Source organism: Canis lupus, chromosome 22 (assembly GCF_011100685.1).
Source record: "Canis lupus familiaris isolate Mischka breed German Shepherd chromosome 22, alternate assembly UU_Cfam_GSD_1.0, whole genome shotgun sequence".
NCBI lineage: Eukaryota > Metazoa > Chordata > Mammalia > Carnivora > Canidae > Canis > Canis lupus.
In genome coordinates, this window is record NC_049243.1 from 33,773,930 (window position 1) to 33,846,018 (window position 72,089).

Here is a 72,089-nt window from a genome sequence, read left to right on the forward strand (position 1 = left end):
CCTGATGAGAATTGATGCATCACCTATTTTCTTAAGTTAAAAAAATAATAATCCATTGACGCAAATTTCTAAGGGCATTTTGGTCACTTAGAAATGAACAGATTTTCTTAAGCAACAAATTCATCCCAGTTTTTAGCAGATATGAACACAAATACTGCCACATTTATAGAAATTTATAGAAATTACCCGTGTTAAGTGAACATGATGGAAACAGATTGGAATGGTGGTTACCAGGGGCTGAGGGGAAGAGGACCTGGAAGGTATTAGCCAAAGGGTACAGTTTCATTTATGCAAGATGCATAAGTCCTAAATATCTACTATAGAGTATAGTGCCTATAGTAAACAATGTCCTATAGTATACTCAAAATTTTGATAAGTGGTGAATTTTATATTAAGTGTTCCTATCACTAAAAAAATGTAATAAATAAAAGTGGCAGGAGGGAACTTTTGGAGGTGATGAATATATTTATGGCATAGATGATGGTGATGGTTTCATAGGTATGGGCTTATCTCTAAACCCATCAAATCGTATCCATTAAATATGTACAGCTTTCTGTATGCTAGTTATGCTTCAATAAGTTGGGGAAAAATTTAAATATAGGAATAATCCCAAACTAAAAGTTTGGAAAGAAGCCTGGTTTAGGGTAAGCAGAGACCCACCAGGTAATCCTGAGACTCTGCACGATGCAGGAATGCTTGCACAGAGAGCTCTAATGTGAGAGCCATTACTTTGAGGGCCCAGGCAGAGTGATGATACTCCTGAGGGAAAAATGCATCACCTGTGTGCAGCCCTGCAGTCCCCCAGCTGTGCTCAGTGCCTCCACCCCCTGCTTTGCTGTCTTGTGTCAGTCAAGCTTCTAGCCTCTGGGGCCTTGACAATCTTGGCTCTTCACAAGAGAAGACTTCACAAGGAGTATGGTAGAAAGGGTGATGGATAGGGAACAGGCTTAAGAAGACAAAATTTGAAAGTCACGTTTGGCAAGATCCAGGACATAAGTGTTTCATATTTTATTAGCTTCATTCATTTACATTTGTTTTTATCCTGGCACCTGTCATCTTCCCATAACAAACTTGAGATGACACTTTCTGACAGAGTGGATGGCCTCTGCAAACAGAGCCAAATCAGGAGTCTCAGAAGTCGCATTATTTATTAATGACTTCATCTTCAAAAGGAAATGCAACTCACTAAAGAGCATCTTTGGTGAGGGTTGCCTTAAATGGGATGCCTACATCAGATGCTGTGACAGGAGACATTTATTCATTCACAATGACTTACTTTGATTTTTTTTTTTATTAATTCCTTGAAATAAGAGGTAGAAAAAAAAAAAGTTGTGTACCTGTTTTAAATTTAAATTGTTCTTATTTGAGTTGGGAATTGTGTTGTAACATTGAATAACAAATTAACAAAATGCTTTAATAGTTTGCTAAACAAATTGATTTAACAATCTCTTAAATTAACAGAGTGATTTAATTGGCCATACTATTTCATATGTATATGTAAAGATTATGTAAAATACTATCTTTTTATGTATATGTGAGTGGGAGGGGTAGTCTTTATTTTTTTTAAAGATTATTTATTTATTCATGAGAGACACAGAGAGAGAGGCGGAGACATAGGCAGAGGAAGAAGCAGGCTCCCTATGGAGAGCCCAATTCAGGACTTGATTCTAGGACCCCAGGATCAGGATCTGAGCTGATGCTCAACCACTGAACCACCCAGGCATCACTTTTTTTTAAAGATTAAAGATGCAATTTTGCCAAAGTAGAACAGTCTGTTGTCTAAAGTAAACCAATAGTCTTAAAGCCAAATACTTGATGAGCAGATTCACTTGACTTGGGTAACAAAATATTGGAGCACATTGTCTATGTGATTAAGGATTATGACTTGAATTTAAACTGTAACTTTCAACTTTCCATTCATGATATGAAAATGAGATATGGTAGATTAGAGAAGCTAAATACTGTCTGTATTATAAACATGTAGATAAAATCTATGTTAAAAACCTACTATATTTTATAGGAATCTCTATTAAAAGTAAAATATGAATATTCTGTTAACACTTTGGTTCATATTTGTACTTTATTTTCTTACAACAGAGAGAGGTAAAGTTTTTGTTCACCTACTGTAGCTCAGATACTCTGTTAGGATGCATTGCACATATTACCTCAATAAATTCTCACAGGAACCCTGATAGAAAAGTAATTCTTCCTAACTATTCCAAGTGAGAGAAATGAAGCACAAGAAGAATATTTATTCATATCACTAAGAGGTCTAAGATTTGAAAATAGAAACTGGCTCTATATGACTCCAATGGTGGTCTTTTCTATTTGTCCAATATTATTTTCAAAATCTCTTCTCAAAATTAGTCCTTTGATTAAAAAACTTTGATGACACTCAACTCCTTATTACTCTAAAATTAAGATTTCTTAGCATGCATTTTTTTAAATTTTCTTAAGTTTTTATTTAAATTCTAGCTACCTAACATACAGTGTAATATTAGTTTCAGATATATAATTTGGTGATTCAACAATGTGGGTAGGACTACAGAATATTATGCCAACTGAAATAAGTCACAGATAGCATGACATTTAATAGCTACCCTCCTTTATCCATCTCCCTCCATGTTTTTCTAAGTCTCTCTACTTTTCTTTACTTGTCTTATTATCAATACAATATGGACTACTTGACATTTCCTTAACAGGCCCTCTTCTTTCTCTGTTTAATGGTTCATCCTATTCACTTCTAGTTGGATTGTTTTCTCTCTTATCTGTATCTGTTGAAATCCTATATGTCATCCAAGTCTCAGGATAAATGCCACCTTTTCCATGAAGCCTCCTCTCATCTTTCTTAGCCAGCCCTCATAAACTATTGCTTGCACCTCTGTTTAAGAAAGTAGGCAATCTGATCCAATGCTATAGTTATTTGTGCATCTATCTTAGTTCCTTTATCAGAACCTTAGAAGAAAGAAGCCTATCTTTATATTTTCCATAGTGCCCGGCAGTTCTTGATATGCAGTAGAGATTCCCTAATTATCTTTTGAAAGAGTGGGTTAGAGTGACAGGAAACTTAAGAGTAATTTAGATTTGATGCTTTATTAGTGAGATCCTTTTGTTGTTGATTCTCATAGTACTTTTCAGAATTGTTAAAATGAAACTTGCTCACAACACAATCTCCAAATGTTATCCCCAGGATAGGTTCTGGAATAGTAATATATAAAAACCCTCTTGTAAGCTCATGGAAATCATTTCAAAATGTCAAAGATCCTGGATTTAAAAACAATGATGATGACATTAATATGGAAAACACATGCAGTAATTAAGGACGTATATGTATGTGTGCATGCAATATGTTAGTTTTTTTATTGGATTGATATGCCTGTTTACCAGAGTAGAACCCGTTTGTGATGCAGGATGTTAAGATAATTTGTCAGTAACACATGCATTGCCACAAGTTATAACAGTAAAAAAAAATATTATAAATTAAGGCACCCGTGGGTCATTCAGCTCAGCTGGCAATACACCTGAATAAAAAAGGAGAGCTGAACTTAATCTCCAAGCCTGTCATTTATTTCTTTCACACAAAAAGTATGGGACACAGGTGGCCAGAAGTCAAAGATCATACTCTGCCTAAATGCTTCATAAGGCACAGTACAAATGTATGAGACCTGCTGGGTGAAATCAAGAAGTCACTAGAAAGGGGTACAATTTTAGTGACCCAGGTCAAAGGCCATACTGCTTTTGGTGTTTTACAAATGTTTGACAGATTAAATACCCACCTCCTACGGATAACGAATAGGCCATGGAACTCAAAGTATTCATAAGCAATAAAGCTTCATTCAGAATTCTCCTTATGAAGGATGTAGGTCACCTAAGATTAGTAATATAGTTACAATAATTTTTTCCCATTGTCAAAACATTATACTCTGGACAATATCCCTGAGTGTAATTGCAGGTCACCCAATACAAAGTAGGAAAAAAAAAATAAAAGAACAGAAAAAAAGTAACACTTCCACCCAGACCTGACCATCCCTGAAACATAGCATTACCTTTTATGCATTTTTTTTCATATTTGCCACATTTTTATCTTATAAGCAGGTCATTTTTCACTAATTGGTATAAATTATATTACTGATATTCAGCACTTTTTATAGTTCAATATCTTTATAAAATTCATGTGTTATAAGGATTTATTTTGACAAATAATCTGTGCATGTTACCAAGGCAATAATATGTGGTAATGTATGGAAAAGTGCTTTATATATATTGCAAAAAGCCCTGAAATTAAGGTAGCATTTTTATTTATTTTCTAAAATTGATACTTTCATCATTTATTTTAAACATATTGGTATCAAATTGACAAAAAAATGGAGAGTTTATGCTTCTGTACATATCATGGTTACTGTTTAGCAGCTGTTACTACTGTGTAAGAATAACCAGATAATGCTACAATCATATGCAGAATAACAAATAATTGATTTTTCCAACTGATACCAAAGTTGTAAGTGGTCCATTATTCACCACTTAATTTTTATTTTATTTGGCATTCTTTGTTTCATTGTTGCATTGCCTCTTCAAATTTAGCAAACATGGAAAATAAAAGTGGGACACTGATCAACATAAAGAATTTTCTTTAACTTTTAAAATCTTTTCTTTTATAGGAAATTTAGCTTATTTTTTAAAATAGCATACAACTAATTGTATGATTTATGTTTATTATTTCATGTTTCAGTGATACAGTTTGGAAAAGTTCATGTCCTTTTTTTAATGTTTCAAGTTTTTATTTAAATTCTAGTTAGTTAACATATACTGTAATATTAGTTTCAAAGTGGCATTTTTATTTAACACAGTAGCTCTTTATTCTTATTTGAACTTTTTGGGAAAATATGCTTACAAAATTAGTTTTTGTTGTAATATACCTTCTCTTTTTTAGTGTTCTTTTACAATTTTAAAATAATAATTTTACAATTTGAAAATAATTTAATTTCCTTTGTGCCTTTATGTAAACCAATGGATTAAATTATCGTTGAGTGAGGATCACCTTGAGGACTTTGTAAAATACCCACCCCAGGATGGATCCGGGTGGGCTCTAGGAACTGACATTTCTAATAAATTCCCAAAGGATGCCAATGCTGTTGGTCTGGAGATCATACTTTGCAAACCACAGATCTAAACAAAGTGCCATCATAATAGCATAAAAAGTGAAAGAATGCTCTTGGGGTACCTGGATGGTTCAGTTATTAAGCATCCAACTCTTGATTTCAGCTCAGGTCAGGATCTCAAGGCTGTGAGATAAAGGCCCACTTTGGGCTCCATACTAGTCATAGAGCCTGCTTAAGATTCTCTCTCTCCCTCTCCCTTGTCCTTCCTCTCATCCCTTAAAAAAAAGTGAAAGAATGCTGTTCATAATATGGATATGATCAAATATGCCAATATTTTCTATCTTGTAGATTTAATAGTAACACTTTAATTTCTTTTATCTTGATGTTTTATCAAATAATTTGTCTTTCTTCCTAGTTATGTATCACCAGCAACATTATTTTCTTTAATAGTGACTCTTAGATCTAAAAATCATTTTAAATTAATTTTTATTAATTAATTTTTCTGAATCTGAAGTTTGCTAACAATATCATTGTTATTGTTCTTTGATATCAGAGATGATACTGATTATATTTACACAAAGAAGAATGTGACTGAAAACTCAAGCCATTCATTTTCTAAATTAAACAATGTTTGCTTGTACTCTTACAGATTAATTACTGTTTTCAAGATTTTACCATGTGTAATTTCCTCTTCATCAGAAGTGGTAAGAGCCACTTCTGCCTCCAATGCTTTCATTTTATATTGGTTATTGTCTGCTTTTTTTCTCAGAAGACAATGCTTTTGTCACATGGACTTTACATATCTTTACAGTAATCCTAGGTTACTCTAATTTTAACACAGAATATGGACAAGACTCAGAGAAACTGCCTAAACTACTTACTTTTCACATTCACATTAGCAGAGGTGAGATGTATTGAATCTATTGTCAATATCAGATTTTGTGTACCAGAACCTATTAATGTTGTTCTATGCAAAGAGATTGACAGAAGGAAGAGGAGGACCTAGAGATTTAGGATGTGAGAATTACTCTGCATCATATAAAATGTGGTAGTGGGTCTTGCTACTGATTTGTTAGTGCAATTTGACCCTTCATTTCCCTCCCATTATGTAGTTTTCTTTGAAGCTATTTCTCTGTTGATTTTTTTAGATCAAGAGATAGAGGAAAGTAAGTAACAGTCTTGGTGCTCAAGGTTTCTAAGTTAGAGTAATTCTAATTCTCACCAACTTCATTGTAGATGAAAAGCTCTGGTTGTTAGCTATTATTTCTTTCTTATTTTTTTAAAGTTTTTATTTAAATTCCATTTGCTAACATGTAATATTAGTTAGCTAGTGTAATATTAGTTTCAGGTGTATAATATAGTGATTTAACTATTCTATACATCACCTGATCTTGTCATGTTAGCTATTATTTAGATGTGGCATCTATTTTTAGATTTTCAAACTGATTTTTTAAAAGATTTTATTTGTTTATTTGAGAGAGAGAAAACAAGCAGTGGGAAAGGGCAGAGGGAGAGAGAAAGGGACATTAGGCTTCCCATGCAGCAGAAAGCCCAATGGGGAGCTCGATGCCAGGACCCAGAGATCATGACTTGAGCTGAAGGAAGATACTTAACTGACTGAGCCCCGCAGGTGCCCCTTCAAACAGATTTTTATTTTTAATCTAATTTTATATATACACACCCACTCCTATGTATATATATATACACACACACACACACACATATATATACCTCTGTATGTACACACATATAATATATATGTATATTACATATATATGTATGTACATATATGCAATATATGTATATTTGAAATATACAAACATATATAAATATATATTATATGTGTGTGTGTGTGTGTCCCCAAGGGGTAAAAAGAATGGAGCCATTATAGAAAAAGCATATGTAAGGGTAAAGGTATGAGTATGAGAAGTAAAAAGTAAAACAAAACAAAAATGGCAGAATCATTGTTGAATTTGCTCTTATTTTCTTCTGAAAATGTTATCAAATACCTCTAATCTCTATGACTATATCTGAGTTCCCCAGTCTCACTTTTCTCCACTCACTCAGACTCTTATCTGTTCTGTCAAAAATTGTAGGTAAAACCCTGTTATAATATACAATAAATGTGAAAGAATCAACTGGCATTCCTTTGAGATTACAAATAGTTTTTCCATAAATTAAAAAATTTCTTCTTTACTACTATGACTATGAATTTATATGTTTCCTTTTTCAAATGATTTGTATTTTAAACTTATCTAGTTAAAAAGTTCTCTAAGATAAGTAATTCAAAACAGAAATGAGCAGAAAGAGGAAAATCATAGTTAAACACAAAGGTGTGTATATGTGTGTGTGTGTGTGTGTGTGTGTGTGCATGTGTTCATATGTGTTTAACTGTGTAGGGAGGTACATTACTGAGAGGAAGTCAGGAAGGGATTGCTTGTAAGAGAAGCTGAGTCTCATAGTAAGTTCCACCCTGACAGCATATGATTATTTTTCATCAATAATATAAGTAATGCTTATTTATTAACACTTAATTTTAATATGCTCCATTTTCAAACTGTGATTTATTTCCTTTGTGTTTCTTGAGTATTTTCCTCCATTAGACAATAAAGCTTGATTCTTTTTCTTCTGAAAAAATCATAGATCCAGTATTACACATATGGGATCTAGACAACAAATTTTTGACAAACAGATTTATTGTCCCATTTCAGTCTTACAGTTGTATTCTTTAAGGAGATAACAAATAGAATTCTAATACAGTTGTATTAGATGGTTAGATATTCTCAGTCAAAAAAATAGGTATAAGGAATAATGTTAGTAAATGGAATATTGGGCTATATTCACATCATGGAATTTCTCTCTTGCTTCACCCACATTCTTCCTGCATCCAGACATCCAAATGGATGGACACTTTTTTCCAAAACTTGAAAGTTAATGTTAAAACTGATTTAAAGAAACAGTAATGATTTTCAGATTCAATATTTCTTTAAAAAAATATATTTATTTGTTTTAGAGAGAGGGAGGGGCAAGGGGCAAAGGGAGAGGGAGAGAGGAAAACTCAGGCAGACTCCGCATCAGCCCATAGAACCACACAGGGCTGGATCTCACAACCTGGAGATCACAACCTGATCTGAAACCAAGAGTCAGATGCTTAATCAACCACCATACCCAAGTGTTCCCAGGTTAAATATTTCTAAGAAAAAATAGGGAATCATTTTTTATCTAACTCATGACTCAGTATACTATTTTCTAATAAAGAAGTTTCCTGTGAATCAATGAAAAATATTTGGAATGTGATATCATTTCATAAATTGGCTCTCCAAGCATGGGATTCCATTTTTCAAAATTAAGAAAATAAAATCTGCCTAAGTAGGAAGCATATTGACTACTGTTGTTCTTATATAGTATTCTGAAATATCACTCACTGAGGTTTGAATACCTAACTCTTAAGCTATCTTTTCTCTTTTTTCTGCTTCCTGGGTTGTTGTGAAAGACTGCACTTTGAACAACTGAGAAAAACTGAGAGAATTAAAATGATACCAAGCAAGGGCCAAGATGGGGTCAAAACTTTGAATTAGCTCCCCTGCGGTTGCCTGCCTCCAGGTGAATTGTTATCTCCTAAACGCATTTTAAAAAGCCAGTTCTCTCCTATTACTTGTCAGAAAGCAAGATTCAGGTTATTTCAGAATAATATGAGTTTGTTTGTATTTTTAAATCGATGACACAAAGCCAAAGAAGGTATCACTTGTAAAATATGAAAATAATCTGGAGTTAGATAGACATACCAAAAGAGTAAAGAAATTTGCATTTGAGTTGTAGTGTGACATTCAGGCACAGAAGCAGATACAAGATTACGGCAGAGACAGCCTGCCATTGGTAAAAACAGTTGGCCTCAGCAAATCTCTGCACTTGGTAGCAAGAAAAGTTCTCCAGTTAAGGTGAAGACATCCTAAAACCTGATTTATTACTTCTACTTTGTTTTTTCTATGTATCATGCTTCTATAGCTTTGAGCTGTTTCCCCCAATGAAAGCTGCCTAGCAGAGCAGTTAAGTTAAGTATGGGCTTTTGACCTCTGCTTGAATGGGTCCACTGGCTCTGCCATATTAGTGACCATGTGACTTTGACACTTCAAAAAACACATAGACAAGAAAGGAGCCTACTTTGTAGAATTCAATAGAGATGAAGAGAACTAAATATAAATCTAAAGTATCTTATGCATGGTAAGCACTTACTAAATGTTAACTTACAGCATTATGAGGGAAAAGATATTCTATTATCTATTTATCTCTCATCTATCTATCTTTGTATCTATCTATATCTATCTATCTATCATCATCATCATCATCATCTGTTCATTATCCATCTGCCTTCTACCTTGTTACAAAAGGTTTCAATGTGAACAAAGTCATTCTACCAAAAGAAAACCTATATGTGTTCTGAGAGCTATTAGGGTACTCAGGAATTTCAGGCAACCACTTGAATTTGATGCTACCTGTCTTGCACTCTGCTCTGAAAATGGTCTATGCACACTTTAATGTGAAGGCCATATAAAAATAGGAATGCATCTCCATGAACTGAATAAATTACAATTTCTTCTTCCTGTGCAAAGCCTGTGGTTCTCTCCTCAGTGGAGTGGAGCATGTTTATTGACTGCCACCATCTGGATTTGTAAGATATCAAGCAAATCATTTCATTAGGTCTGCATTTCTCAGTACAGTTTTGGGGAATGCTGATAACAACTGTGATACTAAGAGAGGAAAGACAAATCAGAAAATACAAAAGCAGCCACATTAAAGGGTAGCTTAAGAAGGAAGTACAAGCTCAACAAACGTTGAAATTAGTGAGAAGTGATCAGATGATTTATGGTGGGAATCATTATTATAACTGCAATTCCACATGACACCATGCAAGTGGATCTAGATGGATGACTTTAGATATTAAGTGAGGACATATAATACTGAAAGAAGCAGCAAAATTCCAAAAGAACTTTTGTGGTCATAATGTACTTTTTTATTTTTGATATTTTTTATTTCATGGTTTGCATGTTATGAACAACTCCAGATGGGTGGATTTGCCCCAGAGCCACACTATAAATCATCATCAGAGTTAGTTGTGATAGTTACTATTAATGCTTGTTCCACACTAAAATGTCTTTTTTGTGCTGACTTTCTCTTCTTCCTTTGCATTCTACTGATCATCAATCACAAAAGCAGCTTGGCCATTTCTCTCTGTCTTGCCTCAGTGAACTTCGACTTTCCTTGACCGTTAACCCCTCCCTGGAATGCACATGGCCTGTACGCCTCTCTTGGCTCCTATTCACCTCTCCCAATGAGCCTCTCTTCCTGGTACTGAGCTGTAAGGCAATATTTTCCATCTGTTGAATGAAGAGCATGACACAGGCAGTTTGATATGGTTTCAGAGACCACAGCAAACCAACGATGCACAACTCACTTTTATTCCACAAGCCTGTGGGAGCCCAGAGAGATAAGAGACCTTTCTGCTAGGCTGAACACAGAGCCTGGTATTCAGAAACAAATATTTCTTCCTGAAACACTCAATATGTTTTATATGCAAGCCAGAAACATTGTGGGTTGGAATAATCTAAGGATAAATCTAATCGGAAGTTATCTTGAAATGTGTGAGCAAGCTTCTCTTTCATACACCAGCTGTTTTCTTTCCAAAGAATGTTTACTGGATGGGGGATCAGCCTGTTTATTATGCAGTAGCAAGAAAGTTTTGTCTGTTCTGAAAGAACCTACCAGGCCTCTCCAGGAAGGAGAGAAGAAGAATGGTTCATCATGAGTTCAGAGAAATTTTGGGGGCTCTGATAATATCACATCCTTAAATATGGGAAGATTTTTTTCTTTATTAAGCACCTAAAATATGTCATGACCACTAGTTCTCAATATCAGAATGTTTGTGGCAGGATTCTGAAAATAGCATTGTTAAGGGTACAAATATACTTTTTACAAACATTTTGGAATGCTATAAAGGATTTGTGATAATTGTTAAATATATGATTTCTTAATTTACACATTTGGGGAGAAAAATGAGGACCATTAACTCTAAGATTAAAAGGAACATTAGATTTAAAAAACAAAATAAGGAAGGCATAAACCTTGGGAAAAGAAGAAATGTTATTTAATAATGTTTACTTGTTCAAAACAGGCCAGTTGCTTTTCAGTGCATCAAGAATCATGTTATTTTTCCTGGTGTGGTTGCCAAGATTTTATGAGCAGATTTAAATCCACTTTGGTCAAACAGTACCATTTACCCATATTAAAACTTCCAAATATTCTAGCATTTTTTTCCACTGTTCTCTCTGAAATTATCTTTTCCATCAATTTTACATATTAAAATTCTAATCACCTACTGAGTATACTTCTATTAGTTAATATATCTAAGTCTTCATTCTTTCATCAAGTTTTTTCAACCTTCTCCTCCAGAAGTAATCACAGTTTAATTGTTTTTGTGCTGTGAATGGCAGTTGTGTTTGTGTATTTCTCTCTCTCTTTTTTTTTTGACAGTTCAGTTTGCAACAATGCGAAAGCTACTTTTTATTATAACTACTTTTAGACTCTGTGCTAGATGTAATGCATGTATTGCCTCATTCTATCTGTACAACAATTTTTTAAGGTTAATATTATTATAACAATTTTCAAATTAGAAAACAGAGTTCAATAAAGGCTAGGAAGCTTACTTGAGGTTACTCAATATTAAGTGGTGAAACTGGAATTTGAACCTGAATATGCCTGATTTCAAAGTCAAATTTTCTTCATCTCTGCCCTAGTTCTGTGGGTGTTTTTATGGACATGCACCAACTGGGAGGCCTGGTCTTAATCTTTTTAGACTCCATCTAGTTCTGTACCGATGTTGCAATCAGTTTTACTGGACTAAATCAAATGTGTAAAATTTATTGAAAAATGGATTATAAAACTACCATTAGTTTTATTTAGATATTTGTCTCAGATTCCATAAGTGCTATATATTAAACAACAATTCCAATGTATACACACAAAATACCCAGGCAGATGAGGTTTATGTGTGCATATATAGGTGTGTGGTATAATCATCCACTGATTTGCAGGCAAAAGACAATTTATTCTTTTAATACCTGTCACAGTTTCTCTAATTCACTGAATTCTTCATGCTAATTTTGGTAGTTAAAGCACTGAACTACGTTTCTTGTAGACAAATAATACTAAGATCTTTGAGAACCTCAATGTAATCCTAAGAAGTACTGGGGCAAAGTAGGTTAGAGACTATGCCAACTATGGCTGTTGGACCAAAAAAATCTTACAAAATTTTCTCTACTGAAAGTCAATGTGGCATGTGGTGCCTCCCAGTTATTAAACAATTATAATTATGGTTACATGGATGCTTAATACATTTAATTGTCCTTTTTAAATTTTTTATATTTGTCCTTTTAAAGTTTAACAAAAATGTACTTTTGTCAAATTCAATGTAACACGATATGTGTGTATTGTGGGTGTTTAAGAAGGAAAGTTATTGAATTGTCGAAAGACCCACAATATTATAGTTCCTCTCCACTTTAAAATGTAATAAATAAAATTTATGTAGATCATCACAGTTTAGTATCTTTACAAGTATACTTACAAGTCACTTGGCAATAAAATCCTTACATATAAGATGTAATCTATTCCATTAAAACACCTGCAGTTGTGTTTTTTTTTTGTATATATGTATAATTATTCAAAGAAATAAAATATTTCCCCTGGCTCCAGTCTTTCTTTCTTGCTTCCAGTGTATCCTTTATTTTTTGTTAGAGTGATTTTTCTAAGATTCAGGTAACAATATAATATGTTCTTACTCAAAGTCATTTACACACTCCATGACTTTCATAATAAAGTTCAAATAGATTGTGTTAGCAATCCAGATAGTTCCTGCCTACATCTTTAGCATCAATATCATTTTATACCCTCAATATCAAGACAAACATCTTCCTGCTTCCTGAATTCATGTTTTGGGGAAGATCTAGAGATACTTAATGAAGAGGAAGAGCTATGCATGGGCAAGTAGCAGAAGAGGGGGGTGGAAGTGTGCTGGGGATGAGGTATTAGGATGGCATGAGCAGAGGGGGAAGTATGGGTTGCAGAAAAAAAAGGAGATTTACTATGAAAGTAAGTGGAACTAAGAACTAGAATCTGGAGGAAGGCGAGGTTCTGCTGTTTCCTAACAAACAGATCATTCTACATCTTTAGAGTGAGAAGGAGTCTCAGAAATTGAAGACAAGAGATGAAGGAAGAATAAAAAGGAGAAGGAGAAAAAAGTAAGCTTAACCTTCTAATAGAACTTATCTTTACAATTTCATTCTATATTAACTATATTTTAGCAAAAATATTCTTCTGTTAATATTACATCCACCTGACTTCATTACACTTTTGGTTTCTAGGTTATATCCTCAAAGGCATGCAAATCGGTTCACACTCAGTGTTGTAAAACAAATATTTCACGCTTAATCCTTGACAGTTAATAAATAAAATTCTGGGTATTTATACCCTTAATTCTTATGATTAAAACATGTCTCATAGTAACAGAAAATCACAAACCCATATTCATATTTTTAATTGCTGGACAGTGATTCAGGTCACGGTTTTCTTCTTCTGGGAATTATTTAGTACTGTCAATAGAAATAATGGAAATACATACTGTTTAAGAATGTAATAATATATTTCTTTCCCGACATCAAATTAGCATTACATAGCATCTAAAACTTCCCCAATACATTTACAAAAAGCCTTGAGATGGAACAGGCAAAGGAAACGCTGATTCTCATTACTCTTTTGAAGTTGAGACTAAAAACAAAAGATAAGAGTCGGAAATTACTTCTATCCGAGCCAGCTTCCTATCAGCATTAATGAAGTTATCTTTATCTCCATGAGTTGTTTATTGTTCTGATTTAATATAAAAAGTTGATGTTTCTTAAAGACACTGTTTTCTTTTGAGGTTAGTAAAAAGTAGATAATAAACTACCCATAAACCACAAAAATGAATATATGAATCCACTGTGCACTTTCTATCATGCTTCAGACTTTTTATATTCCTCATGCATTGATCATGAACATGTTTTCATTAAACTATTTTTCTAGGTTTTGAGATTAAATTGATATTTAAAGTAGAAAAGTAGAATTTTTCAAAGGAAATTTTCCTTGGAATCGTAGAAATTAAACACAAGAAACTTCTTTTTATATTTTGTAATAACATATTTATGTATTTATAATGCAGTTAGCAATCCAAATAGATAATATTATATTTTAAAAAGAGTAGTTAATATACAGTGTTTAAGTCACAGAGAATTCTGAGGGTGAATCCTTCAACCTATGCAAAAAGTTTGACTTTGTTTCAGAAATTCTACCCTCATAAATCTAGCCAAATGAGTTATTACTACATTTTGGTTTATCAACTAAATTATGATAGAAATAAAGCTAAGATAAAGGCAGATTTCTTTCCTTTTTAAGATTTATTTATTTACTAGAGAGAGAGGGAGCACAAGCGGGAGGGGCAGAGGGAAAGTGAGAGAAAATCTCAAGCAGATTCTGAGCTGAGCTATTGGGGCTCCATCTCACAACCCTGAGATCACAACCTGAGCCAAAACTAAGAGTCGACAACTCAACCAACTGTGCCACCCAGGCACCCCTCAAGACAGATTTCTTAAGAGAGCACTGACAGCCACCTGCTTAACACTATGCCAGTACGCTGAGAAACACAGAGTTGCATTTTCATAATGTGAAGTTTACATACAGAAAAATAAGCGGAGAATACTATCTGATAATGTATCATCAGGTACTAATTTTTGTGTAATGATTTATCATTTCTAAAAGAATTGAGCTGAAAGAAGAGGTTAAAAACTGATACTGAGGAAATCTGAACAGTTTCTAAAATTCCTCAGTAACCGAATATGAGACTTGGAGTCAAATTTTATCAAGTCCCTTTATTTTCAGTCCTGCTGCTATACCCAATTTTTTAAAGAATATAAATATAAAGGGTCATAAGCATCATGTGAAGTGTTTCTGGGTGACTTCATAGAGATTTCTTTCCCAAACATTATCTTAACATTACTTAGAGCCAAAACCTTTTCCCAATACATTTACAAAGAGCTTTAAGAGGGAACAGGAGAAGGAAAAGCTTGTAGGAAAATTTTAAAGTTTGAAATAATTTTTGAGGAAGAAGGAAAAAAAAACTCCTTAAGGAAAATCAGAGATTTTTAAGAAGCACTAAATCCCCAGGTGAGTTGACAATCACACACCTATGTTCAGGCAAATCTGTACATTTGGGAGAATTTCTTGAGAAATTCAGGAGCTGTGGTATGATAATATTAAAATTCTAAGTTCAGTAACTCATAGATGTACATTTATATCCCCAGCCTCTTTAACATTCCGGGTGCTCAATGATTTTAAAATCCAATTTGTTTTCTGATTTGCCTCTTCTCCAACCACTTAAAATCCATCCATCCACTTGGTGATTCTCAAGAAGCGTCATTTTAAACACAGTAGTGTCTCTTTCAGTGTTGTTCAGATGGCATCCATCATCACTGTGTACGGGACGCAAGACAAAGAGAACTCTTGGAGATCTCTCATATCTCCGCCTCTCTTCTTCTATCCTTGCCTCAGTCTTCTACTGAGAATGTGCTAAAGAGAGAACATCTGTCAATGTTTTGCAAGTGTAAAATAAGATAAGCAAAGGGCCCTTTGCTCAGTGAAACCTCTACCTGTTGGCATTGTGATAAATAAAATTTATCATTTGATGGGTATTTTTCATCCTTTTTTATAATTCAAATAGAGAAGGAAAGGACTAAAAGTAAATGTGAGCAGGTGTCTATACTGTTGTGGGCTCATCCATTTGCTTGTTTTCAGATCTTTCTCCAAGGGCGTATTTTACAAGGAAAAAAGGATAACATCCCAGAGTACAGCAACTATGTGTTGGGAGACACTGGGAATTGGAAGATGAGCACAGACATGGATGAGAACAGAGAAAGGCAACAGAGGCCTCTCGGTATTGCCAAAGCCAACCTCTGCCACTTCTACTACATCTGCTCCATTCTCCAGTTGCTGGCTGCTCGGATAAAGGAAAGAATTCGATCTGAGGGTTGAGGAAGATCAATTATAAGTTTTGTCTGAAGTCTGAATTTGTTTGAAGAAAAGGTGAAGCATGTGGGAGTAGACAAGATGGGGGCAGTATTGGTATAGAAGCGTATCAATAAGGTCAGAGCAGTTGTAGATGCTGGAAAACACATCAGCAGCTTAGGAAAAGTGCTAAAATTTGGAGACAAATCTGGAAAGCATTCACATCGAAATAACCTCGTTTGGGTGACGTATTCAGCGTTATTTCTGCATGGAATGAGAGGAATACTAATACTAACCGCTGTAATTTAACACAGCGATTGAAAACTCAGGTCTTGGTCTCTGAGAGTTTGCTGTTGATCACTCCTATCGATTTCTGTCACTTTGGGCAAACATGTCTTAGCCTCTGTCAGAGCTCTGATAACTAGTTGGAGATAACACTCATTTTAGAGAGTTTCAGTTGAGGATTAAATGGGATAATGCATGTAAAGTGCTGAGCAGATGCCTGGCTTTCACTATGCCCTCAACTGTTCCTTTATATTATTATTAATGTTATCATTATTACTGTATATATAAAAATTGGCAGGCTTGTCTTTCACCAATTGTTGGTTTCTCAAACAACTATAAATCATAGTTTTCTCCATTGTATACATAGGATACTTGATAAAAACATAAGGGAGATTTATAATTGCTTTTTTAAAAAAATGACTAGAGTCAGGAAAAAGCACCTGGTGAATGTTAGCATATTCACAGTCTACAGGAAATTCAATTCAATGAAAAAAGGAAATCCAACATCAGCCTGGAACAACTGTCAGTCTCTGAAATTGATTTTTGTGAGTGTGGAGTGATAATCTTTTACCCAAGTTTCTTAGGGCGAGGGCTTTACAAGGGGGTTGTCTGATAGTTAAGTCTGTTTTAAAAGATATATCTGTAAACATGCTAAAGTGCTTCCTGTCTCAGGCTAGCTCTTGCTGAATGACATGGCATTGTACAGTGTTTGTGCCTGGAGCTTAAAATGCAGGAAGCTATAGATCATTCTTAATGAATAAATCATCTGTGTTCCTGCTGTCAATTCTGCTAACGCTTTTGCAGAAGCTAAGGCTAGTGCTGTGGTAAACTATCAATAATTAGGACCTCCTAGGCCAGCTATTTAGTATCTTGATATAGCAGTAACAGCTGTTCCCATATATATTTCTTTCTTTTAAAGCACTAAAACACAACGTAGAAAAAAATTAGTTTCTAGTATGTATCTGGGTTTTTTTCCCACCAGTTTTGTTTTTTCATATGAGGCAATAAAGCATCCATAAAAGAAACTATTTTTGAATAATAAAGATAACCTTGTTCAAGTCATTGAATTCTCAAATTATTTATTAGATTTGGGTTGAATGCCTTATATTTGAAACTTCAGTACTTACTATAACACTCTTGTCTAAGCGTCTATGACATTAGTAGGAAAAGGAGAAATGAGCGGAGAACAACAAAAAGGAAAAGAAAAAAAAAGTGCTTTACAGTTCTCAAAGACATCTAATTGGCCAGTCCATTTTGGAGGGAAAATATATTATTAGGAATGTATAAATCAAATACATGATTATAGCTTACATTTGTTTTATGTAAGATTATATGAATTCTATGCACATCAATTTTATATAAGCAATTATTAATAATCTCTAAAGTCAGGGATACAAAAAGTAACTAAACATAGAATTGGTATCTTTTAGAATAATATTGAATGTCTACTCTTATTTTCTCCAAATCTTATGTTTATTCAGTGTTTGTTTAGTTCCTAATTACACCAGAACCTTCTTCATTTAGCGAGCATCTATGCACTTTTGAGAACTATGGCTTTAAAACAGATTTTTTTCTTTTTTCTTTTTTTTAATAAAACATTTTTTTTATTTTTATTTTATGATAGTCACAGAGAGAGAGAGAGAGAGAGGCGCAGACATAGGCAGAGGGAGAAGCAGGTTCCATGCACCGGGAGCCCGACTGGGATTCGATCCCGGGTCTCCAGGATCGCGCCCTGGGCCAAAGGCAGGCGCGCTAAACCGCTGCGCCACCCAGGGATTCCAGACTTTTTTTTTTTTTTTTTTCATACAGAAATGTCCATTTAACAAACATATCTGTGAAGCAAGTACTGTCGTTTATATGAGTCTGTTTGGCCCAATAATTATGTAATCTTTATCTTAAGGAAACTTATTAAACTAGACAACACAGTTAAGTGAATACATCTTTGCAATCTAGTGGGACAATAGCTATGATAAAAGCATTTGCAGGATGCTGGGTGAACACAGAAGAGAGGCTGTTGAATCATACAGACGGGTAAAGAAAGTGTAATCTGAATAAGAATTTAGGTAGGAGAGTAACAGGAAATTAAATTAGGGTGTTAGGGTTCTCATCACTAGTGGCCTTGTGGGTTAAATTAAAGCACTTGAATTTTGACTAGAAAGTTAAAGACAGGGTATCCCTGGGTGGCTCAGTGGTTTAGCACCTGCCTTCAGCCCAGGGCGTGATCCTGGAGTCCTGGGATCGAGTCCCATATGGGTGCTCCCTGCATGGAGCCTGCTTCTCCCTCTGCCTGTATCTCTGCCTCTCTCTCTCTCTCTCTCATAAATAAATAATAAAAATCTTAAAAAAAAAAAAAAAGAGAGAAAGTTAAAGTCATCAGTACAGGTTACCGAAAACCTCAGAGGAGAGAAGAGGGGCAGAAAAATCAGAGAGGTATCAACAACTGAAAGATTATAAAAGATCCAAACCAAATAGTACAATCCATTAACGTACCCTGAACCTGAGAGAGTTTGCAAAATAAAGTTTATAACATATCTCTTTACACTTTTTAATGTGTTTGAACTGTTTCATGATAAAATAGACCATATTAAAGAGAAACCACTAGTCTTTATCAACTGCCTACTGGCAGATTTTTTAAACTTTATTTTACTAATAACAGTTTACAGCTGAAAACTGGCAGTTAAACCTATCTTATTCAATCTATTATCTTACTGTTATATAAAATGGATCCCACTGTGGTTATCTAACTGTAAAATTACAGCCCTTGAGGACAAAGAACTAAACCTGTTTCTATTACATTTAAATCACACTTTGTGTGCATAACCTTTTGCCAGTGGCCCATCCTCTTCAGTTAGCAGTTCTAAATCTATCTTTAGCGCATAAACTTGTTTTTCCTGCCACATGAGACAAGGGACACTGTTTACATGCAGATGACTTACTGACAATTATTTTAATACCTTTTTTAATGATTCTCTGTGGATGTTCATATGTCTTTGTCTGAACCAACTTCCATCAACTTAACAACTCGAGTTCTGAGATGAAAGCACCCTGTTATATTGTGAGAGCACTTTCACCTAAATGCTACCCTCACCATAAAAATAACTCTTGGAAAGTTCTTGTTCCATAAGCCAAAAAATAATGAGTCCATATGGAATATGTATGTTTATTTGCTTGGCATTGGCTTATTAAGGTGAATCCGTTGAGGAATGTAATATTGATTTTTTTAACACCATGTGAGATTGCTATACTTATTTTGTTTGTCACATCCAGTGATCCTGTTATATTCTTTAAAAGTCTAGAAACCTGAGTTTTACTATTATGTGTATTTCCTTACTCTGGACTTCTCTTCTCTAAGCTGGAGGCAGTAATACTTACCTGATTTCAGAAAGCTTTATAGTATCCTAATATCTCTGATTCTGACTCTCAGGTAACAGTCTTCCTTTTTATTTTATTATTTTTTTTTAATTTTTTTTTTATTTATTTATGATAGTCACAGAGAGAGAGAGAGAGAGAGGCAGAGGGAGTAGCAGGCTCCATGCCAGGAGCCCGACGTGGGATTCGATCCCGGGTCTCCAGGATCGCGCCCTGGGCCAAAGGCAAGCGCCAAAACCGCTGCGCCACCCAGGGATCCCAACAGTCTTCCTTTTTAAAAGGAGATATAAAGCAGAAATGTGAAAGTATTAATTAGGCATTTATTGAAGAATTCAGGTCTCTTGACTTTTCAGTTAATAGTTACATAGTACATAGTAACCCTAAAACTGGTCTCTTATTTGGGCAAATTTTAACAAGTTTTAAAATTAGGCAAGATTCCCCTCTCCACTGGAGGGAAGAAGATTTTGGAATTTAATGGCAACAGGTCTAGTAGTAGAATAATCCATATATATATATGGACCCTTGAAAGCTGATATACTGTTTCATCCACAAAGACTCATTCCCAGAAAAAATAATTTCAATCTTCTGGGTCTATGTTTCAGGGAAGTGCCAATATCTCAATACAAAATCTCTTAACATAACATTCTGTCACTGTGGAGAAAAACGACTCTAATCCACAAATATCATAAACAACAGCAACAACAAAAAATCAAGTGGTTTCCTAGAAAGAGCTATTTGGGGTAGGGTTTTCAGGATGGCAAAACCTGAAAACTTGAGCCAGATGTTTTAATAACCTAGATTGATTTGGGGTCTTTGTAGTGAAACAAAACTCAGGTAAATTTTTCATGACTCAAGATTTCATTACAAACTTTGCTGCATCTAATTACTGACAGCTGTTATTCAATCACATATCATGCTATAAATTCATACCTTCTGTTCCACTATCAAAATCAGTACCACGGGAGAGAAAATGAAAGAGAATATATTTTACACCTAGGTCCTTTTCAACCAAGACCTTGTGGCCTTATAGGAATATTAATTTCCCATCAAATGAAAGTGATATCTAGTAAGTTAACACTCATGAGAGAGGTCATAATTTGGACATTATTTACTACTGTAAAGTCTTGGAAGTGGCAAATGATGCTTTTGCCAGTGCCACATAGAAAATAATTTTATTTTTCCTTTTAAATTGTAAATAACATGAAAAATAGTTACATATGGATGATATCCATACACACATATAGGTATATGTACATACTCTGAAAAGAAGGTAGTAATTTGCCCACCTGTGACAGACAATTCTGAGAGAGAGAAAAATAGCCAAATAAAGTAGTTAGAGAACCAGAGGTAGGTGGTAAACTTTTTCTACTTGTTACTTTTCCCTAGAGTTATGTCTTTTTTAGAGTGCTAAGGATTCTATGGTTCTTAAAATGCCATAATGGGGATTAGGCTTATATTGGAAGTACCCCTTGTAATACATTTGGCTTTTTTACTAGCATGTTTGTACTTTTGGAGAACTCGATGTGGAAGTTTAATTGCCTTTGTGGCATCAAAAATCCACTTAAGGCATCAAAAATCCACCTTAAGGCAGCTAATGCACAGAGGACACACAATGTCCTGTGCTTGGAGTAGAAGCAGTAATTGTGTTCAACAATGCACATTCAAATAAATCATTGTATTTCAAAGTGATTTACCTGGCAGTGTTACACTTTTCTAGGCTTATCCTAGTGTCAAAGCATAGACTAGAAGTCTTTTTGATATCTGAACAAACCCTCTGCTGTAATTCTAGGTAATATAACATGGAGTAAGGAATATCGAGAAGTCTAGGAAAGCCATTCCACAGATTCCAAGCAATGGGATAAGTATTACTCCAGGGAGTCTTCAACACACCAAGATAACTGTCTCCTGATGCAATATGTCCTTGCTGGAGCCAGATAGAACCTGTGTCTGCAACTCTCAGTTTTAAGGAAAGAGCTATTGTGGTAAAAGGGCCACACTGTTTTCAAATAACTGGAAACAGCTTTTCTTTGCTTCAGTCCAGGGCTGTTGTCAAAGAAATAGGCTTCTCTCAGGACCAGGATGACACTGACTAGTGAGAAGGAGCTCTACACTGCTGTTTGTGTTACAAGTGAAAGTCGACAGGTGAGTCTCATCTTTTATCTTGTCTGCCCACCCAGTTAAAACTGTGACAATGTGTCTGGCAAGGACTGGAGCCCTTTAGGTAAACTGTGAATCTGATCCCTGATGCTGCGACCAAAACACTGACCATGTCAGACTGATAACCCAGCCCTTCCAAAATGTTGAAGTTCTAAGCAGAAAGCTAACTACAGGCATGGATTGCTTCTTTACGTACTGTGTTGAGGTTTACCAGAACATCACTCTGAGTAAATCAAACTTTAAAACATTTTGTTCTTGCTGCTTCAATTTTTTTTTTTCAAATCATATCAGTGTTACAGATCACTTGAGTAACTTTGTCTAGCTTAGAACAAAATATTCTTGGGACGAAGTTAAGCCATTTCCATGTCTATTTCTGTGATAAGTAATTCTTCCCAATTCATCTGAGAAAACATTAGCTATGTGATCTATGGCCTTTCTTAAGGAAACACTTGCCAGTTAAATCCGTAGTCATTCAGGTAGAAATAGGATACCTCTTAGAAATCAGATTTCAGGTGTAATCCATAATTACCTGATTATAATTGTGTGAAATAACCAAATACTATCAAAGGGGAAATAGACACTATTTAGAATAATGAGCCATTTGAATATGGGCATGACAAGCAATCATATTGAGAGGGCTTATTGGTAAAAGGTAAATGACTTTTAGACCAGTTTTTGTTGTTGTTGTTGTTGTTGTTGTTTTTTGATACTTGGTTCCTACTATGTAGTAAAATTACACGAAAAAAAAAATTAAGGTTCAGCGAATATGGGCCCCAACCCAGACTTACAAAATCAGAAATATCTGAGTTTTAAAATAATACTCCAGTGATTTTTATGTATAGCCAAATTTGGAGACCCAATGACCAAAACCAAATGTGGAAGATAATCTTATTTCCATCAAAACTAGGTGAGTTAAAAACAAGTCTCATCACAATCATGGAGAGTATTTCTAGCTAAAAAAATTGCAGATATGCATGTGCCAAACACATTTTATACTAGAGAAGTTGTACCTCCTGGGTTTCTAGTATGTACAAGGGCTTAAAATAGAATAATTAGGAGAATAATTGCATTTTATATTTAAAACATGAATTTTTATCAACCACAGAAAAATTAGAATGTATCGTTAATAAGTATAGCAATTTATTTTTATTTTTTAATTTTTATTTATTTATTCATGAGAGACAGAGAGAGAGAGAGAGAGGTAGAGACACAGGCAGAGGGAGAAGCAGGCTCCAGGCAGGAAGCCTGACATGGGACTCGATCCTGGGTCTCCAGGATCAGGCCTTGGGCTGAAGGCAGTGCTAAACCACTGAGCCACCCAGGCTGCCCAAGTATAGCAATTTAAATAACAATAATAATCACTGAAATTTATGAAATGTGGGGCAGTCCAGGTGGCTCAGCGGTTTAGCCCAGCCTTCAGCCCAGGGAGTGATCCTGGAGACCGGGGATCAAGTCCCACATCAGGCTTTCTGCATGGAGCCTGCTTCTCCCTCTGCCTGTCTCTGCCTCTCTCTCTCTCCCTGTGTCTCTAATGAATAAATAAATAAAATCTTAAATAAATAAATAAATAATCAAATACATAAATAAATAAAATTTATGAAATGTTTACTCTCTGTCAATAATAAACTCAAAGAACATCAAAGGTCAGAGTTGGCCACATAGGAGGTCCAGAAAGCAGCAAAAGAGAATCTGGATTAGGCCAAATAAAAGCTATTATGTTAGTTATTCCTGGTTGCACACTTCATTTTTTAAAGCTTATTAGTGAGATGTTGGTTAATAATAGAACTTTGCTGCAAGATTCTGATACATCATTTATTGTTTCTGTGTATTTTTTTATTCCTATATATTTACATTAGTTCTAAGTATGGTTTACTCATGCTTGATTAGCTGAGCATCCTTATAAATTATCAAGAACTCTAACAGATCGTTATAAAAAAGAGTTATCTAACTATAGAGAACTTCTCTGACATTTAAATTATATAACCAGATACAGGAAATCAGATAATCATGTTTCTTATAAAACTGTTTCTGAACAGTGTGCATTATCAATCCAGTGTGCTGCATTTTATATAAATAAAGATATCTTAGTGTTCCCCCAGGAGCAGTTGGATTTCCACCTATTCCCTTCCATCCCTCAGAAATGTCAAGCATTTTGAAATGATTCTTGTTTCCTCTCCTATGTAGTTCTGATAGGATTACTTATAACCACAGCCCATATGTCTCATGTTTAGAAAGTACAGGTAGATGTATTTATCATTATGTCATTATTTCCATAATACTGCAAATAAATAAGGAATGGCAAAGAGGATGATGACAATGTTGAGAATAACAATGATGATGATTGCCAAAAGGATAGGGAGGGAGGGAGAAAGAAGAAAAGGGTGATGAGGGAGAAGAAAAGAAAATCACAGCTTTAAAATTTGTACTTACTGATTGGTTATTATGACATAGATTCAAAGCCAAGCATTTGATATAATCTATCAAGCAGGTGCTACAGATTCCTGCTGCCATATGCAGAATTATTTATACATTTTGCTCTAATAATAAACAACAACAAAAAAGAATGCTAGATTTCAAACGCAGATCTGCCCAATTCTCTAGAATAAGTTATGAGAACTACATGCTCTTGGAAAAACTGATGAACAGAAGTAGAAAATCTAGTTAAAAAAAATCATATAGCAATAAACTCAGGTCTCTGTACAATGGAATTCTAGATATCTGCACAAATGTTCTTCCATGACATTTAATGACAAAGTAAACTGATAGCAATACTTGATAAATACTTATTTAATTTTCAGAAGAGAAGGTGCATGTCTATTGAAATTCTTGTTCCATTAATAAAAAGACATTGTATTTTGTTTTTCCATCATATAATATTATGAACAAAAATATTCTATTTTATGTGTTTTCATAATGTAATGTTAAAAGTGTTAACACTAAAAACAAGACTGTGAGACCTAGATCTTATTAAGTTGTATCAAAATGTATTATAATTTAAAGTTAAGAATGTGAATATTGTCAATATTACAGCCTACTGAGTGATGATCTTAATTTTTTTAAAAAAAGTACTAGTATTTACATTTTTTAAATGCCATAGAAGAAGTCATTATAAAGTTTTATGTTTGTTTATACCTGAAAAGTTAGATATGCTTATTAGGTGTGCATTTAACATATATTAAAAAAAAAAAGAGAGATCCCAGATGCTTTTAAGAAATATATTTTTCCAAAGAAAACTTCTTTAACACAGAATGCTTTTCTCCCTTTCAAGTAGGTCTAATATGGTATCATTAAAAAATAAATGGATTTTATGTTCAAACTTTTTTTATTTCTTGACTTCTATTTAGAAAATTCCCAATTATATGGGCCTTCCCTTAGAATTCACAGATACACATTTTGGATGTCCTGTCTGGAAATGATGCAAGTGCTGTCAAGTTTCCTAAGTTGGGTTTTATTTCCTTCAGGATAAGAATTGGAAGTACATAATTTGGCAGAAAGCAAAGTGATTATCCTGTTGCTTAAGAGGCAAATGTTTTAGTGATGTGCAAAATAAAAAATCATTACAAATTCCAAGCGATATGTGATGCTGCTCTAAGTGTGGGAGGTAAGAATATCTGGGGAAAAGGAATTGTTTGTGAAGGACGGGTGGGTCTGAATGAGTGGGATTTTGTTTCAGAAAACTAAGATGCACAGATGTAATTTGAGTTTGGAGTATGACTTAGAATGAAATGTGCATCCAGAAAAATCCACTGTCCCTCTATTTTTTCATTTTTTGATTCATTCCCTAACTTTGTTTTTTGTGTGCTTTTTGTGTGTGTGTTGCACTCCTGACCTTTCCTTTGAACTATTTTTAAAAACAATTATGCTTTTACATATCTTGATTGCTTTGTCAAAATACAAGCACAGACTGAAGTGCCTCCTATTTATACATATAAAAGCGCTAATGAACTATGAAAGGTCCAAGTGGTAAAACACTGCAGCCTGGACCAGCTGGAGAGCTTTATCTTGCTCCAGGTTTTACTCAAAGTTGGAAGATTTTAGGGTCAGCTTGATAAATGAGTCTGTTCTGGACAGTATATCCAAAGCGGTATATGTAACTTCTCAAATCCAAAGAGACATATTTAGCTGCAGTATTCAAATGTAGTATCTGTTTCTCACCTTACAGTACCTAACCTATATGCTTGAACTATTAGAACACTAGCAATTTTACAAAGGTTTCAGTTTCCAGGATTTATCTCCTTATTCACAAATATAACTTACAAAGTCATCCATGAAAACTGGTCATTATGAGTTGCCAAGTCCTATTGAAATGATATTACCGTTGGCGTGTTTGAAAGATCCGTAAATGAATAATAGGTCACGGGATCTGTGTTGATTCGCAAGTGGAGTAAACAGCTGATTAAGCTTATAATAACTGTCTAGCATATACTAGAAATAATCATCACCTACACTTGCCAATAGTCCATTTAAATGAGAGTGTAATAGGAATCCTAACTCTTGCATCTTTTAAAGTTTTAATGATGACATTAATCATTGATTCCCCCATGAATATAATATTGCTTTTAGCTTACAGTTTTGAAAGGTAGGATAAATACCAGGAACTTACAGTGGTCAAAATTGCTCTCATTCCATGAATTGGAATGGCAACTTGGGAATTATGCCAGTTATTAAAATATCCATTTTAGAGGAGTTTTTGTTTCTGTCCAATATGTGTGGCTAACATGCAACTAATATGACTGGATTTATCATCCTAAGAGAAACAAATAACTGAACAGAACAAAGCAGTGCTTTTCAAAATATTGGCCATGAGGCAACAGGAAATAGAGACTTTTGAGATAGAGAAAACAAATGGGGTGAACCCTAAAATTGCCTACGTTTACTTATTTGAGGGAACTTCCAGGTTACAGAGTGAAGAGAAAAAACCCAGGTAGAACTAGGCAGACTTCCTGAGTTAAGGTGACAGATCAAATAGTCCAGGGAAAACAAGGTAGCTAGATTTCACAAGTTGAAGTATTGGTATAACAAAGCTTCACACAGAGAGAATACTATAGATCTGTAGAGGGATCCCTCAAGGTTCATCAGAGTGCTGATCAATGCAAGCATGTAAAAACTACCTGAGGCTTGGAAATGAACCACCTAAAAGGATTAGAATACAGTAACTTGAGCTCACCCAGGCCTGAGAATAAATTCTATTTCCATCAGCCAGATTGGAAACCCTCATAATTCATTGAACATTTGGTAGTGTATTCAGAAGAATCTTGCCTTAATGCTGGGGAATAATTAGCTATAGACTGAGCACTGTTCCAGACCTTACCAAATCTCAAATATAAGTTTCTAAAGTCTCAAATTAGTTCTTAGAATCATAAACGTGTCTAAGAACAAAGATTGAGAATATAGGATTACAAAAATATCCAGCACCCAACAAGGTAAAATTAACAATGTCTGATATCCAATAAAACATTATCAGGCATTCAAACAGGCAGGAAAATGCAATTCATAATGAGGAGAATATGAGATCAATTGAAACTGACCCAGATGTTAGAATTGGCAGACAAGAACATTAAAACAGTTATTACAACTGTATTCCATATGTTCAAAAAGCTAGAGGAAAAAATGAATATTTAAGTCGTGACAGAAAAGACATAAAAATATAGCCAAGCTTCTAGAGGTGAAAACTACAGTGTCTGAGATGAAAAATGCATTGAATGTTATTAACATCAAAGTATATATTGCAGAAGAAATGATTAGTGAATTCGAAAACACAGCAAAAGAAATTATACAAAATGAAACACACAGGGAAAAATATATAATTAAAAAATTAACAGAACATTAGTGAGCTTTTGGACAAATTAAAAAAAACTTAATTATGATTGCAATTGGAAGCTTGAATTTGTCTGCGATGGGAAAAAGGAAGTGGCGGAAAAGAATATCTGAAAAATAATGACATAAAAATTTCCAGATTGATTATCCAAAAATTTTTATAGTTCCAAAAATTTCTACTAACTTCATGCACATTGCAGAAATATAGTCCAGCTAAGTGAAACATTGAAGCATCAGTTACTAAATCATCTTAGCACCATTAGTTAATGATTTGAACACTGAGTGCTGAGTGCTTCAGATAATAAACTTTATCCTGATAGTTTCTAAGGAGCAGTTAAAAGCTTTATAATAAGTAGATAGTAATGTTAAGATTATAATTAACATTTTGGACACATAAGTATATCTGTAAAAATGTTACCGGTCTTTATTAAAAGTAGAATATTTGATTTAGGATATTTCAGAATAAGTATTGATTATATAATTTTTTGAAAAAAGTAAATCACAATTAAATTGGACCAAAACAGTGATAAAGAGAAAACCTTAAAAGTAGACAGAAAAACACATTATGTTCAGGAGAACAAAGATAGTTTGCCAGAAACAAAGCAAACAACAAAGCAGCTGGGAAGGGAAGGTGACAGTGGAGTAGGACCCTAGGCTCACCTTGTTTCATGAATACAATTGGCTTGGAAAGTGAGAGAGGGTCCAAATTTTGTGAGTTCTTGCAACCAGCATAGCTTAAAGCTTGGAGTTTTAAAGGTCAGCATGCCTGGCTCTGGGAGAACTCAGAGGACATTGCAGCTGCTCTTGGAGAAAAGACAGGGCAAACAGTGTGAGACATACAGTGTGGAAACAGTGAGCTGAAGATCATTGGAGCACACATATTAGTTGATCATTGTGGAGCATGTCCCAGAAAGGCAGAGTTCACAGACAGACCCCACTGGGAACAAATGAAATGACACCAGTGCCATTTCCCTCCCTTGCCCCTCAGCATAAGCACAAAGACACTTGCAGGGACCAGTGCAGCACAGATACTGGCTACCTAACTTGCCTATACCAAGTCACCCCCCCCCCCCACATCCTGTGTTCCAGAAGAACTGCCCTTCCTACTCATAGTTGCTTCAGCCCCAGTACAGTGGGCCTCCTCCCTGGGAGACTGACCCAAACCCCTGCCAACACTGTGTCTCCCCACTTGGGAGTTTTGTGAAGCCTCAGTTCCAGTGGCTGCAGTGACAGGTCTCATTTCACAAGCAAATCAGAGTATACCTAGTTAAAACTTGCCATATTCAGGCCAGGGACCAAATACTCCCCATAATAGGTAAAGTCATCTGCAAATGACTGCCCTAAAGGATAAAGGGGCCAGGAGAAAACAACAGAGCACATGCAACACACATTGGAGATACCCCTAGAAGCACCCAGCCTCAGGGAACAGGAGACACTACACAGCAGGGCACTGCAAGACTTCATCATAAAGCCATTACCCTCAAGAACAGGAGATGTAGATGTCTTTCCTAAAACAGAGAAACAGGCAAAGAGGCTTAGATAAAATGAAAAGACAGAGGAATTTATTCTGAATGAAAGAAAAAGACAAGGATGCAACCAGAGATATAAGCAAAACAGATGTAACTGACATGACTGATGGAAAATTTAAAGGAATGATAATAAGGAAATTCACTAGATTTGAGAAGAGAGTGGAGGACATTAGTGAGACCATTAACACAGAGATAAGGGATAGTAACATGGCAGAGAGCTTAATATACAAAAAAAGAAGCATACTTTCTCCAAAGTAATCAAACTGAACAAAAGAGAGAAAAAAGAATTATGCAAAACACAAATAGACTTAGGGAACTCAGTGACTCCATCAAGTATAATAACATTCATATTATAGGAGAAAAGGAGGTAGAGAATTCATTTGAAGAGACAATTTCTGAAAGTTTTCCTCATCTGTAGGAGGAAACAGATATGCAGATCCAGGAAGCACAGAGAACCCCCAACAAAAATCAAGAAAAGCCCATGCATACCAAGACATATTGTAATTAAAATGGTGAAATATAGTGATAAGAAATATTAAAAGCAGCAAGATGAAAGAAGCGAGTTACATACGAAGAAATCCTCCCCCCTCCCCTACTAAAGCTATTAGCAGATTTTGGCAGAAACTTTCTAGCCAGAAAGGAGTGGCATGATATATTCAAAATGTTGAATGGGAAAAACCTGCAGGCACAAATACTCTATCCAGCAAGGCTATCATTCAGAACAGAAAGAGAGATAAAGTTTCCCAAACAAAAACTAAAGGAGTTCATGAACACTAAACCAGCCTTGCAAGAAATATTGAAGGGATAGAAAGGAAAGACCAAAAATGACAGTATGAAGCTAGGAAACACAAAAGCAAAAAGATGAATATTTCTGTAAAAAATCCATCAAGGAATTCAAAAAATAAAAAGATATAAAATATGACACCATATACATAAAGTGAGGTGAAGAGAGGAGCAAAGAATGGGCACAAACTTAAATGACCATCAACTTAATATAGACATACTTTGTGCAGATGTTACATACAAACCTAATGGTAACCACAAAGCAATAAAATAGTTAAAGAACACCTTTAAAGAAATTAAAAAAATAAAAAACAGAAAGCTTCTCAGCCTAGAAACTATATATCTAGCAAAATATCTTTAATAATAAAGCCAAAACAAAGACAACAGAAGCAAAAAGATGTTTAAATCTTTGTTGGGATCCCTGGATGGCTCAGCAGTTGAGCCATTAATCAAAGGAAAGTTGGAGTGGTTATATTGATATTGCAGGCTGAAGAATATTACCAGGGATTAAAGAAGTTCATTTCAGAGTGTTAATGGGATGACCTAACAAACCTAAATGTTTATGTAACTAGTTATAGATCTTCAAAATATATGATACTAAAATTGAAGAATATCCAGGAGAAATGGAAAAATCCGTAACTACAAACTACAACAATAGTCAGAGATTTTAATATTCTCATCTCAATAATAGAAAAGTAGATGGAAATAAATAATCCTATGTAGGACTTGAACAACAGTATTAAACCTATTAACTTAATTGATACAATAGAATATTCTATCCAAAACCAGAAAAACATATACTGTATTTTTATTTTCATAGAAAATTTACAAAATAACCTATATCCTAGGCTATAAAACAACTCTCAATAGATTTAGAGATTCAAGTTAGATATTCTCTGAACAAAATGAAATCAGACATTATTAACAAAAATTTCTGGAAAATTTCAGATATTTGGAAACTATATAACATACTTGTAAATAATTCATATCTCAAATCTATTTTAAACTAAATAGTTCTTTTGGGGTGCCTGGGTGGCTAGCGTTTGAGCGTCTGTCTTCAGCTCAGGGCATGATCCTGGATCCAGGAATGGAGTCCCACATTGGGCTCCCTGTGAGGAGCCTGCTTCTCCCTCTGTCTATGTCTCTACCCTCTTTCTGTGTCTCTCATGAATAAATAAATAAAATCTTTAAAAAATAGTTTTTTAAAGGTATCAAAATATATGGGATATTGCATATTTAGCACTTAAAGGAAAATTTGTGGCACTAAATGCATGTATTATGTGAAAAAAAAAATTGTCTCAAATTGATGGTTACAGCTTCTACCTTAAGAGTGTAGAAAACAGGGCAGCCTGGGTGGCTCAGTGGTTTAGCGCTGCCTTCAGCCCAGGGCCTGATCCTGGAGACCCAGGATGGAGTCCCACATCAGTCTCCCTGCATGGAGCCTGCTTCTCCCTCTGCCTGTGTCTCTGCCTCTCTGCCTTTCTTCCTCTCTCTCTGTATCTCTCATGAATAAATAAATAAATTTTTTTAAAAAGTATAGAAAACAAAGTACAAATGATGCCTACTGTAAGCAGAAGAAAGGAAATGATAAACACCAGAGGAAAATACAATAGAATAAGAAATAATTTTAAAACAGAGAAAATATGATGCTGAAAGATAGTTCTTTGTAAAATTAAAAAAAAAATGTCTAGCCAGAGTAGTAAAAAAAAGAAAAGGTAGAAAAAACAAAGTACTCAAACAAGAAATGAGATAAATAACATTACTAGAGTTTCCATGAATATCCAAAGCATAATCAGGGATAGTAGAAACAACTTTATGAAAAGAAATTTGACAAAAACAATGAAGTGAATAAAGTCTTGGAAACAGGAAGAAAACTCCTGAACTGAATGCGTTTACTGGTGAGTTAAAACAACAACAACAAAAGGAAGATATAATTACTTTTTTTTAAGATTTTATTTATTTATTTATGAGACACACACACACACACACAGGCAGAGACACAGGCAGAGGGAGAAGCAGGCTCCCACGCAGGGAGCCCGACGTGGACCTGGGTCTCCAGGATCAGGCCCTGGGCTGAAGGTGGCGCTAAGCCGCTGAGCCACCTTGGCTGCCTGGAAGATCTAATTCTAATTCTACACACAATTTTCCAGAAAGTTGTAAAGAAAAGAATACTTTCCAACTCATTCTATGAGGCTAGCATTACACTGCTATCAAAAGATGGCAAGAAATATCCCTTATAAACATGATACAAAATTAATCACAAAATTTTAGAGAATAAATCCATAAATATATGAAGTGCAGCTTATTCCTAGGAATGCATAAATAATTTACCATTCAATAATCAAATAATACCATTGAATACATTAACAAACTAAAAAAATGAGACTTTCGGTATATAAACCATGCCCTCTAGGTTTGATTGTACTTTCTCCTCCAGGAGAAGGTTGGAGTTGGATTCTAGTTATATGTCTGGAAGTAATGAGCAGCGGTAAAAATGGGACACTAGCAGAATTGCCCTGTCCTTGTAAGGTAAATGCTTTAGGCATTCACTACAAAGACCTCAAACAAGGCAAGAAGAAACTAGTTGCTTCCTCAGACAAGAGAATCTCCATAGAATTTAGTGGTTCAGAGTGAACTATTTTATGTAACCTAATCTTATAAATTTATTCTAATTCTCAGTTTACTGACTCCCCAATCTGCTTCCTAAGATCAATGAATATGTTCGCAAGTATTATTAATATATTATTTCGCTAACTCATTTTGCTTCCTCAAGCTTTTGCTACAAGTGATAAAGACTTATTCAATAGGGGCTTGAAGAATTAGGGTTTTGATCTTTTTGTTCTCATTCTTTAGGCCCTGCAAGTCAGTTACAAAAAGGAAGGCTGACACGACAGTTCTAGAATTTCATAATCAACATTTTATTTAATTGTAGCAGCTATTTAATCAAGACCTAAACTGTGCACAAGAGAACACATAACAAGGCACTGTTTTGCCACCACGTGTCAGGGACTATTAGAGAACTATTCTCTGATTGTGGTTGTTTACTCACTGTGTTCAGATCCATGCATTTCAAATAACCCATCTTGGATTCTTACCATGGAATGTCTACTACCTTCAATCATTTCCAGGGCCAATATTCTTTCAGTCATTTTTATAGTTTAAAAAAAATGGAAATGTGCTGATTAGTTTAAGAAACAAATAGAATTCATTAAAGAATATTAGAATTTGACATGATAAACAGGATCATTGGAGGAAACAAAATTTGAGGTTAAACTTGTAGATGAATATATAAAAATATACTGCAAAATTCATCTCATAGAAATATCTATTCTGGGCTTCCTCTCAAAATGAAATGGTAAAGAAAAAAAATCAACTTTACTATGATGCTGTTGTCTCTCATTATTCCCCATACTGATGCCACTTTTGCATGAGAAATATAATGTTGCTACTACTACCATTCCTCAAGTCTGGATTAAAAATTTCAGTTTTCCTGCGTAGAACATGACTTATGGTATGCTGATTTTTTAAAACACAAGCAAGTTATATGAAGATGGTTGGTGCCCAAGAATATGCAATGTTTTCCCCAACAGCTAGTTTGCTTCACCTATTTCTTCATGTATAAGTAGGGCTTATTTATAATATTTATATTCCTAATTTAGTACATATACTGTATGATGTAGGATCATGACAAAAATAGAGGATGGATTATCACCTACAGATCCTGTATTCTGAGCTACAGATAATATGTATTTGGACTCTGTGTTGCTCCCTTTTTTTTTTTTTTTTAAGATTTTATTTATTTATTCATGAGAGACAGAGGGAGAGGGGGGGGGAGAGAGAGGCAGAGGCACAGGCAGAGGGAGAAGCAGGCTCCATGCAGGGAGCCTGACATGGGACTCGATTGCAGGTCTCCAGGATCAGGCCCTGGGCTGAAGGCGGCGCTAAACCGCTGAGCCACCCGGGCTGCCCTGTTGCTTCCCTTTTGACGGTGTGAGAAGATAGTTTTAGCTGAAACTTGAAAGTACTATGTTATATGAAGGTCTTTACAGTAAAATGATTATGAAAACTAGAGGCATGTAACTATTGAGTTATCAAAAGATGGGATCTATTCAGGATATCTGTCGTATTGTGGCCAGCTAGTTCTGAACTACCCTCTTATTTAGGAAAAACTTTATTATGTGACTTTTGGTGAATGGGGAGCAGATAATCTCTCACTCCCTGCAGCTAAACTTTTAGACACATAATTTAGGCTAAGTCAATCATATATTCCCAGAGGGACTTTGAAATTTGAGAGTGCTCCAAAGAGAGAGGGATTTAGAATTTATTCACAGTGGCAGAGATGGAGTTGAGATTTTGTTGATCACAGCAGGGGATGTCATCATTGGGTTTTAATGAAGATTTAATAAGTTGATGTATATAAACTGGTTTGAATAATTCACAGGGCATATCCTAGATAAGTGTTTTTTATTAATAAATAAGATGCCATTTCAGGCATTGCCAAAATTGGACTTAAGAGCATTTTACTAGTCCAGGAATTCAGAATTAAAATCCTTGCTTGGTATAGTAATTTTTAGGCTTTTGTAATTTAGTTTGTATTTCCTTAGGTATGAAATAAATATTTTTTTAAATTGGATGTTTACATGAATCAAATGACTCCATATAACTTCCAATCGGTGTAACTCATTTACCCTTACAAAAGTTACCATGTGACCACTTTTTTGTGTTTTGGGAGTATATTTGCAAAAAACAACATAGAACTAGTGCAGCAAATAGTTAACTTGACTCCATTAATCCTCTTATTGGGAAGAAAAGGAGAACTAGTGTGTGGTATTGCCTAAGCACAAAGCTAAATGCAGTAAGTGGAAGGCTAGCTATCCAAGGTAGCAGATCTGTTCATTTCACCATATCGAGCTTTTGAGCTACTTGGAGACAGTCCTGAAGTGTTGTGTAATGTTTCAGAAAGTCCAGTATGAGGAGTGCTGTTTGGATAGTATATACCATCTACTGCTTTGCATTTTGCTCTTAGAATTTCTGGAATTAGTATTCTTGAGTACTGCCAAACTGCAGTGTCAGTGAAGATAAATATATTTTATTTGTCTTCTCTCTGTAAATATGAGAATTATAAGTGTTTGTTTTTACTTTTTCTTATATTTATGATAGAAAAAATAGTATAATATAACTGGATAAATTCTAAAATTGATCTCAATTTTTATACTAATAGTCTTCATTTTATACATAAGGAAGCTGAAATCTAGTAATTCTAATAATTTGTTCAAGGTCAGATATATAATAAATGGCAGAAGTGGATGAAATCTGGATTTTGATAACACAGGTAATGTGCTTTTCACAATAGTCAGTTATTAAGCTGCCTCCTAACAGGGCACTTTATAGCTGACTAATGCTCATCACAAAAGAAGAGAATTTCAACAAGTCATCTGATTCCTAATTCTACCTTTTGATTAAGAAGAACTATCATTTTGCAGGAAAAACAACAGCACTATAGGCAAAGTTCATCAAGCCTCTATACCTCTTCTTTGTCAATGTTAACATAGACATATTATGAAAATGATCAACCTAATTAGCGTCTTCTCATTGTTGCCAAAGTCATGTGGTAAACAACCCATATAGACTTGGACACTAGGATGAGTCCAGCTATAATGAACACACCTAATTCATGTTACATCAACAGATTGGGAGCTATTGCTTTCCAATAAAGCACAACTAAAACAAACATTTATATTTTCAAATATTACAAATTTCAAAAATTGTATAATGTGCTTTTTTGTAAATTGTAACTATTTTTTCAGTATTGTTGATCTAAAAAGCAATTGCCATATTAGGGCAAGATTTATTACAAATTTTAAAAATTTTAACAATTTAAGGATATTGTGAATAATAATTTTATTCCTGACATTTTTTTTTTAACATTTTGGAATTATCTACTCATAAATATGTAATTCAGGAATTATATCCCACTTCCATCAGTTTCTTGTGACTCAACTTTTTTATATTTCTAAGCTTGGAATCTTGAATAGAATTCATAATTTTCAACTTTATCAGATAAACATCTGTTTGTAAGTTTATCCAAATTCTAGAATATAGAAAAAGAAGCATGGAGATCTGAAGGGTCTTTTTTCTTTCTTTCTTTTTTTTTTTTTTTTGCTATTATCTAAAGGCACGATACTATAATAACTTCCTATTCTATTCCAATTAAAAATAATCAGAAGCCAGTTTTTAAAAATTATTCTATCAATAATTTATAATTGATGTGAATTTGACAACTCCTTCATTGTATCAAGTCTCTTCTGCCCTATACCAATTAAGACATCAGAGCAAACTGAAATATTATTATTATAATCTTCTCTGAATATTTCACCTATTTGCCTTAAGTGAAACTGGATAATTCATATCATTTTTTTTCTACAGTGGAGACTGTTTGCTGTATCATATTTCAATAACCAGAGTTCATAACTGTATTCAAAGTCCCTCATGACCTCCAAACCTCTTCCAGTCCATTACTCTCCTTCCCTCCAGTCAAAACCCATTCTCATTTAAACGTGTTTAATCCAGCTATGTCTCAAATATCCTTTCATTTCTTTCTCTCACTTTACATGGCCATGGCAACTGCTTTCAGGTTGTACTGTTTTTGTCTTCTATTGCACCCAGCTTACAACAACAACAAGACATGGATCTGCAAAATCTCTCTGCTTTCCTTCTCTGAATCTACACAATGGTGATTGACTGCTGGTAGGAATACTGATCACATACACATATATTCGTAACTCAACAGTTTATGGTTCTCTCCATTAAAAAAAAATGCTTTTCTGTCATCAGCTTCCTCTCCATTCTCCAGAGTAATATTTCATATCTTCTGTATTCTTAAACTTCTGCTCTACAACCTACATCCCTCCCTTTTCTTCACAGGTAACACAACCCTTGCTGAGGTCATAAAGACTTCAGAAGTTATCATTTAATATCTCCCTCACCTTTCTTCCACTTATAAGTTATTTGTACCTATTCCCATCAATTCCTATGGGGTCATGCTACAAGGAAAGTGAAAATATAGCCTATTGCATCAAACCTTTACTATGTGGTTGTCAGAGTTCTAAGATTTTTTTTTCTCATTAGCCCTTCACATAAAAACTATAATTTATTATTACTTTCATTTTGCATGTGAGGGAACTGAGGTACAGAAAAATTGAATAACTGGTTCATATCACTCAGCTAAAGTTTTTATTTTTATTTTTTATTTTTTATTTTTATTTGTTTAACCAGGATTGTACTTGAAGTTAGAACTAAATCACAACAAGAAGTTTGGAAGGACCTCAAACACGTGGAGGTTAAGGACCATCCTGCTAAAAGATAAAAGGGTCAACCAGGAAATTAAGGAAGAATTAAAAAGATTCATGGAAACTAATGTACCAAGTTCTTTTAAACAGAGTCAACACTATACTGTGACTCTTCTTACTAAAACTAACTCTTGTATCTCTCCTACTCTATATCTAATATTATCCTATATTTTCATGGGTTTTATCTTTTTAAAAAGTGTATTAATGTTTTAATGTTTCATGACATCTTAGGATTCAGTTCCTTCAATAAATGTCAATATGGGGGATCCCTGGGTGGCGCAGTGGTTTAGCGCCTGCCTTTGGCCCAGGGCGTGATCCTGGAGACCCGGGATGGAATCCCACGTCGGGCTCCCAGTGCATGGAGCCTGCTTCTCCCTCTGCCTATGTCTCTGCCTCTCTCTCTCTCTCTCTCTGTGTGTGACTATCATAAATTAAAAAAAAAAATTAAAAAAATATGCTGTCTATGTTTTAAAGTAGATGATACTTGACAATTAAGAGTCAAATAATGCAAATTTATTTTATCAAATAAAAAGCATAAATTAATTGAAACATAAACCTGACTTTTGTTGTTGTTGTTGTTTTGTTGTTTGTTCATTTGTTTGTTTTTTGGTAAGTATGAAAAGATAATAGTAACCTGTAATATGTGCTAGGGTGGAACAGTGTAAGACTGGAAGCTAGAGGGACCATGGTGGCGGTGGCTGCGGTAAGGGGCTGGTGGCAGGGGCTCACGGGGTCCGTGGTGCTGGCCAGGGTGGCCGGGCAACCCCTCAGTGCTGCTTCTACTGGTGAGGAGGGAAAGCACCCCACTGTCAGACCACGGAATGATGTGGCTCACAAGCAGCTCTCAGCATTTGGAGAGTATGTGGCTGAAATCCTGCCCAAGTATGTCCAACAAGTTCAGGTGTTCTGCTTCAATGAGTTAGAGATCTGTATCCATCCTGATGGGGTCATCCCAGTGCTGACTTTCCTCAGGGATCACACCAGTGCACCATTTCAATCCTTGGCTGACTTGACAGCAGTGGACATCCCCACCTGGCAGAACCATTTTGAGATTGTTTACAACCTGCTTTCTCTGCGTTTCAACTCTTGGATCTGTGTGAGGACTTATACAGATGAGCTGACACCCATTGAGTTCACTGTTTCTGTGTATAAGGCAGCTAACTGGTATGTGAGAGAGATCTGGGACTTGTTTGGAGTCTTCTTTGCTAACCACCCTGACCTAAGAAGGACCCTGACAGACTATGGCTTTGAAGGACATCCTTTCCGGACTTTCCAGTGTCTGGCTGCCTTGCGTTACAGTATGATGATGAAGTGAAGCGGGTGGTGGCCGAACCCATCCAGTTGGCCCAGGAGTTCCCCAAGTTCGACCTGAACAGCTCGTGGGAGGCCTTCCCTGCCTATTGACAGCCCCCTGAGAGTCTCAAGCTTGAAGCCGGAGACAAGAAACCTGAAACCAAGTAGCTTCAGGTAAGGCATGTGGATACTAGAGTGTTTGACCTCTAACTGAGCATCCCTGTAAATAAAACCTGTAGACCAAAATCAATCAATCAATCAATCAATCAATAAGACTTGAATCTAGATATTTTAATTTTAAGGCAATTATTCACAATGCAGATGAATTTTAAAAGTCATATAAATACACATATATAAATAAATTTAAAAAATAATATAAATACACATATATAAATAAATTTAAAATCACATGAGCATTATTATTTCAAAAACATTTAATTTTTTTTTTTTAATTTTTATTTGCACTTATTCTATGCAGAATTTACTCCCGGGCCATAAGTTTTTGTTTCTTCAGTTTCTTCTGGGATATCTTTTTCTTCTGTGCAACCTCCTCTTCTGGTTTAGGAACAATCTGTTCTTTTTCAGTAAGAATCATTTCATTGTCACAGGGAGAGCTCATGTATGGATTAATCTGGCCAAGAGCCCTGTAAGTTCTATGTCACATCTTGGGGGCTTTGTTCACCTGTATGTGCTCAATGACCAGAGACTCTACATCTAAACTCTTAAGTTCAGCATTACTCTCTGCATTTTTAAGCATGTGCAATAAAAATTCAGCACTCTTCTTGGGTCATCGACCCTGTGTCCAGCCCCACTGTTTGGCCTGTGCACACCTACCAACTCCACCATTGTAGTGACAGAATGGCACACACTGTTTCTGCAAAGTGACATCTTTCAGATACTTGGTGGCTTTTCGGATATGCATACACTTGATAGCCTGGGCAGTTTCATGTGTGTTCTTAAAGTGAACATGAAGATTTGAACCTCTCGATTTGCATGATTTTGTAGGGTTTTCTGGGTCCAGAAAGTAGCGAACTATTTTCGGAGGTCACCTCAGGCCCCGCGGGGGAGATTATTTCAAAAACATTTTATCCATCCTCTACCCTCTTCCCTCTGGCAACTGAGAGTTTGTTTCCTTTATTTGTGAGTCTGTTTCTGCCTTTTGTTTGTTTATTTCTTTGTTTTGTTTCTTAAATTCCACAGATGAGTGAAATCATATGGTATTTGTCTTTCTCTGACTGGCTTATTTCACATAATAAGCATAATATCATAATATCATCTAGGGCCATCCATTTTGTTGCAGATGGCAATATCTCTTTCTCTTTTATGGCTAAGTAATGTTCCATTGTACATATATACCACACCTTCTTTATCCATTCATAAATCATTATGGCTGAGATTAAAATCCTTTATACTAACATTCCTAATCCCAACTTCCTCTTTGCCTCCTCTTTGGGTAGTCATCTATTAAAAGGAATTTATCATTCAATATGATTTTCTAAGCATTTCTGTAATATAACTTTGTCCAAAAAGAAATGTTGGGATAATCTGTTAAAGACCCTAAACTCTAGATATTCCTATTTAATTTGCTGTGTTTAAAAAATGATGTCATAGTATCAATGGATATAATTAACTATTTGATTTCAGCAAAGCATTACATAATATAAATTTATTTGGCCATTTTCATTTTGAAGTAATTTAAATAATCTACTTTTTTAATAGTGTAAATAATAGTTCTCAAATATTGTCCTTATACATAATTTGATTATCTTTGTGATTAATTAGAGAGGGGAGGTAATTATTTTGTAAATCTCATCACTGGAGGCTATAAGAAGAAATGTTGAACAGATTTTTAAATTCATGTCACTACAAGAGTGATTTTATTTTAAATCAGAGTTAACAAATGGCTAATATATTTTCTGTTTTATAATTCTGTATCTATTTTTAAAATAAACTTCAGGAAAATAATAGTCCCATTCTATTATCAGAACCAAATAAGAGAGTGCATGCAGAATAGAAGAGTCCTAAAAAAATAGTTTTTATGAGGAAATAAAAAGATAAATAAAAAAATATTTTAAGACAAATGAAAAATTTAAACACAACATATCAAAACTTGTGAGATGTAACAAAAGAAGTCCAAAGAGAAAAGTTTAAGGCTATAAATACATACATTAAGAAAAAAGAAACATCTCAATTTACTACCCAACATTATGCCTCAAAATCTAGAAAAAGAACAAATTAACCCCAAGGTTAACAGAAGGGAGGAAATAATAAAGACTATGGCAGGAGTAAATGGAACAGAAATGGGGAAGATTAATGAAACTAAGAGTTGGTTCTTTGAAAAGATAAACAAAGTTGGCAAACTTTTAGCCAGACTAATCATGAAAAAAAGAGAGAGGTTGAATTAGGAAAAAATAGAAAATCTGAACAGACCAATAATAAGTAAGGAGATTAAAGCAATAATCAAAAGCCTCTCACCAAAGAAAAATTCATGATTAGATTGCTTCTTAGATTAATTCTACTGAACATTTAAAGAAGAGCAAATGCTAATTCTCAAACTCTTTCCAAAACATGAAGAGGGAAAAACACAGCTAAATTCATTTTATGAGGCCAGCAGTTACCTGGTACCAGAGCCAGATAGTGACACTCCAAGAAAAGAAAAACCACAATCCAATATCCCTGATGATTATAGATGAAAAAGTTCCCAGTAAAATATTAGCTAACTAAATTTAACAGCACATTAGTAGTATCATACTTTATGATCCAGTGGAATCCGTCCCTGGGATACAAGGATGGTTCAACACAAGAAAATCAATCAATAAATATATCACATTAATAGAATGAAAGACAAAGTCCATATAATCATGTTGAAAGATGCAGAAAAAACATTTCACAAAATACAACATCTTTTCATGATAAAAACTTGCAACAAATCGGGTATAGAAAGAATGTACCTCAACATAAGAAAGGTCATGTATGACAAACCCACAGCTAGTGTCATATTTAATCCTGAAGGGTTAAAAGCTCTTGTAAGATCAGGAACAAGACAAGGGTACCCATTCTCACCAATTTTATTCAGTATAGTAATGGAAGTCCTAGTCAGATCAATGAGGCAAGAAAAAGAAATAAAAAGCATCAATATTGGAAAGGAAAGGTAAAATTGTCTGTTTTTAGGTGACATGATTTTATATATGGCAAGTCCTAGACTCCACCAAAAATTTAGAACTAAATAATAGTATTAAGTAAAGTTGCAGAGCATAAAATCAATATTCAGAAACTAGTTGCATTTCTATACCTAACAACCAAATATCTAAAAAACAAATTAAGGGATTCACAATAGTCTTCTTTCTGCTTTTCTTCAGCTTCCTCTGCTTCTTCACCATGCATAGTTCTACCTTTAGGTAACCTTCAGTGACATCTTTTTACTAGCTTTCCAGTCTAATTAAATCTCATTGCTATCTAAAATTTTACTATATCTTATACTCCTCCTTTCTGATATTGATAACACTTGTATTAATTCTTCAGTATGTATCTTCATATTAGACTGTTCAGGAACTATTCTGTTGTGCTCACGGCTGTGTGTCCAGATCTGTCACAGGGTAGAGATCAATGATTAATTGTTGCTGATTTAATATCTTCACTATTTCAAACTTGGGTGACTTGGAATATGAAATAATTATTAAGAGAAATATGAATCTAGGGATCCCTGGGTGGCTCAGAGATTCAGCACCAGCCTTCCACCTGGGGCGTGATCCTGGAGTCCCGGGATCAAATCCCACATTGGGCTCCTTGCATGGAGCCTGCTTCTCCCCCTGCCTGTGTCTCTGCCTCTCTCTCTCTCTCTCTCATGAATAAAAAAGATCTTTAAAAAAAGAAATATAAATCTAAAAGAAAAAGCCATTTTTTTCAGGAAATAAATGTATGTTTTCATGCTCAATTTTAACTTATATAGGACTTCCAGGTATAGTCATTTAGAGGCAATTATAAGCATGAAGCTTAAAAAAAAGTAGAAAAAGAAACATTAAAATGAATACAAAACTTAAAATACGAGTAGTCTTATACTGATAAGGAGAAAAAAAAACACATGTGGCAGAGAACACAAAGCATGTTGTGTTCTGTGCTGTGTGCTCACTAAGCATGAGCATCCATTATGGGAATCTAATCATTAAGGCTATGATAATTAATATGGTTGCTCAGGAAAAATACAGGAACAAAGCCAAGGACTAAACTTTTAAGAATGGCTAAATTTTGGCAATAGAATGGATAATAATAGCAAATAAAGGATATAGAGAAAAAAGAAGAGAGCAATGTTTATATGAAGTTACAGAAGCCAGAGAAGGGAGTGCATGAGTCGGAACAAGAGCTACAAAAGAGTTTGGGGCTGGAGACTGAGGAAATGATGGTGTTTGGTATGTAGGAGTATGAGTTCAATATGTTTTTCAAGAAGAAGTTTGGGTAAGGTAGGAAAGTTATGTTAAAGACTTTTAAGAAATATATGGAAAAGATCAAATGGGAGCTAAAGCACAAATTTGTTCAAGGATTTTGGTCAAAAGTTGGAAAAATGGAGTTTTAGCTTGAAAAGAGGGCAGGCTTGTTATTTTTCTTTCAAAGGAAAAGGAAGGTTTTACCATGTATAAGGTAGAAAGAATAGCCAATGAACTGGGTGAGTTAGAGAATTAAGAAATAAAAGAGATAAATGAGGAAGAAACTTACTAGAAAACACATGGGGATTATTATTTACTTTTATCATCATCATTATTATCATTGCCATCTTTATTAGGATGGACAAAAATGCAGGTTAAAAGCTTCAGCTTTTCAAATAATAATAATAGCTGTAATTTGTTAAATGTTTACAATCTGCCAAAAAATCTGTTAATTACCCTTTATTACCCTGTAAGGTAGAAAATTGCACATCCATTTTGGAGATGATGACATTGAGGCTGTGAAGCTGGAAAACATGTCAGGGTCACACCATGTCAACAAAGAATATTTAACTTTGTCTGACTCCAAACCCTAAGCACTCCACCACAGCATGATGCTGTTTTCCTGTAAAAGAAATGATTTCCTCAAATAATGCAAAAGCAAAGAGGGATTGATGCACAGATATTTTTTGAGTAGGAGCAGAAGCAATTGGTTAAGCTTAGGTTGGGATGGTTTCAATTTTCTCAGTAGGAGGTGAGGTTATGTGCGAAGAGGGGAGGGAGGAGCATTGGGATTAGGGACTCGAGTGCAGCGGAAACATTTGGAACAGCTGTAGTGAGGAATGCAATAGGGAGTCAACAAGTGATAAATAAAAGATTTGCTGAGATACAGTGAGAGCCTAGTTAAGGTCACTTGACTTGGTCACTATAGTCTAGTGACTTGCTTCGGTTTACAAACATGGGAAGAGAAACCAGGCAGGCAGTAGGGGTTACTGAAATGTGGAGATTGGTAAAGTGGAAAGAGCTGAAGAACAAAGAGGAGGGAGATGTAGGTGGATTGAAAGTACATTATTGACCTGATTAATCGCATGCATGTTGGCAGAGTAGAGAGGAAGTGTGTGGCTCAGGGCCAAGAAGAAGCATGCATGATGAAGCCACTAAACAACATGATGAAGATGAAGACAGAAAAGACATCAGACAGAGGATAGCAGCCCATCAGTGGTTTAATAATGATAAAATAATTTAAAAAATAACTGCTAACATTTTTTGATTGCCCATCTTGGGCTAGAATCAGTTCTTGTGTTACGGCATTGAATTCTCATAGTAGCACCATCAATTTTATATTATAATCTCAACTTTATATGTGGAGAAACCAAAGCTGAATAAATTAAATAACTTGAAGAGGATTTTAATCCTCCTGCTAATGGAAGAAAAGGGATTTGAGGATAAGTTGGAGGGCATTCAGAGCCCAATGATCTTATCCAAGAAGAAATCTTTGATGAGGGTTGAGGTGCCTGTTTGTAACATATATTTACATGGTTGAATAACTCCAATTCTTTGAGATCCATTAGTAAGAACAGATATATATTTGCTTATGTGTAATTCTTATAAAATCAAAGTATTCTACTTTATGCATTTCATGTCATATGAAAACTTTCTGGAGAAGGTACACACCTGCTAATTGTTACTAACACCCTCAGACATATTTTATTGGTCAGGCTGTAGCGCTCTTGCAAAGTTTTAGTTCTTGCAGCTGGATGAAGCTGCACGTTTGGAAGGCCTGAAATTTGACCTAAATGGTGTTGACATTACAGTGACTGTGAGTGATGGAAAAGGAAACAAAAATCTTGGATTTTTTTCCTCTACAGAGACCTCTTCTCCTCAAATTAATAACAACAACAGACTTAGAACATATCTCGTGAACTGTAGACTGCAGCCAGCGGTACAGCTGCAGAGTTCTAAGAGGCCCACAGAGACTTCTGCCTTTCAGCCTAAAGCCTTCCACTCATAAAAATCCCCTTGTTGTTTTGTTAAAGTGTCCTCTCTGCTTGTTATTTTATTTATTTATTTTGGTTTTATTCTATTTTATTTAAGTTTAAATATCAGTGGAAAATATCTCCAAAGCTTGACACACATAGCTTTAGGAATCTATACTTGTTATGCTATGATTTCGCCGAAACAGAAAGAGGGAAAGACCACTGAATTCAATAAGTGTATATTGACAAGTACATTAATGAGTGAAGTTCCAGATTGCTAGGGAGATTACAACATGATTGAAGCACAATCTCTGTCCTCAGAAGTGACATGGTTTAGAGAGACAGATAGGCAATATTGAGTAATGATTATAATATGAATTACAAAGTCATATTATTTTAAAAAGTTGTTGAAAACAAGTTTTGGTAATATAGATGAAATGATTCTACATATGGTTAGTGGAACTGAAAAGTGATTGAGGCATTAATAGCAAGTAAGATTTTGATAGGTGTATGTAAGATTAAAACTCAATCCAGGTGGAGTATCCCAGTATTACAGTCAGCAAGGCAAGACAGTGAAGATAATTTTCATGAAACAATGCAGACTGTTCTGTAGAGTAGCTCGAACTGTATGAATGAGAAACATGCATTGAGACTGTTTTTGAGAATTTCTTAAAGATTTATTTATTTATTTAAGATAAAGAGAGAAAGAGCAGGGGGAAGGACAGGGAGAAGGAGAGAGAGAGAGAACCCTCAAGCAGACTCCCCACTAAGCGCAGAGTTCGACAAGGGGCTCAGTTTCATGACCCTGAGATCATGACCTGAGCTGAAATCAAGAGTTGGCTATTTAACTGACTGAGCCGCCTATGTGTCCCGAGGATTTTTTAATGTATGATTGAGGAGGACAAGAAGCATTCTTCATTCGACTGAGCTGTGAAAGATTTATGAACAATTAAGTCACATAATCTGATATATTCATTAGGCAACACATTTACTTAAAATATGAATGAAGCAATTATCTGGAACATTACAAATTAATTACTTTTTTGTTTACTTATACATTTTGCTAAAAGTAATATGCAAATTCTAATTACATTGATAAATGTGATAACAGAGATAAATAATTAACCCTATTTAATGACAGAAACTGAATGAAGGAACAGTAAGAGAGATGATCTAGATACCCTTTGTCACTTCCCTTTCTGGCTATAAGGTAGACTGACTTTGCCACTTGAAACAGCTAAAAACCTGGAGTGCGTATGGCAGGAAGACTACACATGTTTTACTCACATTGCTGAAGTGGCAAGATAACAAAGAATTCCACAGGGAATAAAAATGAGAAGAACATCCAGAAAGTAACCAATCATCAAAGCCCACCTTGACCTTACTGAAAAACTTGGATACCTTGAATTTTCTGCTCTGATAGTTGTATGGGAATTAGCCTAACAAGATAGCCTGAAGTTAGGAACCCAAATAAGGGACTCCTACTAGAGCTGGAAAAAAAAAAAAAAAAAAAAGTATCTCATTGGCATTGGGAGGATAAAAGGGAAATAAAACACCAAACTGAAAGTGAGAGAGAAACAAAAGAAAAATTAACAAAGCAACCAAAATCTGTCTTCAACTTGGCAACTGGAGGAGAGGAAAAACAATCAACTATCATTTTAGATTGTGTTCATACAGGCTATCTGTATGCTCAGAAAAAAAGTAACTAAAGTGGTTTTTGGTTGGTAGTAAATTTGTGAAATAAACAGACCCAACTTCAACAAAATAATGCCAGGGTATATGAAAAAGAGAAATTTGAAAAAAAAATGTTTTTATTCCTAAATTAAATTTTTTGAGAGTGGCATAACTCCAATACTAAAATAAACTAAAATAATATAAGAAAGGAAATTTGTAGGCCAACTTCTATCATGAAAAAAGTCTTAAATGCTAATAAACCAAATCAGCACTATTAAAAAAAAAGATTCAGCATGGGATAACTGCATTTATCACAAAAAGCAATCTTGGATTAATGTTAGGAAATTGATTCTCATAGGTCACCACATGTGTCGACTAGTTAGTGTCCAATATTTATTTTCTCCTTCTTCCATGTAAACAGAAATTTTGCTGGGAAATATGCATTTATAAAAATACATCATTTTTAAAACATTTATTTTTAATTTTTTTTTTTTAATGTAAGCATGTCCTTTCTCAGAACAGCACATTAATTTACCAGGCTTCTTCACAAAGACATGCTGCCTTGGGTCTAAATTCTGGCCCAAAGGATGCCAGATGGTGTAATACACTTAACTTCCAGTCAGTTCTCTTAAATAAAAAGGAGCTGGATCATACCTGATTTCAATCTTTGTTACTTTTTTGTTTGCAAAATGTTGGTATCAATACATTAACCTTGTAAACACAATGTAAAATGGAGGCAAAGGCAGAAAGAATCTGGAACAGATGCTATAACATTCTTGCATTCTTCATGCCTTGTCTGCTAAATAAGAAAGAAAGAAACTTTTATCTTCTATTTATTCTATCACCCTCTGATCCGAGGAAACCACTGATCTTATTCCTGCCTCTGTAGTTTTGCCTTTTCCAGAATGTCATATTATTGGCTAACAAAGTATGTGGCACTTTCAGACTTGTTTTGTTTAGCAGTATACATTTAAAGTTTCTTCATGCCTTTTCATGGATTGATAGCTCATTTCTTTAATCACTGAATGTTTCATTATATGGATATACCATGATTTTTCCTTCACCTATTGAAGGACATTTTCTTTGATTCTAGATTTTGGTGATTTTAAGTAAATCTACTATAAACATTAAGGTTTTTCTGTAGACATAAGTTTTTAATTCAATTGGGTAAATACCTAGGATGTAATTTTTGGTACATATGGTAAGACTATGTTTAGTTTTGAATGAAACTACCAAGGTATGAGTTGCAAGACTAAACCATTGTGAATTCTCGCCAGTAATAAATGATAGTTCCTGTTACTCTGCATCTTCACCAAAATATGTAGATGTTAGGGTTTTGTTTTTTTGTTGTTGTTGTTGTTGTTCTTTTTAATGTTTTGGATTTTAGTCATTCTAATAGGTGTGTAGTGATATCTCATTATTTTTTCGAATTCAAAATTCCCTGATATATGATGTTGAGTATCTTTTTATAGGTTTATTTGCCATGTGTATTGCATGTTCTTTGATTAGATGTTTCTTTTGCCCATATTTAAATTGAATTGCTTATTTTCTTGTTCTTAAAGTGTAAGAATTATTTCTATATTTGGGATGCATGACTTTTATTAGATATGTTTTGCAAAGTTTTTTCCCAGTCTACAGTACACTTTTTAATTCTCTGAATAGTATCTTCCTCTATAGGAAAAAAAAATTAATAAAGTTCAATTTGTTAATTTACATTTCAGTCTATGGTCCATTCTGAGTTAATTTTTGTCAAAGGTATAAAATCTGTGTCTAGATTTTTTTCTCTTTTTTTTTTTTTTTGTGTGTGTGTGTGTGTCTGTGTAGATGTCCCATTGTTCTAACACCATTTGTTAAAAAGACAGTTCTTTCTCCACTGAATTGTCTTTATTTATTTGTAAAAATCAGGCTACTTTGGAGCCCTGCAGCTAGAAACTGGAGACTCAAGGGCAGAAAGTATAGGTTGCATGAATCTAAACTCAGGAGAACATATTTTTTTCAACCAATACATGGCACTGAACAACTGTATGTCAAATCTTGTGGAAATGAAACATTTTTTGCTCTCAGGGAACATACAGTTAGGATCATTTTGGCTGCTGTGCTGAGAGTATCCTGGCAGAGAGCATGGGAAGAAGAATCAACAAATTATGAAGTTATTGCATAATTTGTCCATGTCACCTAAAATGCCTATTTTGGACTCAAGACAAGCCTGATGTAGGAAGACTCTGAATTAATCTCCTACATGGAACACGCCAAATTACACCTATTAATAGAACAACTCCCCCAGAAGAACTGACAGCTGACTAATAGCTACTGAACAACCAAAGATAGAGAGAATGTCAAGAGAATAGTAAGAGATGGAGACATGCCATGCTTTAAGGGTAGCAAGCAATCACAGCTCCAGACAACCAGAAAAAGTCACTAAGCACATACAGTCTGCATAGGGAATACCATACATGAGGCCACTCCTTCAACTTTATGAGAGGTAGCCATTCCACCTAATCCATAGGAACAAATACAGAAAGTCAAGCAAAATGGAGAGACTGAGGAATACGCTCCAAAAGAAACAACAGCAAAACTCAGAAAAAGAACTAAATGAAAAAGAAATAAACAATATGCCTGATAAAAAAATTTAAGGTAATGATCATAAAGATTCATACTAGGATGGAGAAAAGAATAGAAGAACTCAGTGAGAGCTTAAATAAAGAGATAGAAAATATTAAAGACTGGATCGAGTCCCACGTCAGGCTCTCTACATGGAGCCTGCTTCTCCCTCTGCCTGTGTCTCTGCTCTCTCTCTCTCTCTCTGCATCTCTATGAATAAATAAATAAAATCTTAAAAAAAATACCCTCAAAAAAAAGGAAAATATTAAAGAGAACCAATCAGGGCTGAAGAGTACCATAACTGAAATTAAAAAGCATGCTAGATGGAATCAACAGTAGATTTGAGCATAAGAATGTATCAGCAATCTGGAAGATAGGGTAATGAAGGCACACAAGCTGAAGAGCAAAAAGAAACAAAAATTAAAATGATAATAGATTAAGATTAAGATTGGACAATATCAGGTGAGCAAATATTCACATTACAGGGGTCCTAGAAGAAGAAGAAGGGAGAGAAATGTGGAATAAAGTTATTTGAAGAAATAGTAACTGAAAACTTCCTGATCCCAGGGAGGGAAGTAGAAATTCAAGTCCAGGGACTCCTGGGTGGCTCAGTGGTTGAGCATCTGCCTGCAGCTCAGGGCATGGTCCTGGGGTCCTGGGAATGAGTCCCCCAGTGGGCTCCCCACGGGGAGGCTGCTTCTCCCTCTGACTGTGTCTCTGCCTATCTCTATGTCTCTCATGAATAAATAAATAAAATCTTAAAAAAAAGAAATTCAAGATCAAGAGACAAAGCACAGAGAGTTTCAAACCAGATGAACACAAGGAGGTCCACATGATGGCACATAATAATTAAAATGTCAAAGGTTAAAGATAAAGGGAGAATCTAAAAGCAACAGAGAAACAAAAAGTTACCTGCAAGAGAAAGACTTACTGCTATCAGCAGAAACTTTGTGACTCAGAAGAGAGGGGCATGATATATTCAAATTGCTGGAAAACAAAAAAACCCAAAACGTACAATCAAGAATACTTTACCTGGCAAGGATATCATTCAGATTTGAAGGAGGGATAAAGAGTTTCCCAGACAAAAGATAAAAGAGCTAACCACCACTAAACCAGCCTTACAATAAATGTTAAAGGGACTTCTTTAAGTAGAAAAGAAATGGCCATATTAGACATAAGAAAAACATGAATAAAAAGATGTAAAATATAACAACACATACATAAAATATGGAAAAGGAAGTAAAAAAAAAGGAAGAGGAGAAGAAATAAGTGAAAGAAAGAAGATTTTTCCTTTTGCTGTTTTTTTTTTTTTTTTTGGTTGTTTTTATTTTTAAGAATATGTTTGTACTTAAATGACTGTAACATTAATATGGACTGTTATTTACTGGATGTTATATATGGATCTAATAGTAACCACATACCCAAAACCTATGATAGGAACACAAAAGGTAAAGAGAAAGAAAGCCAAACAAAACACTATACTCATTGATCACAAAGAAAGAGAGCAAGAGAAGAAGAAAGGAACAAGGAAGAACTACAAAACAACTAGAAAATATTTTTTAAAAGATTTTATTTACTTATTCGGCAGAGAAGGAGAAAGAGAGAGCACAAGCAGGCAAAGTGGTGGGCAGAGGGAGAGGGAGAAGTAGGCTCCCTGAGAAGCACAGAGCCTGATTCAGGGCTCAATCCTAGGACCTTGGGATCATGACTTGAGATGAATGCAGATGCCCAATCAACTGAGCCACCAAGGCTCCCCAAGAAAACAAAATTTTAAAATGGCAATAAATATGGGCAGCCCTGGTGGCTCAGTGGTTTAGCGCTGCCTTCAGCCAGGGTGTGATCCTGGAGACCTAGGATCGAGTCCCATGTCAAACTACCTGCATGGAGCCTGCTTCTCCCTCTACATATGTCTCTGCCTCTCTCTCTCTCTCTCTCTCTCTCTCTGTCTCTCATGAATAAATAAAAATCTTTTAAAAAATGGCAATAAATACATAACTATTAATAATTACTTTAAATGTAAATGGCCTAAATGTTCCAGTCAAAAGACATAGAGTGGGCAGCCCCCGTGTGGCCCAGCGGTTTAGTGCCGCCTTTGGCCCAGGGCATGATCCTGGAGATACTGGATCGAGTCCCATGTCGGGCTCCCTACATGGAGCCTGCTTCTCCCTCTGCCTGTGTCTCTGCCTCTCTCTCTCTCTCTCTCTGTGTCTGTCATGAGTAAATAAATAAAAAATCTTAAAAAAAAAAAAGACACAGAGTGGTGGAATGGATAAAACAAAACAAAACAAAAAGCAGGACCCATCTGAATGCTGCCTATAAGAGACTCATCTTAGACCTAAAGACATACAGACTGAAAGTGAACAGATGGGAAAACATTCACCATGGAAATGGAGGCAAAAAAAGAAAAAGCCAATTAGCAATTAATATCAGAAAAAAATAGATTTTATTTTATTTTTATTTTTTTAAAGATTTTATTTATTTATTCATGAGAAACACAGAGAGGAGAGAGAGAGAGGCAGAGACACAGGCAGAGGGAGAAGCAGGCTCCACACAGGGAGCCCCACATGGGACTGGATCCTGGGTCTCCAGGATCACGCCCTGGGCTGAAGGCGGTGCTAAACCACTGAGCCACCGGGCTGCCCAGAAAAATAATAGATTTTAAAATAAGAGACAAAGAAGGGCATCGCGTAATAATAAAGGGATCATCCAACAAGAGGATATAACAATTTTAATTATTTTTGCGTCCAATGTGGTAGCACACAAATCCTTAAAGCATTTAATAACAAACCTAAAGGAAGCAATCCATAGTAATACAATAATAGCAGGGGACTTTAACATTTCACTTACATTAATGGATATATCATCCAGACAGAAAATCAATAAGGAAATAATATCTTTGAATGACACATTAGATCAGATAGACATAACAGATATATACAGAACATTTCATCCCAAACAACAGAATGCACATTCTTTTCAAGTGCACATGGAACACTTTTCAGAATAGATCACATATTAGACCATAAAATAAGCCTCAATAAATTTAAGAAGATAGAAATTATATCATCCATCTTTTTGAAAACAGTAAAAAAACTAGAAATAAATCACACAAACACAAGCAAACTTGAAAAAACACAAACATACAGAGACTAAACAATATACTAAACAACAAATAAGTCAATGAAACAATCAAAAAAGAAATGAAAAAATACATTGACACAAATGAAAAAAGAAAAAAAAAATGGTCCAAAATCATGGGACACAGCAAAAGCAATTATAAGACGGAAGTATATATAGTTATACCGGCTTACCTCAAGCCTAGTGTCAAAACCACAGGAAACAAGTGTTGGAGAGGATATGAAGAAAAAGGAACCCTCATGTACTGTTGGTGGAATGAAAACTTCTGTAGCCACTGTGGAAAACAATATGGGATATTCCTCAAAAATTAAAAATAGAAATATTAATTCCACTATTAGGTATTTACCCAGGGAAAATGAAAACTCTAACTCAAAAAGATATATGCACCCCTATATTTATTGCAGCATTATTTACAATAGCCAAGACAGATGAGTAAGGAAAAAATTGGCATATATACCCAAAGGAATATTACATGGCCATGAAAAGGGAGGAGATTGTGCCATTTGAAACAACTTGGATAGATCTAGAGGGTATTATGCTAAGTGAAATATGTCAGACTGAGAAAGACAAATACCATAGGATTCTGCTCACAAATAGAATATAAGAAAAATGAATAAACAAAAAGCTGAATCAGACCTATAAATACAGAGAACAAACTGATGTTTGCTAGGGAGGAGAGGGAGAGGGCGTTGGGCAAAATGGATGAAGGAAAAACAGTCAAGGATACTGTAGTGATGTAATGGGACAGATGGTTGTTATACTTGTGGTGAACATAGCATAATGTATAAACTTTTCAAATCAATAAAATGTATACCTCAAACTACTGTAACATCGTGTGTCAAAGATCCTCAAAATAAACAAACAAATAAATAAAAATCAGGCTACCATGAGTAATACCAAGGAGCATGATTGCTGGATTGTATGATAAAAGTATTTTCAGTTTTGTAAGAAACTGCCAAACTCTTTTACAAGTGACTATACCATTTTGCATTCCCACCAGAGAGTTCCTGTTGCTCTACATCATTTCCAGCATTTGTTACTGTTAGCCTTCTTTAGTTATAAATTTTATATGATTCAATTTTCTTTCATCCCTATCAGTCATACCTCTTTTAAAATTTTTAAGCAATTGCTCTAGATTTTTCTGTATATATCTATAACCAATCTAAGGCAACCTATTGCAATGTAGTTACTTTGTAATATATATTATTCCCAATTCCTCTCTCCCCTCTCTTAACAAGTTGCTGTTATTTATTTTATTTATACATATGCTAGAATCACCTAATACAGAATTGGTATTATTTCTCTGGTCAGTTGTCTAGAAGATAATTAAAAACAAGAAACATAAACATTTTAATCTTATTTATTCCTTCTCTGATGCTCTTCTTCACTGAATCCAAGTTTCCTTTTCCCTGAAGAATTGTTTTACTATTTCTTGTAAGACAATTTGGCTGGCAGAAAATTCTCTTAGCTGTTGCTTGAGAAAGTCTTCTTCACTTTTGAAGAGTAATTTCACTGGATGAAGAATTCTGGATTCACTTTTTTTTTCTTTCAACATTATATTTTGCTCCACCCTTTTCTGGCCGGCATCATTTCTGACAAGAAGGCTGATATATTTCTTTTCCTTGTTCCTCTCAGTACAGTATGCCCCCCAGCCCACCTCTGAATCCTTTCAGGATTTTTTTTTCATTTTGACTGTATGTGTCTAGGTGCAGATTTTTTGGTATTTATTGTGCTTGGTGTTCTTATGAGTCCTAGATCTCTGGTTTGGTGACTGTTAATAATTTTGAAAAATTCTCATTCATTATTGATTCAAATACTTTTTTGTGCTCCTTCTCTCTTTCTTTTTCTTCTGTTACTTCTATACACATATTTTATATCTTTGTAATTGTCATATAGTTCTTGGATATTGTATTCTTTTTATTTTTTTATATGTATATACATTTCAGTTTGGAAAGTTTCTATGGACAGACATACAGTTCAGCAAATTGATTCTTTATTCATCTGTGCCCAGTCTACTGACAAGACTATCAGAGGCCTTTTTTGTTACTGTTATAACAATTTTTTCTCTAGCTTTTATTTTTGATTCTTCTTTCTGCTTTCATGAAATCTGTTCTTACATGCAGCATAACATTTCTTGTGAGTTCTTAATATGTTAATCATAGTTATATTAGTATTCCTATCTGAGAATTCAAACAGTTTTAACAGATTTCAGAGATGTTTGCTTTATCTCTACAGACTGTTTTTACTTGACTTTTAACATGTCATGTAAATTGTGGATGAAAGCCGGACATGACGTATCTGTTAATAGGAACTGGAGTAATTAGGGTTTTTTGTGACTATGGCTGGAAACTAAGCTGTGTTTCATGCATGATACTGCTATAGGTGCCAGAGGCTTTTTTTTTTTTATGGTTTTGTTTTGTTTTGTTTTTCCTTTCCCCGTTGTCTTTGGGTTTCCTTAAGAATTCCTTCTAAGGATAGGGTCTGTGTCTTATACACTCAAAGTTGTAATCTACTGTTATTATACTATAGTCCAATTATTGTCTCCAATGTGTTCAACTTTTGGTAAGCTGATCTTAGATCTGACTATATGTATTTACCTCTCTAGATCTTGAGGTGGTAGTTTGCCTTGTGTCCTCAATTCTCTGAGGGACCTATGGAAAATCATTGATTTTTACTTTGTTCATTTTTTTTTTCATTGTTGAAACAGTGAGAATTATGACTTCCAAGCTCTTCACATGTAGGAGCTGATACTAGACATCTCCGCAGTGAACATTTTTGAAGTCATCATAATTTTGACATCAAAACAAAGTAGTATAGTATGAGGAAAGAAAGCTATAAGTCAAAGTAACACACAAAATTGTGAGATATAATAAAATAATTATACCAATATATAAAGGTATGTTACTAGGATTATAAAGATAGTTTGGTAAAAATAGCTAGATAAAATCAATACATAAAATCAACTATACATCAACTGTATTAAGAAAATGTGACTAGCTCTTTAAAATAATGTGAATGCTCTTCAAAATAAAGAGCATTCAGATAAATCTAACAAAAGATATACAAGCCTTTTTATAAGAAAATTAACACTTTCCTGAAAGTTAATAATAAAGACTTTCTTGATGGATAAATATAATATTAACTATGAAAACTCAGTATTCTAAAGATATCAATCTTTTCAAATTGGCCTACAGAATTACTAAAATCCTCCATCAAAACACTTAAAGTTTTTAGTGGAAATTGCTCAGTAAATTCTATAATAAAGATGAAAGAACAATAAGAAATAAAAAAAGGGGAACCTGGACGGCTCAGTCACTTAAGCGTCTGACTCTTGTTTTCAGCTGAGATCGTGATCTCAGAGTCATGGCATCCAGCCCCAAGTCCGGTTCTGTGCTAAGCACAGAATAGGCTAGTTTTTCCTTCTCCCTCTGCCCCTTATTCACTCTCTCTCAAATAAATAAACAAATTTTTGAAAAGAAAAAAGACTAACTCATTCCTGTGAAAGAAAGAAAAGTTTTGGAGGTCTTTTCACGCGACTTGGAAAAAGTGGTGAGTTTTTTATAAGGCAAATAGAAATCAAGGAAATTGTAGAATTGAGGAAGAAAGATCTAGGACAGAATTAGCAGAATACACTTAAGACATGTTTGTCTCAGGTGTTCGATTCAGCCACTAAATCTCTCCTGTCCCTGATTCACACCCTGCTCTCATTTAATTTTTGGTAGAAAACTAAATTTCTATTAGTTGTTTTTCAAGACACGAATGTTTTGCTACCAATTTACTGCAGTGAATACTTAAAGGGCATTGAGAGGTATACATAGGTCTTATGAACAAGGTAGAAGAAAAACATTTTTTTTTACTTTGAGCATGTGAAGTCACATTAGTGAGCACTTCCAAGTTTGAAGTAGAGATCATGGCTTCTGGTCAAATAACACAATATTCTAATTTAGACTTTATAGCAATATTCTATCAGAACACAAGGAGAGAAGAATCATCCCTTCCGGTTCTCAGTTTATTGTTTACTCCTTTGTTTCCAAATGAATTTACTCAGAATCACAGGTATATTTCATGTAACACTGAATTAAGAGGGGACGAGGTGGTGGAAGATTGGAAACAGGTTTGGCTTTTCTTAGAGTATTTTGATATTAAAGCCTTCTTTTCCCTATTAAGTCATACTGATTCAATTTTAAAGAAGTAACCACTAAAGGTAACTGATATAAGTCAGAATTCAAGGCTATATGTTTTTTAAAAATACTTAAAATAGTATCAATACTATTAGTATTCAAAGTTTCAATGTTTGGGGACGCCTGGATGGCTCAGCAGTTGAGTGTCTGCCTTTGGCTCAGGGCAGGATCCCCGTCTAGGGATCAAGTCTCACATCGGGCTCCCTAGAGGAGCCCGCTTCTTCCTCTATGTCTCTGCCTCTCTCTCTGTGTCTCTCATGATTATATAAATAAAATCTTTAAAAGAAAAAGAGCAAACTTAAAAAGAAAAAATCCACAAAGTTTCAATGTTTGGTCACAATATAAAGAATCTGAATGGCCATATCTGAAAATCCAACATTTTGAAATCATTTTGAAGATATCTGATTACTGTAAAATAGGCCAATAATGAGGATCCCTGGGTTGCTCAGTGGTTTAGTGCCTGCCTTCAACCCAGGGCATGATCCTGGAGTCACAGTATTGAGTCCCATATCAGGCTCCCTGCGTGGAGCCTGCTTCTCCCTCTGCCTGTGTTTCTGCCTCTCTCTCTCTCTCTCTCTCTCTGTATCTCATGAATAAATAGATAAAATCTTAAAAAAAAAAAAAAAAAAAGGCCAGGAAAATTCTAACTCCTGTTTTTTCTCTGTTAGATAAAATTGATGTGATGAAAGGAAATGAGATGCAGTACAACTTACATAGATTTCCTTGTAGATTACATGGGTTTTATTTATTTTCTTATTGGTTTAAAATAAAATTCAACTATTTGTAGGCATTGTCTACAACTTCCCTCCTCTTAATTTTTGGCAGGTCATCATACTGACACTTGTAGAAATGTGCTGTGTTCATTGGTATTTATCACAGTAGCACACATCACAGAACACAGGGTTTTTACAATCCTGAGATGATACTATAGTTGAATTCAGGAAATTTCACTTAAAACATGTTTAAGTGTAGATACATATATTTTCATAATTTATACTTGCATAATATTGAAATTTACAAATATTTGGCAAAGGCACTTGCATTTGTTAAAATTGCCCCACCCCCAAGCGTACTTAACCAAGACTGAACAAATATTCCAAGTGTCTTCATTGCTGGTCATTGGGGTCATTCCAATTGGAAAACAAAACTTCAGATGCTATTTCCTTTACCTAAGCTAATTGCAAACAAATGTTCCTTTTGTCAGAAAGGGAAGAAAAAAAAAAATGCTAGGCCCAGTGGAAAAAACTGTTTGGTGCTAATTTCTGGGAGCCAAGGTAGTCCAAAGATCTCACTTTTCCTTTTGGTTCTTCTCAGTCAGGATTGCCAATGCATAATTATTTTACTACGAATTCAACTTCAGATCTTAAATTTATCTTGAGGATATCTAATAACTAGATTTTAACTTGGGTACTAGGGATCATAATGTTTCTCATTATTGTAATTTCCATGTCTGTTGCTTAAGAGGAAATGCAAGGCAGCCCCAGGAACTCAAACTGCTGGCCTGACAGGCCTCCAGAGGAACAATAAGATATAAAAAGTCAGAGAGAGGAAAATGCCCAGTTTACTAATAGAACTGCCCATACAGAAAAGAAGCCACTCTGAAAAAGTTGATTTGAGCCCTTAAGCCGTGCAGGGGAAAAGATTCAGAGCCCACTAAAGAAAGGAAGCCCAATAAATACAAAGAACAAGCTGCTTTATTCTTTATTTCATACTTGCATTACCAAGTGCCTATTCTGAGTTTGTTTTCTGTTTGAAAGGCCTTGAGGGTTAGGGAACTATTCACCACTGTATTAATTGGTAAAGTTAAATCACTTGCCCGCTGCATTTGCTATAACACCCACATTCTCTGCAAAGCCATTGGCCACCTGTACTCAGCATGTTCTCACACATGGTCATTAACTCTGAAAACTAATGCAAGCCAAACAAAGCCTGAGGAATAAATGGGTTGCCATAAGAAAACAATTAAAAAGTCACCTGTTGTGAAAAGACATATTTAATCAAACCTGGGCAAAGAGACCACCCAAGATTAAACAGAAGTTTTTCTAGCAGTCTGGTATTTACAATACAGGTGCATTTTTGTGAATGAGTGATTGTGATGAAAATGTATTTAGTTGATATGTGTGAACACTAAGAATAAAGGTTCCTAATGTAATATAAAATATCCAATTAGTTTGTATTTTATTTATCAGTATTAAGGATCTATTTTTTCTTTTTAAGAGATCAAAAGTAAATTATGTTTTACACAAATTTGATCATTGATGATTCTGTGAAATATCTACAATTGCTGATTAGACTCATTGAACTCATCAAGATTTAATTACATTAAAATTTAAAGACAAATTCTTCCCTCATTTAGAAACAAATATTCATGGTAAGAATACCTTTATACTACTTCTGAATATTCCAATTGATAATTTCTTTCCTCAGGATAGATCCTTTCAAACACAGTCCTTTAGATTTCCAATAACAAACATTTGTTAAACATTTTGAAACAAATTTATTGCATCATAGTTAGATTTTCTGTCACTAGATTTTATATTTCTAAAATTAATGGAGGATTTATCACATTGTTTTATAACGAAGACTAAGTCCATGCTAGAAGGTATGATTTATATTGAATGCTTTGGGAAGAAAATATTCACACACTTTCATTCAGACATGAAAACACATATTAAAAAACAGTGCATTTGTTGCTGAAGGGTTAATATAATGATATTAAGGAATATATTAAGTTGTAATATTAAATCAAGTATCATCATCAATGTTAGCTATTTTCACACTTAAAAATGGCAAGAGCAAAAAAAATGGCAAATGGTAAATTATTATTGTCTCTATTCTAATAATTTTATTAAAAACTATTTTTAATACCACTTGTTTTGCACAGACTTTATGCAGAACTTGACTATTTTGTCTAAAATTATAAAAAAGCAACAGAAAAAATTTGGACTTGAGTTCCATATCTTAAAATGGAAGCAATTTTTTTTTTTTTTTTTTGCCTGTTGTCATTGTAGAAAGTGGCTACAAACATAGAGAGCCTGGGTCAAAACTTGCCATTTCCAAGCTGTGTGATCCAAGCAACTTTCTTAAGCTATTTGTGCCACACATTGTTTATCTGTTAAATGGGCATAATATTAACACCTACCTACTAAAAACATGAGGTTTAATTATTTAACATATGTCAAATGTTAGCACATGCTAAGTGCCACTTGACAGTAATAATGATATTTTGTTTCATATTTCATGGATTTCTGATGATTCAGAAGATAAAACAATAAAATCTCATTGTAATTTCCAAAGCATTTATTTACCTAATTCATAATATGATCAGATATTAATAATATGTTTTCATGATTCTGAGCTTGAATTGGCCTTTGGAAGGCAAAGATTAGTCATAAACATAATGCTTAATGAATCATAGCAATTAATTTGCTACAAATGAAATAGCAAGAGGTGACAAATATTCATGTTTTAGAATATCTGAGAAGGGCATATATATGAAACAGTGTTGTTTATCACTTCTATCTCTTAAAGAGCATTCGTAGGCCACTCAAGGTCTTTCTGTTGTCTTCCACTTTAACTACAGGACAGATAGTGATATTCTGTAGATAACACTGCCCTTACAACCTTTCATGTTTGAAGTTTATTTACTATATTGCTTATACTAGAGTTAACTTTTTAAAATTATCTTCAACAATTACTACTGACTATGTTTCATCTCCCAGGGTTTCATTCGTCACATTCACTTCATCATGTGTCCCTATGTGTTCTACCTTCTGAACAGCCCTTGAATAGTTTTTTCATTTCCTTTCTGATGCCTTCGTTCAAATTTTGGCCTAGTTCTCTTAAGTCTGTCCTCCACACTGTCAGCATGACCTCTCTAACTGGCAAACCTGCCATAAATCAGCATATTAAAAGGGGCTTCATGTGACCTCATCTTGGCTTTATTCCTCTTCCCTCCTCTTTCTTTCCCTCCTTTCCTCCTGCCACATCAAACCCTAGCCATTCTTGGGACCCGCCCATTTCCTTCTGTGGCTTTATGCTCTTGCACTGTTCCTTCTGCCTGGCATATTCCTCCTTTCATTAGACAATGGAGTCTACTCATCTTTCATAAACCAGATTAGTGGCACCTCCTTTTCAGATTCTCCTTTGACATTCCAGAAAAGATCATTCCTTCTTCCTCTATCCCAACACAGTGGCACATCCTCACTTCTAGGATTTATCTCACTGTATTGAAATTATTCTTATTTTTCCACCATTAAACTAGAAGCTTTATTAAGCTGGATTATTATTTGATTTTTAATATATTTTTCCTTTAAGTTTACCAAATTTTATTTTTTTCTGGAAAGGAAATTAAAAATAAAATCTACCACTTATTGTAGTAATTATATTATAAAATGAAGACTTTTTTTACACTAAAAGTTGGAAGAACATACCCTTAGTAAAAATTCATAATATATGTACACTTTAGGAAGGACAAAATAATATTTACATAATGTTTGTACATTCATAATATAGACAAAATTTAGATTAATGTTTGTGAGACCATATAAAATCCTTTTAATAGACTAATACAGATTCAGGGACTTGCTATTGGGAATCACTGATTGATACATTATTAGTTTTAACTCAGATTCAAGAATAATTGCAAGGGGGCGCCTGAGTGGCTCAGTCGGGTAAGCATCTGCCTTCAGTTCAGGTAATGATCCCGAAGTCCTGTGATGGAGCCCAGCAACAGGCTTCCTGCTCAGTGGGGAATCTGCTTCTCATTCCGCTCATGCAGTCTCTTTTGCTCACTCTCTCTATCTCTCAAATAAAATAAAGTCTTTTAAAAAAGGAATAATTGCAAAGGAATCCAAGAAGTTACTTGTGTAGTTGTTTTGGGGATTCTCTGCACTCAGTATAAAGCCAGGGGACTGAATATCCTTAATAAGTATCCACTGAATGAATGAACATGTTAATAATGGCCAGTTACTTAATTCCTGTAATTTGTGAGAGGATGCATCTCTACATCAAGATCAAGTTACAGATGATTATTTTCAATCCTTTTGCTTCTTCTTTGTCTTCCCCTTTGTTTTCCTTATCCTACTTCATGTTTTCCCTCTTTTTCCCTTATACTTGAAGAATTTTTATATTGAAAAAATATTTTTCTTTGACCTAAATATTTACTCTGTATTATTGTAGAATTTTTGTCTTATTTTCATTTTATACCAAATAAGCAGAGACATTACTTCATATCTGTTCACAAATAAATGGTATTATTGTTTCTGTCTATTGTCATAAAAGTCAGATTTTTACTCTTGGCATACCTTTATATATGTGACTACATCATATGTATTATTTAATTGTTTTAAGAAAAGAGCAGGTAGCAATTTCTGACTTCGAAAAGAGGAAGGGAAAAACACTTGAGAACGTTAGGGATCAGCTGTAATTCTTATCTTGCTTTGGAATGTCTAGATTCCAATCTGAGTTATAACAAAGAGTAAAGAGAGTGTTTGATCTCTTCTTGTTCAAGTTTATTCATCCCTAAATAGGGGAAAATAGTGTTCCTTTTAATCTTTCTCAAAGATAAGTTATTGAGCAAATGCATATTTTAGACTTCTCAGAAGAATCAATAATAAGAATGATAATACTAATGATAGCATTATCATAAAATAGTGAGGTATTTCATCAAGATACTGTTTAACTAAAGCCACACAGAGTTCAAAGAATCATTTTACACTATCATGCTATTATCTGGTTATTATTAGTTGTGAATAGTTCCAAACAACAGTCTAACTGAATAAAGAATTTAATCTGGATCAGTTGTGAGCTTCCTCAAAAATGCCTTTTCAATGAAAGAATATATTTTATGTTCATAATGTCTTCTTTTGAGGGTTTTCTATCACAATTTTTTCTTGAATTATGATTTTAAGAGACTTAACGTCTACGAAATAATTCAAATTAAAATAAAAGTAGAAAAAGAAAGTTGTTTTCCTGTCTCTCCTTTGGTTCTGCGAAAATGCAGAGGGATCAGGAGCAGCAGCAGAGACCACCAGCGAAGAACAGCTGTCTTGTGAAACAGCAGGAAGGAGCACTTCAGGAAGGACGAGAGGGACCCCAAATAGAGGTCTGTAACATGAAAGGGTGTGTGTCTGGAGAGCGAAAGGCAGAATGACTATGAACTTCTGAAACTGGTAAGTAAACTGGCATAGAGACATAAAATGAAAAAACACTCCAGATATAACATTAACCAAACACAGAAATGTCCAAAGGAAATGCAACACAAATTTAGAATATTCTTTAACTGCTCTTAACTAAACATCTGTAAAATGTTTTTTAAGTGAATGTTAAAAGTTATCAGACACCAATATTTCCTTTAGGTAAAATTTTCATGAACATTTGTGGGTATCAAAACAAAATAAGTGCATTAATTTGTATTCCCATTGATGATGACTGGTGATTCTCATGCACCATCTGTATTAGGCAATATTTTTGCCTCTTCCCAACACATTCTTACCCCTTAGTTTTTTTTTTTTTTTTTTAAGTCTCTTCTTAAAATGCTGCTCAAAAACATCTTTCTATTGCCTCCACCATGACATTCTCTGATGAGCAACCCCATCATTTATTTTATGAAGCTGTGTCCAGCTGCTTCTGAGTCTGTTAAATACCCAATATATTTCTACCCCACATATTTTCATGTATGTATGGGGCTTGTTTTATCATCTTCAATGAATTTCAATTTGTCATTAAGTGGTTTTATATAGCCATTTTTCTTGAAGGTATACTGCATCTTTTCCTTTGTTTAGTGAATGGACATTAAGTGTTCCTGAGATTTCTGGGCTTTCTAAAATGCAGCCCCATACTCTGAGGAGCTTGTTTTCAGATATTGCAGATATAACTCTTCTGTAGGTAAGTGTTCCCATTGCTGTGTCCTTAAAATACACTCATCAAAACACACGGGTATTTATATCCATGTTTCAGTACTTCTTCATGTATCTGATAGCAAACATTTATGAATTCTTTCAATAATAACCCATACCTTGTTTCCCCCATATAGCCTTTCTTGGCTGTTGCATCTAACACTAATATCTATCTCCTTCACTGCACTGCTCTGGGAAATGTCCTGTACTATTCAGTAATAAGATCCTTTAATTGTGTATAAAGGGAGAACCCTCAACTCAGAGATGCAAGTTCCTGGGCTGGAATCATTAAATGAGATGATGTGTACAAAGTTATTAGTGTAAAGTAAGTACTCCGAAAGTTAGGTATTGTTATTGGTATGGTGGTAATTACTTAATGGAACATTTAAGATATTTTTACCTCCCTAATTAGACTCTATGTCCCTTTAAAGCACTTACTGAATTTTTACTGTCTTGAATAGCATTTTCAGCTTAGCAAAGTGGACAAAGTATTCGTTAATTGTTTGATAAATGGCAGGAAGGCAGAAGACTGGGGAAAGAATTAGAGTTACTACAAAGAATCAAAGAAATCCTACCAAGGCATAAAGTCTATAAGATTCAGATGGTTATAAATAGGAGTTGAGTGGAAGATGGAGGCTATTGAGAAAAGCTTCCCAGAGGTAATATTTTAAAAGCTGAAAAATCTAGTATTTTGACAATTTCTGGCCCAAATCATAATTTTTTGCAAAATTAAAAATGTAAACATTATATAGTCCCAAGACTGTGAAACTCTGATCTCTTATTTCTTTTATATTTTTCTATTAATCTATTCCATGCAAAAGAATGCATGATAATAGTACAAAAGATTAAGTATAATTGTTTTCTGAAAGGCACAGAATTCATTAAGAGAAAACAATATAAATGGAAACTGCAATGCACAGTTATAACCAGGAAAAAAACAGTCTACAAAATAGATTCCAGGAACATTACAATAAAATGTTAGACAAAGTGGGAACCAGGAAGGGAAATGAGTTTTAACAGAAAGAAAAGAAGTTTACAACCTCCTGTGGCTCAAGGGAGAAAAAGCTCACCCACATTGCTCCCTTTAAGAGTTTTTCCAGGTTTAACTAGCTGTGTGGAGGTTCCCATATGGCTATTAAAGAATTATATTATCAAATAGAAAAATAATAAGTATATTAAAAACAGTATATAATCATGCTATTAGAAGGGAAGGGCCATGTCATGAGCGCATTATATTTAAGAGTTTAGAGGAGTAGGTACTCAATAAACGCTACTCTCAGCTAGGCTTTGAGAGCTTACATTCTAAATCCAATATATAACTAAATAAATAATGCAGCCTTGATACCTCTCAAAATAGAAAGTAATGGTCCATTAAGAGAACACATTAAGAAGTCTTATTGACTTATACATGGACCCTTGAAGTGCCCATTATTAGCCAAATGCTACCATCAATTGTATTACCCACATAGAAAATAGTCTTCTTAAATATACCTTCAGGCCATAAATTCCCTCTTCTTAATCAGCTAGTGACCAATGTTTCTAATTTGAAATTTTATAATTTTATTTTTTAAAAAGCTACAGTTTTTGCTTTAAATTTGCATTTTAAAGTGTATGGTTCATTTTTAGAAAGAAATACCAATCAATTTTTTTTTTTAAAGTAGACCTACTGTCCAACAGGAAGGTTCATACTTGTGCTGCTGCTCTATTCATGCTGTCACCACCACAGGGATAAAGCAGTAGGGTTCTTTTTCAATGACACTGTAATCATATACAAATCAGCATGCTAAAATAAATCATTCAAGTCATTTTCTATCAAATGCCAAGGGTACAAAATAGACTCAATGGTTCATTTGTACATTGTATGAGGATGTTATTTCTGCTTTCTGAATGGAGGATTCATTTTATACAGATCTGGGAGACATGCTAATTAATCCAAATCCAAATGTGCTTTTTTTTTTTTTTTAAGATTTTATTTATTCATGAGAGACACACACAGAGAGAAAGGCAGAGACACAGGCTGAGGGAGAAGCAGGCTCCATGCAGGGAGCCCAATGTGGGACTAGATCCCGGGACTCCAGGATCACACCCTGGGCCGAAGGCAGACGCTCAACTGCTGAGCCACCCAGGGATCCCTAAATGTGCTGGTTTTCAATTGGATTGATACCCAGGCTGCCTATGTTACAGTGTTTTCAACTTCTGGCCCTTTAACCGGGGAAGTTCTTCAGTCTGGCTCTCAAGCACACACACCTCCAAGTTAGTTAAAACTATTCACTTAATTGCCCCCCTAACTCAAAACTCAAAACTTCTCTTATCACATAGGTCATGTTTGACAGTTTCCTCAATTTCCAGACTGGAATCTTTTGCAAAATTCTTCCACCTCAGCTCTTCCTGATTAAATTTTAGCTCTACCTTTTTGATCTGTATTTCCCTGAGTTTATTGCCAGAGAACTTTTTTCACTTTTCCTTTTGGTATCATTTTCTCCCTACTCCCCTCAAGTTAGCCTTTCTGTCATCTGGATTCTTTTTCTTAGTCATAGATTCTCTTTATTCCCACCTACCGCCACTTCTAGAGCCTTCCCTGTGTGGACTAACGGTTACTATTCTTACAGCTCTTGTCAGACAACTTCTGGCACGCTTCTGCATTAGCATTTCCCAACCTCTTTTTTCTATCAGTGGATAAATGATGGATTTTTTGTCTGTGGAAAGGAGGTAAATGTAATACACATTTAATTTGAGAAAGGGTTAGTCATCACATAAGTCATTATTCAGATATAGCTGCTCAGCAATTTAAACATCTGGGAACGAATGAAGTAGGTGTCATGTGGAATCTATTTGACACGAATTTTAATCTCTAAAACATTTGTGAGGAGGAAGTTGATGATATCCATTCTTATAGTGAAAAGGGCAAGGCGAAATGGAGGTTGTATGAAAGGGGATGGAGGAAAGTATCTGAAAGAAATATCTAGAGAAAGAGGAAAAGAAAGAAACATGAAAAAGGAGAAAGTAAGGGAGGCAGGGAGGAAATGGAGAGGAGAGGATAGGTGTGAAGAGGGTAAGGGAGGGGAAGAAAAATGATAAGAACATTAGTTTCACTGGTAGTGTTTAAAATATTTGTGGTATATAGTTTACAGGCTGGATGAATTGAAATCCTGAATCTGTAGCTGCAGAAGTAGAGCAGAGCTTGGATGGAAGGCCCAGAAGATGCATTTTGCTTCTCCCTCCTTTCTGTAATGATTTTTTTGTAAAAAGATTTTTAAAATTTACTTATTCATGAGAGACAGAGAGAGGCAGAGGCATAAGCAGAGGTAGAAGCAGGTTCCTCCGGGGAACTTGATGCAGGATCCTAGGACCCCAGGATCATGCCCTGAGCAGATGCTCAACCTTTGAACTACCCAGATGTCCCCTGTAATGCCTTTTTTGACAGTGGCAGCCCAGTGACACTGTCCCTCTGTTTATGTTTCTCAGAACAATTGACAATATTACCTCATTCTCTTAATTCAGAAGTCTTTCTTTTCAACCACAGAAGAAGAGGGCATTTCTATATTTCTACAAAAAAAAAAAAAAAAAAAAAAGAGAGAGAGAGAGAGAGAGAGAGAGAAAAGAATTTAACCAATGAAACATAATAAAAAGAGGATATTTATCAATTACCATTGAATTAAATATTTAATTTAGCTAGCTTTTAAAAAATTATTTATTTGAGAGAGAGAGACAGAGATAGTGACAGTGAACACAAGCAAGGGGAAGGGGTAGAGGGAGAGCTCCTGGTGGAGCATGGAGTCCGATGTGGGATTTCATTCCAGGACTCTGGGATCATGACCTGAGCTGAAGGCAGATGCTTAACCGACTGAGACATCCAGATGCCATAATTTAACCAGTTTAATATAGTTTCTTAATTAAATTATTAATAAAAGATTATCGTCTAATTTCAGTCTTGTTCTTAGAAGGCAAATAGTAAAATATAACTCTCAATCAGAAAATGGTTAGGTACAAATAGTCCATGTGTATTGTAAACTATTATGCCAGCACTGAAAGAATAATTTATCCAATTTAGGACTATTCCCATGATTTAATAATAAGAGAGGAAAAAAAAAGAGAAGCATATACAGTTAGTATTATTTTTATAAATCAATGACAAACCTTCATATATATATATGTGCATATATTATAAGGCTATGTATTTGGTCTAATATATTCTTTTCTTTAATTTAAATTCAATTAGCTAACATAAAGTACATAGTTTCAGATGTAGGGTTCAATAATTTATCTGTTGTGTATAACACCTAGAGCTCATCACATCATGTGCCTTTTTTAAAGCCCATCACCAAATTATCCCATCCCCCACCCTATATATTCTTGTATAATGTTGCATATATAGAGAGAAAAATAGAAAATAATATCTACTACATTGTCAATACAGATTTCATGGTTGGGGATGTGTAAGAGATGTGAGTGGGAAAAATTGTAGAGAAAAAAAAGAATCAAGTTGGCAATCGAAGGGGCATCATTGGACAAAATATATATATGTAATTATTTATTTATTATATATACAATTTATTATCTATACACAATTATATCTATATATGTCTATATAAATGAATTTATGTGTGTCCAAGACATTTTTTTTCAAAAAAGAACTGAAAAGAAAAGGACTTAGCTCTCTTTCATCCCTCCAACACCCACTAAAAACCACAATTACACAGTTAGAATTGCACAAACAGATGTACTATATGCCTTCATATAATTTATCTCGTCTCCTCATTGTACAACTCACATGGAGAGGTGTAAACTTACATTTTAAGTTGCAATCCTCCAAAGGGCATGAGTAAACCTGAAATGTCAGAACTCCACAATGGCAATTCAAACTTGTGAGAAATGCCAAGATAATCACCCCATATGTTTGGTAAAAACAGTAACCCCTGAATGCAAAAGTTAGATGAGCAACAGAAAAAAAGACACTGAAGGAATAAATGGATACCAAGTTAATAATCAAAACTATTTTTGTTGTTTTCTAAAGTGTATGATAATCATTAACATAGCTGAAAATTTTTTATTTTGAGAGAGAGAGACCATAAGAGCAAGTGGCACGTGGGGAGGGGCAGAGAGAGAGAGAATCTTAGGCTGACTCTACCACCAATGAGGAACCTGATGCGGGGTTCCATCTCACAACCCTGAGACCATGACCTGAACTGAAATCAAGAGTCTGATGCTTAACTGACTGAGCCAGGCACCCCTAAAGCTGATAATTTCTTTAAATGCATACTTGCCATTTGCTCTTTCAGCTTTTAATTTTATTTATGTTCTCTTCTCTTGTTTTTATGATAATATGTGTATTTTTCTCTGGTAAATTATTTTGAAATTGAAATTTTACTTTTATCGATTTATATGTGTCTGATTCTAATATTTAAATAGTTCAAAAAATCTTAGAATGAATAATAGCAGCCCCTTGCTTTTCCCCTCCATATCCTCTAGATTACAGCCACTTGGAAGTCCATTATCTTATTTTAGCTATTCCTTTTAGGATCTACCTCTATACATCTAAATAATATATTGAAATCTCTACATTTGGGGTATTTGCTTTACACATTATCCACTGAATTCCTATTATGGAAGTTGTATATTTAGCTTACTTTTACCTTATATTTCCCCCTAACATTTAACCCAATGCCAATTCTTTGGTATTGTCGTGTATGATTTTAATCAGTATTTATTCATATATGTACAATTAAGTTCTGCATCAGGCAACTACTTAGTTCATATTTTTTCTTAAGAGATCTTTGTTGAATTCTTCTGTCTGCTATTCTGATCTAAATTGGTCTCTCTGAGCATGCCTGCACCAATCTCATCTTGAAGCTTTCCTTACTATAAATCACTCTCTCTCTTAGATTGGATCTCCTATTTCCTGAAAGCCATAACTTCTTTCTTGGTGCATTTCTCTTGAGAGAATATCTTCTATTAGCTTTCTTTAAAAGAGTGCAAGGAAGATGATTTTGTTAAGGTGACATGTGTTAACTTAGTCTACACTTATAAGTGATAGCTTGATGAAGTGCTGAAACTGAGCTTGGAGATTGTTTTTCCTCAGAATATTGAGGATTTTGCTTCGTTTTCACTTGCCATCTAGCTGTTACTGAGAAATCTAACATCATGTGCAATCTGGTCTTTCCTATACTTTTTTTTTCCTTTTCATCAAATATTTTATTTATTTATTTTAGAGAGAGAGGGAGAGAATGTGAGTGTGAGCAAGGGGATGTGAAGAGGAAGAGAGAATCTGCAGCAGACTTAATGCTGAGTCCAAAGTCCCATGGGGAGCTAATCTCACCACCATGAGATCATGACCTGAGCCAAAACCAAGAGTTAGAAACTCAATCGACTGAGCCACCCAAGCATCCCTGTCTTTTCCTGTTTGGAAGCCTTTGGGATCTCTTCTTTTTCCTTGAGGTCCTATATTTTCATGATCATTTGCCTTGATGTAGCTATTCTGAGCATTTAGTGAGTCCTTTAAATTTGAAAAAGCAAGTCCTCAGTTTTGGAATCTTCCCTTGATAATTTCCTATTTTTGTTTTCTTTTTTCTGTTTCTTATGTCTGAATTTCCTAGTAGTTCAGAGTTGGATATCCAGTGTTGCATCTCTACTTTTCTTATACTTTCTCTCTTATATTACATGTTTTATCATTTTCCTAATTTTGATATAATCCTTTGACAATTTTTTAGCTATTCTAGTTTTTTAAATTTATTTTTCCTTATTCTTTGATTTTTTATTTTTTCATGCAATCCAAAATTTTTCTTATTTTTCTAAGAATGTTAATAACAGTTTTTGTTTGCTTGTTTGCAACTTTCTTTTCCTCCCAGAAATGCTTCTATTTCGTCTAATTTCCACTTTTTCCTCCCTGTTTACTAGCATTGGTATCTACGACCAGATACTAGGTACTTGGATGTCTATTAATTCCTGCGCATCCATTCACTTTTAAGAATGAGATGCTAAAATGTTAATTGGAGATTTGTTTGGAATGGGACAAAGCATTTCAACAGATAGTCTACATGTCTACATAGTAGAATGAGCAAATGTGTATGTGACTTTTTTATTGTAAAATCCACACATATTGGTATCTGTGTCATTTCTCTTGGGCCAGATTCCTCCAAAGAACTCCCTCTAATTTCCTACTTGAGGCTTAGATAAGGACAAGATAAAAGCTTGACTTATAGGCACTCAAAGATCCCAAAAGAGGAAAGGGGCTTGAGACTAGAGATTTTTCTGTTTTTAATCACTATCCTCCCTCCCTACCTTCTGCTTAAGTGTTAGCTGACTCCACATCCCCTCTCTTTCAATCTTCTTATGAAAGTAAATGCCTTCTCTTCTGACAGAAATGAAATGAAACTGTGTGTACCTAAATTAAGAGGGTGTCTGGGGCCATAACTTCTTCATGTAGTCTTCCAAAATTTTAAATTAATTTATATCAATGTTTCATATAATAAACATAGCAAATATTTTTAAAATATATTACAAATATTCTTCTCAAGTTACTTGACTTTTTAATTATTTTTAGTTCAAGTAGAACCTCTAAAACTAAAGGAGAATCTACGACAACATAGTGAACACCTGCTGAGTATTAACTACTAAGTATTAACTGCTTTTACTTAGTAAAATGCAGTATTAACCGCATTTTCAATTTTAAATGAATATAGGAAGAGAGTTTTTGTTGTTATTCATGATATGTACAGAGGATGTGACCCTAACTTTGTATAAAACAGAAAAGGTTCTTTTTTAAAAATCTCTTTCAGAGTCTTATCTAATCAGATTGTGCTCTCTAATGCAAATTGGTTGGTATAAATGTACAGTAATCCAAGAAGATATAAACTGCCACATTATTGTGAATCTGCATCATTCAGAGGCCTTAATTCAAATACTAGACATGTAAGAATGAGTGAACACCAAATTATTTTTATAACAATATTACAAGTAAAGAATTCTGTAGACCAATATTGCTTATTAATATTTGTGCAAAATACTAAGTGCAATATTAGTAAACAGAATTAAAAGTAATATTTAGAAAATCATATACAAGGTTGAATATGTTCCAGAAATTAAAGATTTGTTTAATATTAGTATATCCATTAATATCTCATGTAATAAAGTATATAAAAATTCTTAGATGCTAAAAACCTTCAGGAAATTTAACATTTATTCCTGATTTACAAAAAAAAAATTCCTTTAATTTTATTAAAGAGAATAAGACTTTCTAGTGTCTATAATACATGTTTCTTAACATATATTATAATACATGAACTTTAGTCCTAAAGTCACTTTCTTACTTAATGGGTAATCCACACAGATATTTCCACTAAATAAAGAACAAGGGAAGAATGACCACAATTCTCAATAAGTTAGCAGGATATAAAATTAATATATACAAATCAATGGCCTCCATACACACAGATATAA

At 34.5% G+C, this 72,089-nt stretch overlaps 1 long non-coding RNA gene and 2 pseudogenes across 1 annotated transcript; 2 read left to right on the forward strand and 1 right to left on the reverse strand.

The window, feature by feature from the left end:
- The first annotated feature begins 13,280 nt into the window (after positions 1 to 13,280).
- On the forward strand, positions 13,281 to 37,947 carry LOC111091667. Its single transcript, XR_005376052.1, has 5 exons — positions 13,281 to 13,390; positions 15,975 to 16,262; positions 21,875 to 21,980; positions 25,457 to 25,596; positions 37,400 to 37,947. It is a non-coding gene; the product is annotated as an uncharacterized LOC111091667 (long non-coding RNA).
- A 211-nt stretch (positions 37,948 to 38,158) lies between these two features.
- On the forward strand, positions 38,159 to 38,934 carry LOC485505 (annotated as a pseudogene).
- Positions 38,935 to 39,247: 313 nt separating this feature from the next.
- LOC106557561 lies at positions 39,248 to 39,796 on the reverse strand (annotated as a pseudogene).
- Between the last annotated feature and the right edge of the window lie 32,293 nt (positions 39,797 to 72,089).